The sequence below is a fragment of the Gossypium arboreum genome, chromosome 5 (genome assembly GCF_025698485.1).
Source record: "Gossypium arboreum isolate Shixiya-1 chromosome 5, ASM2569848v2, whole genome shotgun sequence".
Taxonomy (NCBI): Eukaryota; Viridiplantae; Streptophyta; class Magnoliopsida; order Malvales; family Malvaceae; genus Gossypium; species Gossypium arboreum.
This window is the reverse complement of record NC_069074.1, coordinates 61429664-61501752: the sequence shown is the minus strand read 5'-3', so window position 1 is coordinate 61501752 and position 72089 is coordinate 61429664. Positions and strand designations below refer to the sequence as shown.

At 36.0% G+C, this 72089-nt stretch overlaps 2 protein-coding genes across 3 annotated transcripts; one reads left to right on the top strand and one right to left on the bottom strand.

Annotated features, from left to right (window-relative positions):
• Positions 1 to 6222: 6222 nt before the first annotated feature.
• Positions 6223 to 12685, bottom strand: LOC108451328 (uncharacterized). The gene is made up of 4 exons (XM_017749030.1): positions 12452 to 12685; positions 12042 to 12350; positions 6364 to 6434; positions 6223 to 6265 (listed from the first exon to the last, which is right to left on the bottom strand). Exons 1-4 carry the CDS (start codon positions 12683 to 12685, stop codon positions 6223 to 6225), a joined length of 657 nt encoding a protein of 218 aa, XP_017604519.1.
• A 27774-nt stretch (positions 12686 to 40459) lies between these two features.
• Positions 40460 to 45255, top strand: LOC108449910 (KH domain-containing protein At2g38610-like). 2 transcript variants are annotated; one of them, XM_053028960.1, is made up of 8 exons: positions 40460 to 40478; positions 40822 to 40925; positions 41087 to 41175; positions 42171 to 42322; positions 43694 to 43810; positions 43938 to 44054; positions 44231 to 44374; positions 44644 to 45255. In XM_053028960.1, the coding sequence occupies exons 2-8, from the start codon at positions 40846 to 40848 to the stop codon at positions 44788 to 44790; spliced, it is 846 nt and encodes a 281-aa protein (XP_052884920.1). In that variant the 5' UTR covers positions 40460 to 40478; positions 40822 to 40845; the 3' UTR covers positions 44791 to 45255. The 2 variants fall into 2 exon arrangements, with proteins under 2 accessions (XP_052884920.1, XP_017602779.1); XM_017747290.2 differs by lacking the exon at positions 40460 to 40478 and adding an exon at positions 40555 to 40688.
• Positions 45256 to 72089: the final 26834 nt, after the last annotated feature.

Below are 72089 nucleotides of genomic sequence, written 5' to 3'. Positions count from 1 at the left end.
ATTATCAAGGTTCATTTACACAATTTATTCACTATTTAATTCCATTCCTACTATTTTTAGTGATTTTTCACATCCACATCACTGCAGCTGTCAACCTCTGTCTTTAAGGTAGATTTTACCTACTTCATAATTTCCTTGATTCAACTAGCCCTTTTAGCATACATGGCACAAAAGATGATCACGGTTAACCATTCCAAGGGCTAATCGATTCCAACATTTCCACATCTCTTAATGAACAACATACAAAATGATTATGATACCATGCCAATGTGTATATAAGCCATTTTCGCATGGCTATCCAAATTTATACAAAATCAAAGGGTCTATGACCAACAAACGAAAGAGTAGTCCTATACATGCCATTTCAAAGTTCAACCAAAATTTGTACCAAAAGGGGGCTTTGATAGTGTGGGAGACTTCGACTTCCAAAAATTCCGAGTCCGATAGCTGACGAGCCAAAATCTATAAAACAGAGAACAAAGAAACGGAGTAAGCAATTTATGCTTAGTAAGTGTTGAGCAAGGATTCCAAAGACAACAAAAGCATAGCATTCATATAGCTAAACGGATAATTTCATATGCACAAATTGTCGATATCATACTTACTTCACATTACCAACCCTTATGTTCATACACAAAAGATCAACTTAGCTAAAGGCGGTAGCTCGTTTATCAACTGAAATAATACTTATTTGTATGGGCTCAACTAATTCAAAGCACATACGAAACATACCTCATTGCTGGAATTTTGCAAGCGTATTAACTGAAATTTTTACAGCAAGATTGCTCATTCCTGAATCACGTACCTTCGGATTTTATCCGGATATAGCGACTTCGCTCAAAAGCCTTCGGACATAGCCCTGGTTATAATAGCTCGCACAAATGCCTTCGGGACTTAACCTGGATTTGGGAACTCGCACAAATGCCTTCGGATCTTAGTCCGGATATGGTCACTTAGCACAAAGCCTTCGGGACTTAGCCCGGACATCATTCAAATAACCATGCACATTTATCACTAAATCATGACACATTCGTATTTCATTTTCATTAGCAAAACTCAAACACAAGACACTTATCACACTTGCAAATTTTGGCTCAATATCCACACACAAAGAGCATGATTTCGATTTGCTTAAAACATGATCTAATCAAATCATAATTTAAGCTCTATTACTCAAGAACTTACCTCAGATGTTGTCGAACGATTTCGATGGCTATTCAACCACTTTTTCCTTCCCTTTATCGGATTTAGATCCCCTTTGCTCTTGAGCTTAATTAAATAAATAAATCGATTTAATCATTTGAGCATCGAAAAGAGGAACACAAGGCACTTAGCCCACATTTATACATTAGACATTAAAGTCACATACATGTGAAATCATGCATCAACTCAAGATATTAATCCACACTCCCTTTTTAGCCGATTGTCCTAACCAAGATAAAGGCATCAATATGCTTGCCTCTAACCGAATGCATGCACACCAATCCATCTCATGTGGCGAATATGCATGTTGATGTTGAGGCCAATTACATATTTAATACCACACATAAATGGCATACATTTTACTAACTAATGCATTACATATTGTAGCTCAATACGCATCTATCATTTACTTCATAACCAAACATCATCATAAGTAAATATATACCTTGAGATAGTATATATGTCATACCAATACATCATGTGCAAACATATATACATATAGGTGCAAGGGCGAATCTCAAGTTGATTATAACCAAATATAAACATATATCCAAAACAAAAATCTTACCTACCATGCAATAAGCAAAATCATACTTATGGATATACCATGGCGAATACATCACAACACCATACCATTTCAATTTTGGTCATGGTTAAACAAAGAACTTAATGTCTCACTCAAAAATGCTAAAAAGAAAATCCAAGAGTCCTCAATCCACCATCACATGTATCATTATCAAGCTTCATATTTAGCATGCAATGGCATTAACACAAAATCCACCTTGGCCGAATATCATCCCCATGACATAGCAAGGATTTGAACCATGGGCTAATTAGAACTCAAGCTAGCAACTAAAAACATGCATGAATCTCATGGCACAACCTCAAACGTACCTTAATCTAGACACAAGTATGGCCAAACCTCCTCCTAATCCTCTTCCAAACCAAGCATGAAGCAAGAACTCCTTCCTTCTTCCTTAGAATTTTCGGCTCAAAGAAATGCAAAAGGATGAACAACAATTTTTTTTTCTTTTTTCTTCAACTCACGGCAAAATGGGGGTAACACTCACACATTCTTTCTTTTTTTTTTCTTTTCCATTTCTTTATTACCCATACTCATTAATTTATTTTTTTCCTCCCATGATGCACCAACATAACATGTCTATGACATGTTTTGCCCATAATCCTTTGTCATGGCCGGCCACTATCAATTAGGGGGGAAATTTGACATGCAAGTCCTCCCTTTTGATTACATGCACTATTAGGTCCTTATAGATTAGCCTATCACATTTCAAAAGTGTCACACAAGTCCTACTAACTGAATTCACATGCAATCGACTAAATCGAAGCTTGAAATTTTCACACATTCATAATTACATATTCTAGATAATAAATATTACATTCAAACATTTCGGTGACTCGGTTTAGCGGTCTCGAAACCACTTCCCGACTAGGGTCAATTTTGGGCTGTCACAAAGTGTCATATATAGCCGAAGCTATTCCAAATCGCACATTAAGTGCCATATATAGTCGAAGTTATCTCAAATCACACACTAAGTGCCATATATATTCGAATCATCGTTAATCGTGACTATAATCTCATATACACAATTTATGCAATATCAAAGCATTTAAAGCATAATTGTAACAATACCTATCACATATGAACTTACCTTGGATGGAAAAACAACAACGCGAATCAACTAATTTGACACTTTGTTCTTCCTTCGATATAAGTCCGTATTTCACTTTTCTTGATCTATATAATATCAAATTCAACTCATTTAATAATGTATTTATTCAATTTAATCCAAACTTCATTTTAAGGTATTTTTACACAATTGCCCCTAATAATTCACATCTTTTACAATTTAGTCCTTTTTCATAAAGTCACAAATTCATGCAATTTACCACAACCCATGCTAGTCGAATTTCTCTAGTATTCATATTATCCCATATTTCTCATTTATTTCACATTTCTACCACAAAATTTATGTATTTCTCAATTTAATCCTTATTTTGCATTTTCACTAAAAATCACTTAACAAAACTTGTTTACCTAACATCAAATATTCATAATCTATCATCAAACTTCAAAACTCATACATATTCATCAATGGAAACTTTCAAAATCTTTGACAGTTTTGCAAAATAGTCCCTGGGCTAGCTAGTACTAGATGCAACGATCACAAAACCATAGACATAATTAGAAACGGGGCAAAACACATACCTAATTGCTTAGATTTACTTGGCCGAATGAAGAACCCTAGTTTCTTCTATTTTTCTCCTTCAATTTCTGTTAGCAAGGATGATATAGACACCATTTTATTATTTTGTTTTTATTTATCTTATGTTATTAACATTTTACTTAATTAACCTTACTTAGTAAACATTAATAACATAGATTATATGTCCAAAATTGTCCACTCACCATTTTAAAGGTTCAATTACCATTTAAGGCCACCATATTTAAAAACCAAAGCTATTTGACACCTTAGATTAATAGAACATGCATTTTACACTTTACGCGATTTACTCCTTTTTACCAAATCAAGCATTCAAACGATAAAATTTCTTCACGAAACTTTCACACATACATGCTATCATGCTATAAAAACTTTAAATAATATTAAAATAATTTTATGACCTTAGATTTGTTGTCTCAAAACTACTATTTTGATTCGACTAAAAACGGGCTGTTACAGTACTACTTGAACATCCATCGAAAATTCAGTGATTCAACGGACACAACTCTTGACATGGTATGAGAATTTTCAAATGAAATGGTAGTGACTTCAAAGAATATTGCATGATGAGCTCATCTATGTTTAATTGATTGTTATGAGGATTTTGGTGACTAACATGTTTGATTGAATGCATGTGTTTAGGCAATATTGCTAATGGATGGTAAACATGATATTGTATGCTTAGATTTAATAAACGAAATTGTTAAGTTTAGTTTCTGTCATATGAACTTACTAAGCATGTAATGCTTACTCTATTTTATTTTCCCTGTTTATAGTGCTTGGAAGCTCGCGAAGGTTGAAAGATCATTGGAGCATCGTCACACTATCGACTAGCTTATTTTGGGTATACATAGTAAAATCATTTTGGTATAATGGCATGTGTAGGACAACTTGGCCATTAGTGGCATGAAAATGATGTTTTGTAACCTAGCCATCGGAATGGCTAGTAATGGCTTATTTTGGTATGATTAAGTAGGTTATTATGATATATTCATATGTGATATGTGAAGCATATGTGATGAAATGATGTTAATGCCCTAAGTTAATCCAAGGTAAGTTTATAAACACATACGCATGTAATGGTATGCCATGATGAATTATGGAATTGTTTAAATTGAATGCTTAGAATGGTTGGTATTGGATGTGTGTTTCAAGTGCAGGTCTTGGGTGAAATTTTGGGTGAGAAATGAAGCTAGAAATAGCTTCATTTTGTGCACACAGACGTGTGTCTAGACCATATGTCACACACAGCCTGGTAAAATAGGCATGTGGTTAGGCCGTGTGTCCCTTGCACCTTAATTTTGAGAAACAGAATGCTTAGAATTCAGCACACGGGAAGAGACACGGGCGTGTGAGCCCTGCACCTTGGAAAAATTTTAAAAAATCGTGAAAAATTACTAGAGCTCCTGATTTAGTCCTGATTTGATTCTGAAACACCCCAAACCTGGCCTAGACATTATGACCGAATCTGGCGATGTCACATGGAAGGGATTTTGAAAACGGGCTAACACGATAAAACCCTAAGCTTATAAACCCTTAATTTCTTTCATTTATTTCAAACCATATGTTCAATTAGTTAACTTGTCTTAAAACATATCATCTCAGCGGAAGCTTAGGAAAACAGTTGTGTTTAAGGAAATCAGTTTGTTTGTTCAAAGACTGTTGTTTAATAAAACAATTTCAACAAAACAATTAAAATGTTAAATCATCCAGAAATAAACAGTTAAGAACTAAAACAGTTCGGAGTGTCCTCAGAAATTACAACTCTCAAGTAAATCCCAAACTTAAAATAGCCAAAATACTTAAACATAAATAAAGTTTATGATAAAGTGGCCACTGCTGAGTCCCTCGCTGCACCGATCTATCTAAGTTTGTGGGTTACCTGTACAGAATAAATAGAGAAGGGTGGAGTTTATGAAAACTCAGTATGTAACCCAGCAAAATTAAGTGTGCACACACATAGAGAGTATCACAAATCAAAGAGATTCATATTCAGGCCTAGGCCCATGTCAGACACAGATACAGATTCAGGCCTGAGCCCATTTCAGATGTAGACACAGGTACAGATAGACAAATCATATATCAGAAATTAGAATCCTACCACTATCCTCTACACACCATCTCCGTCCATCCCTACACACAATGTGGAGTTTAAAACACCCACCAAGCCCTACACACCATATTGTACTAATGCGGCATATAACAAATATAATGTAGCCATGCTACCAAATAATAGGCATAAATGTCTTTCAAAACACTTCCTCCAATAACCATCATCCCACCCCAATCACAGTATCAGATCATACATACAGAATTAACAAACAAATCATGCTTAACATGCTTTTATAAATAGATAATAGATATACAATCATAGGCATGCTCATAATCATATCTCAGTCTATCATATCACTTGGTTTTAGGGTTAGATAGTGGTTACAGACCCTAGGTACACCCACATGCCCATGTGGGCCCATAGGCCCGTGTGGCCCACACCCTCAAATTGGCCTTGCCTGTGTGGATCACACGGTCTGGCCCAGAAACCCATATGCCTGTGTAGACTGCCCGTGTAGGTCCACATGCCCGTATGGCCCACACGCTCAGTTTGGTTTAGCTCGTGCAGCCTACATGGCCACACTTTAGCCACCACACAACCGTATGCTGCGCACGGCCATGTCTTCGTCGACCACATGAGCAACCACAAGCTCGTGTGGCGTCGACAGTGGGGTTTTTCGACCTTCACCGAATCTCATTTTTTTGCGTTTCGAGTACACACCTATACTGTTTCGTAGCGAAGATACTCCCGAGCCTCTTGAAACCTAAAATTGATCAATTAACCCCCAATTAATTGCTTAAAAACAACATTAAAACAAACCACACCGTAATGGACAACCTGTAAAATGACTAAAACCCTTACCTTAGAATGTTTAACAACGTTTCTGCACAATCAAAGGTCCAATTGGGAACCTCCAGCCCCTTGACCTTCTCCTAAACATAAAACGAACCCCAATTAACTGAAGATTCATTAGCCAAAACAAAAATCAAACTTATCAAACTTACCGATAACGCTTAAGAACACCAATATAATGATTCACAGAACTTGATAACAAGTAGAAGATCAAAAATAAAATCGGCAGCAAGTAAAGAAAGGGAAAACGAAAAGGGGAAAAAAGAAGAGAATGTCAATTTTTTCCTGCTGAGAATTTTAAGAAAAGAAAGATTTTCTCAAATTCCACTATCTACCCTACCATAACCACCCACTATCAAAATTCTAATTTCACTAAAACTCTGTCCCATAACCGAGCAAAAATAAATGCCCACGCTTGCGCAGGGATTCAAACACAGAACCTCCAAACAACACACCAACACCCTTACCACTTGAACCAGCAGACTCATTCTAATATGGTTTTACAAATAACTTAATATAAGCCCACTGGGCAAGTAAAAGGCTTAAATTAAAAAATACCAAAATTTACCAAATGCAAGGCTTGAACTTGGGACCTCTCACACACCCTGTAACACCCCAAACCCGGCCCAGACGTTATGGCCGAATCTGACGTGCCACAATGAAGTTAAACATCCATGTTTCATTTTAGTACTTTAAAAACTGACTTTTGTTAAGCTAACAAAGTGAATGGAAGCTGGGCACCAGTTAGGAATCCGTAACAGAGGAGGTGGGCCATGAAGGCTGCTTAAGTACCAAGCTCTTAGAATGGATCCAATCCTAGACATGCCCACAATTATTGCCACACTTGGTTAAATCGAGTTGTAATTTATTTAAGTTGAAATCTTTGATAAATCGGATAATCGTGGCATGGTGTTATTTTGACAACAATTATCGTTTTGAAAACATGTCCTAAGTCTAGCCCATTTATTAACAAATAGATTAAAGTTATTAAAAATAAAATAATCACAGAAAAGAAAGAAAATCAAGTCAAAATGGCCTTATTACAACCCAAAAGTAAATAATAAATAAAGCAAACTTTATGAAAACCAAACACTTATTCAAAAGCCCAAAGGCGATCACCGTGGCCACTCTGAATCCCCTCCGGCTCCAAGTCCCCAAATCAAGGCTCACCTGCAAGGTTAAGGAAAGGGGGTAAGTTTGGAAACTCAGTGTGCAACAAGCCCCTTTCAGAGCCCAAAACAATATCAGCCTACTGGGCCTAAACCCAAATCCAATCTCAACATATACTGGGCCGAAGCCTTTTCATATCTCATATCACTGGGCCGAAGCCTTTCGTTTAACGGTTATTGGCCCGTAGGCCCATTTCATTATCACGAGTAATGCCAATGAAAGAATAAATGCAAGCCCAATTGAGGAGACTACTCGACCCACCATCCGCTACTCTCCACCCGTACCAACCAACACACCATGTGGGGAATAACTCAACCCACCCAACCAACACACCACTGCCAGCATAGCTACTTTATCATATATCTGGAGGCCTAGCCTCTTTTAATAACTGGGGAAAAGCCCTTTTAGGTAAACTAGGGCATAAGCCCTTTTCAATAAACTGGGGCATAGCCCTTTTGCACTTCCTCCATCCATATAAAAACCCAACCCAATGCATTTATGATTACATCATGTGCATTTCATACATATCATACATATCATGTGCATATCATATCATTCATGTATATCATATCCCACGTATCAAATTTATAATTAAACCCTAGGGGTATAATGGTCATTTTTACCTAGGGGCAAAACAGTCATTTTCATATTATAAAGGTAATTTCATAATTTTACAATATATTAGGGTTTTCCATGTTCATTATTAGTTACTAACAATTCATATGTTTTAAACAGCAATTCTGGCCCATTTTTAGCGAAACCGAGCTATTGGGCCAAAAACCCTTAATGGGCCCTACTTAGCCGATTTTGTCATCTAGGCCCATTTAGCCTATATTCCATAACTTTGTTACCCGTCTTAATGCGCAATTTAACAGGTTTTCATTCTCTACCAATTTTACACAAATGGGCCCGAAAGCCCATTGGGCCTAATTTCAGCCCCTCGAGGCCCAACTTACTGTGATGCCAAAAATCGTGCTCTTACCTGTTCCAATGATCCCGATCATCAACTTAGCGAATTTAACCAACCAATGAGCGTTTGCTTGCCCACAAGTCTCGAAATGCTAGAATTTCAGCATTTCGGCTTTTCGGCATTTATCGTTTTAAGCTATGAAAAAGGGTTCGTTACACACCTATTTTGCGATATTCCTCGACGAGATCTCCTACACGATTTCTCCTATAATCAACCGTTAATAGATCAGCTCACAATAATAGAACCAAATCGAGAACTATCTATTAACAATACTTACACATTCGGCCACCCTCCAAAATGGCCTTAGAATCCATACCTTTGCCGAAGTTGATGACTAGATCTAGTCACTTCGATGAGTCGAGCTAATCCAAGTTGACACTATGCCTTGTTGCTCCTCCACTATACAAACCATAAAAAGATTAAAAGAAGAAGCCAGTAAGGCCTATACCCACATTCGGCCACCTCCCTAAACTATAAGGGTTTCGGCTTTTCTTAACCTCCACAATACCAAATTGATTAAGGCCACGAGCACTTACCAAGGTTCACCTACCCAAACGATTCCAATCCCGTGCTAACTCTGATTCAACGCAGTCCCAGCTCCAAAACACTAGTAGAAATCGCACCACAAGGATCCTAAGAATCGGCCACCAAGTCACCCAAGGGTGCTGTGCTTTTGGCTTTTGGGTCACTGAAGAAAAAGTGGTTATGGACCAAAAAAAAAGGGTGTTGACAAAAGACTTGAAAGGCTTTTGAAATAACAAGAATCAGCTAAAAAGAAAAAAGAACAAGTGTATACCTTTATAGATAAATCGACTTCCCTTGACTCCTTCGGGATTTGGCTTGTTGCTACTCGGTTAGCAATGAAAAGAATGATAGGTTCGACTTTTACTGTGAATGAAAGAGAGGAAGAATGAGAGGAAAAGAGTTTGTGGAAGAAATAATGGAAGAGAAATGAGAGGGATTTGCTTAAGAACAATCGGCACAAGTGAAAAGAAAGAAAAAAGAGAAAAATGCCACCCTAAAACCCCAATAGCCGAATTTGCTCTAAACCTTCCCCTTGACCAGCCACCACTTCTCCCATTTCAAATCTCCTAAAATCTCTCCTAGATACGTTCCCCCTTATCTCTCCATCATCCCTAAAATCTCTCCCCTTATCACTCCTTAATCCATGCACTTGATTAATTCAAACTCCTCCAACAGAGTCCACTTGGGTTCCAACGCCTACCCTTCCTGCACATAAAAATAAATAACCTTATTTGCCAACACAGGAAATCGAACCAGGTCTTCCTCTATGCTCCACACGCCACCTTTTTAGGAGCTTAGTGGCGTCACCCTTGCCACTTTACCAAAGCTCTTTTTGTGATACATTTTACCCACAACTTTACATAAGGTCATCTAGCCAGTACCTCTAACTCTTAAGTCCTAAATTCAAAAATTCTACCAGGTTTTGGCCAACACATGGGCCTTTCATAAGCCCATTTACCTACCCAAATTATGAATTTCACAACCACATACCAATTTTTTTAAAAAACTTTACTAAATTATCGAGAACAACTCTACCCCCTACAAGAAATTTCGACCTCAAAATTTACCTAATTAGAATAGATAAGGATACTGTTAACGCATCGAGACTTTAGGTTCCCACGTGGCATCCTCAGTACTGTGATTCCACCACAGCACCTTGGAAATACGGAAATTTACACATTTTTACATACCCTTTTAAGCTTAAAATCATACAGTTTCGATAAAATTCTTTTCAAAAAATAATTAAGTTTTATAAAATGAATTTTAGTTAATTTTATAATTAATTTTAATGAATTTTGGTTATTTTCAACAAATTTGCACAAAGGGCGAAAAATGGCTCGATAGACACTGCTAGAAGCACAAAACCGAGAAGTAATTTGAAGTATCGAGGCAAACTAAATTTCAGTCTAAGACGGTCCAAAATTATATGTATTAATTCATAATATAATTATTTTAATTTATATCCAATTTAATTTGGGTTAATAAATTATTATTAATTAATTATGAAAAAGTGGTCCAGTTGAACTGAATCGAGTGAACCGAACCGACCAAGAAATGGACAGCCCAAAATTCGTCCTAAGAGCTGACCAAATCAGCTTATTAGCTGATTATTTAAGCTTGAAAAGAGGCCCTTGAAAACTTGTTCAAGTTGCATTCAAACCCTTCCACAATTGGTGGCTTTGTAGATATGCCCCAAGCCAAATTTAGCAAAGTTGAAACCATCAACCTTGCCAGATGTGCGGCCAGCCAAGGGATGGTTCTTTGGCTGCTATTTTTAGCTAATTTTAGCAGCTACCTTCAGCTATAAAACCCCCCTTGGCTAATCATTTAACACACCTCAAGCATTCACATCTTTTCTCTCTTCTCTCCACTTTCTCTCTTCTTTTCCATTCCAAATTCTCTTGCTCTATTGCCAATTTCTCCTCTTGGAAAAGGGGCATTCATCAGCCATTTGGAGCAGCAATTAAGTGTTCATAGCAGCCTTGGTCGATGAGGACAACAGAGAAGGAAGAATTGAGGAAACTACTCAAGCCATGGAAAAATACCAGATTTGATTCTAGTTCCCTATCTCTTTAAATTTTGTTGTTGTTATGATGAACATATCTATGAATATTTATGTTGTTGGAATGGTTAATTTAATAAATTTAGCTTGAATTTAATTCGTTTTAGGTTGATTTCAGTTTGCCTTCTTAAATTGTTAAAATTGTGTTTACGTTGTTATAAGCCTCGGTAAGATGCTTGATTGAGTAAAATCATGACTAAGTTATTCTTGCATTACAATTGTTAGGTAACTAAGGAATTAATTATTTAAACGGATTGAAATTGTAATTAATGGACACAGTACTTAATCAGTGCATGTTTAATCATCTAAGGTAGTTGAGGGTTAAATTAGCAACGGTATCTGACGATACATTTGCCTTGCATAACTTGCAAGATTATTGTGATTAAATTGTTTCAAGGTAAGGATACTTTGTTGCCTCACATAGTCTTTTATGTACTTATTAAATAAAGTTAATTGTTTGAATTAACATAGGGATATGTTTAAAAGATTATTTCGATCTAATAAGTATGTATGTGCAATAACATATTTCCTATTAAGATTTGTTTAATCGGTTCAATTGACATAGGGATATAGTCAAGAAATGAATAGATTTTGGTAGGTGTGTATGTTCATAAGTTAGCAAATTACTGAATTACCGTGAATTTATTCGTAACATTATAAACATGAGTTTAATAATTCTAAATTATGAAGTGTAATTAATCTAACACAATTATGTCATCTTGATTAAAATCGTATTTTGAAATTGTGCATTTGAGATTTATTTATTTAGTTTAGTTAGTTTAAAATCTTAGTTTTTAATCACCCTCTTCAAACAAAATGTTTTTCTTCACCAAAGTGTTTTAAATAGCATTCATAAATAATTCTTTTCATAGTCCCTGTGGGTACGATAACTCGACATTTACTTGTCACTTTATTACTTGTTGCGATTGTGTACACTTGCACATTTTCGTCATTCCACACCTTCACTAGTGGAATGGACTTTTTCCGCAGAACCTTAACATCTCGATCTAGGATCTGAACTAGCTCCTCCTCAAAGGTCAAGTTCAGCCTAACCTCGATCTCCTCAACTGCGACTACATAGGAAGGATCAGAACGGTACTGCCTCAATATCGAGACATGAAACACATCTTGAATATGGTCTAGTTCAGGGGGTAGCTCCAACTGGTAAGCAACTGGTCCCACATATTTCGGAATCCGGTACGGTCCAATAAACCTAGGGCTCAGCTTGCCCTTACGACCGAACCTCAGAACATTCTTCCATGGAGAGACCTTACGAAAAACAAAGTGCCCCACAGAGTACTCAATCTCATGTCTCTTCAAATCCGTGAAGGATTTCTGTCTATTAGAAGCCGTTTTTAGACAATTCGAACCTTATCCTTTGTCTCAGAAACCAGCTCAAGACCCAAAATCTGACGTTCACCCAACTCAGTCCAACACAGTAAAGTACGACAATTACGACCATATAGAGCCTTGTAAGGTGCCATCTGGATGCTAGAGTGGAAGCTATTATTATAGGTGAACTCAGCTAGCAGTAGATAATCCTCCAAACTACCTTGAAAATCAATCACACAGCTCTGAAGCATATCCTCTAGTATCTGAATCATCCTCTTAGATTGACCATCAGTATGAGGATGGAACACAGTACTAAAGTCCAGTCTTAAACCTAGAGCCTCGTGCAATTTCTTTCAGAACCGAGAAGTAAAGTAAGGATCTCTATCAGAAATGATTGAGACCGGAACTCCATGTAGTCTTACTATCTCAAAAAAGTACAACTTCACTAGCTTCTGTAGAGAATAATCAGTTTGAACCAGAATGAAGTGTGCATACTTGGTCAATGGATCCACAATGACCCAGACAGAATCCTTCTTTGTGGGTGTCAAGGGCAACCCACTAACGAAGTCCATAGTCAGTCGTTCCCATTTCCATAAGGGAATTTTGACTGGCTGTAGCAAACCCGAAGGTAACTGATGCTCAGCCTTAAACCGCTGACAAGTCAAACAGTGAGCAACGAAATCGCTAACCTCACGCTTCAATCCCAACCACCAGTATAACTCACGAAGGTCGCTATACATCTTATTACCACCGGGATGCATAGAATAAGGGCTATTATGTGCCTCCCTCAGAATTGTAACACGCCTTACCCATACCCGAGACCAGGAAAAGGTACGAGGCTTTATCAGACACATACTCGGACATTTTCAGAAAATACGGGTTATAAATTTTCGTTCTAATTTAAAACCAATCAGACAACATCTTAGTGTCCCTATTTTGGGCCTACGAGACCCAAAACATATATTGAGTATGGTTCGGGACTAAACCGATGTAACACCCTAAACCTGGCCCAGACATTATGGCCAAGTCTGGTGTGTCACATTGAAGTGTTTTTCGAAAACCATGTTTTCATTGAAAACCCTTCTTGATGTTTAGAAACTTTTACCGTTTAAACTTGTAAACCTTTGTAGTGGCAGAAACATGTTATTTTAAAAATAGTTAAGTATCAAAAAATCAAACCTTCTTTGTTATGGCTTAAAGTGAATGGATACTACGCACCAGGTATGATTCAAAAAAAGAGGAGGTGAGTCAATTAGACTGCTTAAGTACCTAGCTCTTCCATGATCCAATCCTAGACATGCAAACATCCATTGCCACACTTTAAGCTTATTACTTGTCCATGAACAACAAATTAAGTTTAAGTCTATTTAAAATATTTATTTCCTTTGAAAACATTTACGTTGCGGAAGCTTTGCTCGGTTATCGTGATATTTTGAAAATAAGTAACTTTTATAAAACGTGCCCTAGGGCTATCCAATTTTAAGGAATCAATTTAAATGATGTGAATCTTAAGTTGAAAACGATTTAAGTAATTTAAAAACCCAAAATAAAAATAATAGAGCGGTCTTATTACAACTTTAACCAAAATAGAAATAATCAAAAAAAAATGCAAAATTTAAAAGGAAGCTAATTGAAACTTATTTAAAAAAAAACAGAAATTTAATCTTCGTGGCCACTCTGAATCCCGCTCAGCTCCAAGTCCACCAACTAGGGCTCACCTGCAAGGATGGAAGAGAAAGGGGGTGAGTTTGGAAAACTCAGTGTGTATGGAAAACCCATCCAAAGCCCAAGTCAGCTCCAGCCCATTGGGCCTAAGCCCTATTCAGATAACAGTGGGTACTGGGTCGAAACCCTTTTCAGAATACAGTAAATTGGGCCTTAGCCCCTTTTCAGAGAACAGTATGGCCCATAAGCTTATTCTAGAACAGAACAGACATATTCGTGTATGCAAGTCGAACCCAGCCTATAACCAACCGCTACACTCCACATACTAGCCCTACACTCCATGTGGGAATAGCTCAACCCACCCAAATTTCACACTCCACAGCTTGCAAAGATTGTCGTCAGATATCAAGAAGTTGAGGCAAAGCCTCCAAGACGTAGACAAGCCACTTTCAAGATTTCCTCTACCAATAACCCAAATCCCATGCATCGATAATAATCACATGGCATGCAAGAAATAGTAATGATCAAACATGCATTCAGTCAACCTTAACCTTAGGGGTATATCAGTAATTTTGCTCCTAGGGGTAAATCTGTAAATTTTCCACCTATAAAGGTATTTCAGTAATTTTATCAGTTTTAAGGGTTCTCATGAATGTTACGATCCTTACTAGCCCATTTGTCATCGTAGTAATTTATTTATCTCAATTTCACAATTTTAGCCATTGGGCCCTAAAACCCCTAATGGGCCCTATAGTGTCCATTAGCAATTTAAGCCCATTTAACTCAAGTTTTATGACCAGTTTACCGGTTTAAGCAATTTCGATTCTACAGTCTAACAGAACATACTTATTGCCTTTTTTTTATTTCTTTACCCGTATGGGCCCGTAAGCCCATTGGGCCCAGTTTTAGCCTATCAGGGCCCAATTACCGAAGTGCACGAAATTTCACACACGACTAACTTACCACTTTGCGATTTCAGATCTAATTATTTCTAAACGTCTTGTGAGCACTCGCACACTCACAAGCCCACGAAATACAGGAATTTTGGCATTTCGGCTTTTGCCAAATTGAACTATGAGAGGGTGTTCGATACACACCTGATTTACGATATTCCTTGACGAGATCTCCTATGCGATTTCTCCTATAATCAACCGCTTATAGATTAGATCATGCTAATATTTAAACCAAATCGAAAACTATCTATTATCATTGCTTACATATTCGGCCACCATCCATAATGGCCCTAGGGTTCATACCTTTGCCGAAATTGATGACTAGATCTAGATTTAGTCACTCCGATGATCCAAGCTTTTCACACACTCCTCGATCAGCAGCTTTTAATCCTCACTAGCACTAACAAACCAAATAACACCAAAAAAATCCTTTCAGCCTTAGTCGACAGCCACCCTATGTATATAGGGGTTTTTAGCTTTTCTTAAACCACAAGACACGAATGGAAAGAAGGTTCGAATACTTACCAAGAGATCTACTCATTGAAGAACGTTCCAAATACCTTTCTACCCCAGATCCGTTGTGAATCCAACTTAAACGTGCGTAGAAAATAGATCTAAATATTAATTCCCCAATCACTAAAATTGAAGCTTTTCGGCTTTTAGATCTATCCTAGAATATGGCTATTGTGATCTAAAAGAAAAATAGGTGACGATAAGTTCACCATCGAAGAGACAATCAGTAGAGGAAGAAATGTAAGATTAGAGGTTCGGTCTTTTGAAAGATTAAAAGGAAAGGAGATATGGTTTCAACCAAAAGAGTAATCGGCAACCAATATTTGAGAAGAAAAAGTTGTTTTAAATAGAATTTGGCTTCGAGGAAAGAAAATAGAAAAGGAGAGAATTGGCTACCATACTAAAAAAAAATCCCAAACCTCCAAGAAGGATATAACTCATGAAGGCCCCCCAAATTAAAAGCAATCGGCACCTCATGCTTATGCCCGAATGGGTGCTTAAATAGGCACAAAAGTCCTTTTCCAATTTTAATTCCTTCCTTAGCTCCTTAATTCATCGCCAAATTCAAAGTTTGAATTTAATTCAAACTCTCCACTGCTTAGTAGTAGTCCACCACTCAGCCGACTTCTCCTGGTACTGGTAGAGTTTCAATCTCGTACGGCCCTTCCCACGCACGTACAGCAAAAAGAAGCACTCTCTTGCGCATGACGTTGCTCTAACCTGGGACCTCTAGATTGCCCAGCACGCTACTGGCCACTGGGACGCACGTTCGCTTTCAACAATATACCGTCACATTTTATCTTAAAGGTTACCTGCTGATGTCCCGTTCATTTTAAAAATATAAAATTAAAACATACCTACGCCTGGACTCAAACCCATGCCCTTGTGGGACTCTTAGCACCCTACTGCCACAAGCGTCCTTGTAGCATAACTCGATCGCAACTATTCTTAAACCTTACTTTAGTGTGACCTGGCTTCTAAAATAAAAACAAGCCTTTGCGTGCGCCAACCCTTGAACCTAGGCACTATACCACACTCCTAGCGCCTTTACCACTAGACCGAGCTTCCCTTTGTGTTACCTTTTAACCCCAACTATATATAAGGCTTCCCTGCGTCGTTTCTTGATATAAAGAAAAATAAAACACTTTTGCACATGCTGGGAGTCGAACCCCAACTCTCCTTCCCACTACCTGGCACGCTAACCACTGGGCCAGGTACGCTTCTTCATGCCTAATCTTGCCCAATTTATTTTATAAGCCTTATGCCCAGATTCCCTCTATGAGGCAAAAATTAAAACAATTTTTTTTCCTAGAGTTTAAACACCAAAACAACAATATTTTTATAAATATATCTAATAATAAAATTTCAAATATCAATAATACAAGAAGTAATAATAATAATTTTCATAAAATTTTTCAAACATACATACAGAATATTTTTCTAATAATAATAATAATTTTATCTCATAATACTAATTAAAATTTCATAAAATTTAAAATATCCGTAATAATAAATACAATAAAAATTTTCTAGTAGTAATTTAATTCAAATTTTTTCTTAAACGATAATATTTAAAACTTCTTAATTATTCAGGTTTTCTTCTATTCGAATCCCAGACTTAAAGCCCACTCTTCTAGGCCCCAAATTCAGGGTGTTACAACCGAGAACCTACGAAAATTTTAGGAAAATTTTCTAGGTTAAGCCTCACATGCCTATGTGAAGACAATGCACACGCCCGTGTCCCTAACCCGTTTGGAATTAATTGAATTTATTTTCTATTTCGAACCTACAGGGGTTTTCACACAGCCAAGCACACGCCCGTGTCCCTGGTTCGTGTCTTTCACACGGCCTAGACACACTCGTGTGGTCACCCATGTCTAAAAACCCAGTCATTCTGTTTATGACGTCAGCATGTATTTAAAGGCACACGGCCAAGACACATGCCCATGTGCTAGGCCGTGCCCTCCACACGGTTGAGACACACGACCGTGTCTCTTCTCGTGTTTTTACTACCATGCATTCTGACTAAAGAAATTTTAGGTGCAGGGGACACACGGCCTAGACACACGCCCATGTGTGTGACAGCCCTAAATTGACCCTAGTAGGAAAGTGGTTTCGGGACCACGAAACCAAGTCTTATAAATAATTAAAGGTTATATTCTGTGTCTATGATGTGCGTAAATGCTTGTGTGATAGTTCCATACTTTAATTTGGTCAGTGTATGTGAAATTTATTAGTAGGGACTTATGTGAGACAATTTAGAAATATGCTAGGCAAGTGCTAAAGTGGCCTATTAATATACGTGGGAAAGTGCTTGTCCTTGCATGTCAAATTAGCCAAACTATAGGTAGTGGCCGGCCATGCTACAAATTATATAATCAAGTGTGAATTTTATATTAACTTTAATTAGCTAGGTGCCATGTTAGTATGGAGGATGTAATAAAATAAAGAAATGATAACTAAAGGAAGGGATGGGTGAAAGAAAAAAAAAAGAAAGAGGTCATCATCCATGTTTCTTCCTAGCCGATTCTAAAGAAAAAAGAAAGAGAGAACAAGAGCATTCGGTGATGAAAACAAGTTGTGTTCTTTGGTTATTCTTGGCCGAATTGAAAGGAGGAAGAAAGGAGTGAAGCAATCGGTCATCTTAGGTCAATATTAAGGTAAGGAAGTTGATACTAGTTCTTGAAATCCTAGTTGATATTGAGTGAGATATCAAGTTATTGTTGGTAACCCATGTTGAAATTGTGATTTTGGAATAAGTAAGGTTTTCGGCTATGGAGATTAATAAGGGTGATGGTTGTGTTTCATGCTAAATCTAGATGAACAATGGTAGTTTGCTTACATCTTGATATTTATGAGTTCCTTTCTTGGTTCTACCTTAGATCCATAAGTATGATTTATGCTTGTTATGTTACTCATGGTTAAAATGATTCGACTATGGTTCATGTAAAAATAAAATATACATGTGAATTTGGTTATTATATTTGGTTAATGATTTATTCTTGTGAAGTATAAATTTGTAACATGAATTGAGTTGGAAGTTATTACAATGTACTTGTGCATTCGGGTATATGATGAAAATATATGAGGTGGTTATAATCAACTTTGTGATTCGGCTCTTGCACATATATATATATATTTGCACATGATGTATTGGTATGACGTATATATTATCTCAAGGTATATATTTATATATGATGGTGTTTCAGTTATGGAGAAAATGATGGATGCGTATTGAGTTATAATATGTAATGCATTAGTTAGTAAAATGTATGCCATTTATATGTGGTATTAAGTATATAATTGGCCACAACATAGACATGCATATTCGGCCACATGAGATGGATTGGTGTTGCATGTATTCGGTTAGAGGCAAGCATATTGATGCTTTTATCTTGGCTTAGATAATCGGCTAAAAGAGAGTGTGGGCTAATATGTTGAGTTTGATTCATGATTTCATATATATGTGACTCTAATGTCTAATGTATATATGGGTTAAGTACCTTGAGTTTCTCTTTTTGATGTTCAAATGATTAAATCAATTTATTTGTTAAATTAAGCTCAAGAGCAAAGGGAACTAAATCCGATAAAGGGAAGGAAAAGTGATCGAATAGCCGTCGAAATCGTTCGACAACATCTGAGGTAAGTCTTTGAGTAATGGAGCTTAGATTATGATTCGATTAGATCATGTTTTAAGTAAATCAAAATCATGCTCTTGTATGTAGCTATTGAGCCGAAATGATAATGCTTGATAAGTGACTTGTGTTTGAATTCTAGTTATGAAATTGAAATAGAGATGTGTCATGATTTATTGATATGTGCATAGATATTCGGATGATAACCGGGCTAAGTCCCGAAGGCATTTGTGCTAGTGACTAATTCCGGGCTAAGCCCGAAGGCAATTGTGCGAGTTATTATATCTGGGCTAAGTCCCGAAGGCATTCGTGCGAGTTATTATCCGGGCTAAGTCCCGAAGGCATTTGTGCGAGTTATTATAACCGGGCTATGTCCCGAAGGCATTCGAGCGAGTAGCTATATCCGGTTAAATTCTGAAGGTACTTGATTTGGGGAATGAGCGATCTTGCTGTAATAATTTCGATTAATACGCTCGTAAAATCCCAACAATGAGGTATGTTTCGTATGTACATTGGAATAGTTGCTTCCTTTTGAATATTATTCGCCATCGATTAATGAGCTTAGGTCTTTGGTTAAGTTGATCCCTTATGTATGAATATAAGGGTTGGAAATGTAAGTAGGACTGATTTTTGAAAATATGTGTATATGAAATTATCCGTTAGTTATATGAATGCTATACTTGATTGTGTCTAATTTTATTGCTCAAAACTTACTAAGCATTAAATGCTTACTCGTCCTTTGAATCTCTATTTTATAGATTTTAGTTCGTCAGCTATCGGACTCGGGATTGTCGAAGTCGAAGTCGTCCACACTATCAAAGCCCCTTTTGGTACACTTTTGGTTGAACTTTGAAATGGCATGTATAGGACTACCCTTTTTGTTGTGGGTCATGTACCCTTTGGTTTTGTATAAATTTGGATAGCCATGCGAAAATGGCTTATATACACTTTGAGCGTAGTATTATAATCGTTTTGTATGTTGTTCATTAAGAGGTATGGAAATGTTTGGAAACGATTTGCCATTGGAATGGTTAATCATGATCATATTTTGTGCTATATATGCTAAAAGGGCTAGTTGAATCATGGAAACTATGAAATAGGTAAAGTCTACCTTAAAGGCGATCTTGACAGCAGCAGTGATGTAAATTTGAAAATCACTAAAATAGTAGGAATGGAATTAAATAGTGAATAAATTATGTAATCGGACCTTGATGAATCTACTTTCATATGGAAGAAACGAAACGATCATATGAGTCTTATGTTAAGAGAAATTTAAGTTTTCGTGAAACAGGGCCAGAACGGTTTCTGGATCCCCTTTTCCGACTTTGGAAATTTATTATAAATTAACCAGAGATAATTAGAAGTCATTCCATATATGTATAGATTCCTTTTCGAGTCTAGTTTCTATAGAAACAAACGGCATAAGTATTGAAGCCCTGTACAAGGAGATATATAAGTCGTAATGCATGAAGGTCAGAGTAGTCGAACCCTGAATCAGGGAGACTTTAACTAATAAACTGTACTAATTGGCTTGACCAAAAATTCTAGAAAAAAATTTGTAGATGGATATTTGAGTCTAGTTTTAGGAAAAATTTATGAAACTGGTTTTTGAGTTTTGAAACTCAAGATATGATTTTTAAAGCGACAAAGGACGCAGCTTAACCAAATTTTGTCTCGAAATTTTTAAATGGACTGTGAAAATAAGTGAATTTAGTCTGTGAACCACTCGTGTCCGACTCCGGTAACGGTCTTGGGTACGGGGTGTTACAATTAAATTGGTATCAGAGCTACGGTTTAGTCGATTCTAGGACTACCGTAATATGTTTGGGTCTAGCTATACATGCCATTATCTGATTATTGATAGTGTGGTGATTTTTGACAATTGAAAATGTGTTTATTATAGTAATGGATCCCGATCCCAACCGAAGCGGTGGTGATGATCTTGAGAGTAGCGCTGCTCCCGACAAGGGACAAAGACCATGGACTCTCAACCTATTGCTAGTAATCCGAATGATGAGGCTAGACAAGCTTTTTATAGCGTGATGAATGATTGGTTTAACCAATACATTCGAACAAATACGGCTGTTCCACAACCCCCATTCCCGACTAATACAACCCTTGCACCTGCAATGCCTCCGGTCACTGACCAAATAAGGTCAAATAAGCCCCAGCTGATGATGAATCCGAAAATACGGACTCTCAATTTAAAGCTACGGACAGCGACGACGCCGAGCAAGCTGAATTTTTGTTGGACAACACTATCCGGGTACTCGATGAGCTATCTTGCACACCCAATGAGTGCCTAAAGTGTAATATCTCCTTGCTACTTGATTCTGCCTACTATTGGTGGAATACGTTGACTTCTGTTGTGCCCAGAGAGCAAGTAACTTGGGAGTTTTTCCAAACCGAGTTTCGGAAAAAGTATATCAGTCAGAGATTCATGGATCAAAAATGGAAGGAATTTCTTGAACTTAAACAAGGTTCCATGTCGATTACCGACTATGAACGAAAATTTGTGAGGCTTAGCCGGTACGCACGAGAATGCATTCCTTCAGAAGCCGTGATGTGTAAACATTTTGAGGATGGATTGAACGATGATATAAAGCTGTATGTTGGCATTTTAGAAATCTGAGAATTTGTGGTACTTGTCGAGCGAGCTTGCAAAGCCGAGGAGCTCAGTAAGGAGAAAAGGAAAGCTGATGTGGGAGCAAAGGAGTTTCGTAAGAAATCTTCGGGAAAGCCCTTTCAACAGTCATCGAAGAAATTTAGAGATGACCTAGGCCGATCAAGAGACACTTCGGGCTTTTCTAGACGAGATCGTGATCGACCCCCGCACGAGTCACTTCGGTCGCCAGTGTTGGAAATGATCGTCGAGACAGAACAGAGTGCCAATATTGTGGTAAATGGCATTCGGGGAGTTGTAGATTCCATGACCGATCCTGTTACAAGTGCGGATCAGTTGACCACTTTATTAAAGATTGCCCGAGGTTGTCCGAATGAATGTAAACCGAGTGGGAAACCGGGTGCTACTTTGCGCCGAGGTAGACCATCTAGAAACACGGAAATCCTAGTGGTGGTCGAGAGGATCTAGAGATGCCACAACCAGATCTCGAGGCTCGTGCTCTGCTAGAGCTTATGCTATCGCCAGACGCGAGGATGCTTCCTCGCCGATGTTATTACCGTACTTTTACTCTCTTTGATACTAATGTGATTGCTTTGATTGACCTCGGTTCTACTCATTCTTATATATGTGAAACCTTAGCATCCAAGAAGACTTTACCTATTGAGTCTCATCGAGTTCGTAATTCGGTGTCAAATCCCTTGGGTCGTTACGTGCTTGTCGACAAAGTGTGTAAGAAATGTCCCTAGTAATTCGAGGTTCCTATTTTCTGGCGGACTTGATGCTTTTGCCGTTTGATGAATTTGATGTTATTCTCGGTTTGGATTGGTTGACTGTGCATGATGCGGTTGTGAATTGCAAAAGCAAGACTATTGATTTAAGGTGCGCAAATAACGAGATAATCCGAGTTGAGTCTACGGACTTAAAGGGGTTGCCAGCTGTAATGTCATCAATGTTGGCTCAGAAATATGTAAGAAAGGGGTGTGAAGCATACCTTGCGTATGTACTTGATGACAAAGAGTTAGAAAAGAAACCCAAATCTGTGCCGGTGGTTTGTGAATACCCAGATGTTTTTCCCGAAGAATTACCGGGTTTACCACCTGTTTGGGAGGTAGAGTTTGGTTTTGAGCTTGTACCCGGGACTACGCCGATTTCGATAGCTCCGTATCGTATGGCACCAACCAAGTTAAAAGAATTGAAAGCTCAGTTGCAAGAATTGACGGATAGAGGTTTCGCTCGACCAAGTTTCTAACCTTGGGGTGCACCAGTATTGTTTGTGAAAAAGAAGGACGGAACCATGAGCTTGTGCATCGACTATCGTTAGCTGAATAAAGTGACAATAAAGAATAAATATCCGTTACCGCGTATTGATGATTTGTTTGATCAACTAAAGGGAGCCTCAGTGTTTTCAAAGATAGATTTGAGATCGGGTTATTATCAGTTGCGAATTCGAGATTCGAATATACCCAAAACTACTTCCAGAACGAGATACGGCCACTACGAGTTCTTAGTGATGCCGTTTGGGCTTACTAATGCCCCTGCGGTATTTATGGATTTGATGAATCGGATCTTCAGACAGTATTTGGACCGGTTCGTAGTTGTGTTTATTGATGACATCTTGGTCTATTCAAGAGATGAGACCGAACATGCTGAGCACCTTAGATTAGTGTTGCAAATTTTACGGGATAAGCAGTTATATGCTAAGTTCAGTAAGTGTGAGTTCTGGTTAAGAGAGGTTAGCTTCTTGGGTCATGTGGTATCCGTGATCGGTATTCGAGTTGACCCGAGCAAAATTTCAGCCATACTTAGCTGGAAGCCTCCGAGAAATATTACGAGGTTCGAGCTTTTTGGGACTTGCTTACTTACCGACGGTTTGTAAAAGCTTCCTCGATGATAGCCACACCAATGACGGCTACTTCAAAAGATGATAAGTTCGAATGGACGGAAAAATGTCGAAAAGTTTTGATCAACTGAAAACTTATTTGATGAAGCTCAATTCTAGTGCAGCCGAATCGTGCAAAGAGTTTGTCATTTATAGTGATGCCTCCCTACTTGGGTTGGGTTGCGTATTGATGCAAGAAGGTCGAGTTGTGGCCTATGCGTCGAGACAATTAAAGCCACATGAGAAAAATTATCCGACCCATGATCTCGAATTAGCTGCCATCGTATTCGCTTTGAAAATATGGCGACATTACTTATTTGGTGAGAAGTGCCATGTATTTTCGGATCACAAAAGTCTCAAATATTTGATGACCCAAAGAGACTTCAATCTGCGACAAAGACGTTGGCTCGAGTTGTTAAAAGATTATGAGCTTGTCATTGACTATCACCCTGGAAAGGCCAATGTGGTTGCGGATGCCTTAAGTCGTAAATCACTGTTTGCTTTACGAGCGATGAATGTACACTTGTCTGTTCTATCCGACAATGTGTTAGTGGTGGAATTAAAGGCCAAACCATTGTTGATTCATCAAATTCGTGAAGCTCAGAAAGTCGATGATGAATTGGCTGCAAAACAGGCTGAATGTGTTCCGAATATGGAATCAGAGTTTCAAATTGATGATGACAATTGTTTGAGGTTTAGAAGTCGGTTGTGTGTTCGAAGAAATTCAGAACTCATTTCGATGATTCTGAACGAAGCTCTTTGTAGCCGAATGTCAATTCACCCGGCAAGTACGAAAATGTACAACGATCTGAGACGTCAGTTTTGGTGGCATGGTATGAAACGAGACATTTCCAATTTTGTTTCGAAGTGTTTAATATGTCAGCAAGTGAAGGCGGAACATCAAGTGCCTACGGGTTTACTTCAGCCGATCATGATACCTGAATGGAAATGGGATAGAGTCACGATGGATTTTGTGTCTGGGTTGCCATTGTCGACAAGTAAGAAAGATGCGATTTGGGTTGTTGTTGATAGACTGACTAAGTCGGCTCATTTTATCCCCGTACGTACGGATTTTTCATTGGGTAAACTAGCTGAATTGTATGTTTCTCAGATTGTGAGATTACACGGGGTACCGATTTCTATTGTGTCGGATAGAGATCCGATATTCACCTCGCGATTTTGGAAGAAATTGCAAGAAGCTTTGGGTACCAAGCTGCATTTTAGCACCGCTTTTCATCCACAAACCGATGGTCAATCCGAGCGGATAATTCAGATACTTGAGGATATGTTGAGATGTTGCATCCTCGAGTTTAGTGGTTCATGGGAGCGGTATTTACCTTTTATTGAATTCGCTTACAACAATAGTTTTCAATCAAGTATTAAGATGGCACCTTACAAGGCTTTGTACGAGCGTAAATGCCGTACGCCATTGTTTTGAACCGAGCTCAGTGAAAGCAAAATTTTCGGAGTGGATTTGATTAAAGATGCTGAATGTAAAGTAAAAATAATTCGTGAAAGTCCAAGGCGACATCGATCGTCGAAGTCGTATGTGGATTTAAAACGGAGAAATATTGAGTATCAGGTGGGAGACAAAGTGTTTCTTAAGGTTTCACCATGGAAAAAGATACTCAGATTTGGCCGTAAGGGCAAACTAAGTCCGAGGTTCATAGGGCCGTATGAAATATCCGAACGAGTTGGTCCGGTGGCATATAGATTGATGTTACCCCCTGATCTTGAGAAGATTCACGACGTCTTTCATGTTTCGATGCTTCGACGTTATAGATCTGATCCATCACACGTAATTAATCCATCAGAGGTTGAAATTCAATCCGATATGAGTTATGAAGAAGAACCGATTCGTATCCTAGCTCGTGAAGTGAAAGAGTTGTGAAACAAAAGGGTTTTGTTAGTAAAAGTGTTATGGCTCAAACACGGGATGGAAGAAGCTACTTGGGAACCCGAGAACTCTATGAAAGAGCGATACCCAAACCTATTTACCGGTAAGATTTTCGGGGACGAAAATTTCTTAAGTGGGGGAGAGTTGTGACAGCCCTAAATTGACCCTAGTCGGAAAGTGGTTTCGAGACCACGAAACCGAGTCTTATAAATAATTAAAGGTTATATTCTGTGTTTATGATGTGCGTAAATGCTTGTGTGATAGTTCCATAATTTAATTTGGTCAGTGTATGTGAAATTTATTAGTAGGGACTTATGTGAGACAATTTAGAAATATGCTAGGCAAGTGCTAAAGTGGCCTATTAATATATGTGGGAAAGTGCTTGTCCTTGCATGTCAAATTAGCCAACCTATAGGTAGTGGACGGCCATGCTACAAATTATATAATCAAGTGTGAATTTTATATTAACTTTAGTTAGCTAGGTGCCATGTTAGTATGGAGGATGTAATAAAATAAAGAAATGATAACTAAAGGAAGGGATGGGTGAAAGAAAAAAAAAAGAAAGAGGTCATCATCCATGTTTCTTCCTAGCCGATTCTAAAGAAAAAAAAAAGAGAGAACAAGAGCATTCGGTGATGAAAACAAGTTGTGTTCTTTGGTTATTCTTGGCCGAATTGAAAGGAGGAAGAAAGGAGTGAAGCAATCGGTCATCTTAGGTCAATCTTAAGGTAAGGAAGTTGATACTAGTTCTTGAAATCCTAGTTGATATTGAGTGAAATATCAAGTTTTTGTTGGTAACACATGTTGAAATTGTGATTTTGGAATAAGTAAGGTTTTCGGCTATGGAGATTAATAAGGGTGATGGTTGTGTTTCATGCTAAATCTAGATGAACAATGGTAGTTTGCTTACATCTTGATATTTATGAGTTCCTTTCTTGGTTCTACCTTAGATCCATAAGTATGATTTATGCTTGTTATGTTACTCATGGTTAAAATGATTCGGCTATGGTTCATGTAAAAATAAATTATACATGTGAATTTGGTTATTATATTTGGTTAATGATTTATTCTTGTGAAGTATAAATTTGTAACATGAATTGAGTTGGAAGTTATTACAATGTACTTGTGCATTCGGGTATATGATGAAAATATATGAGGTGGTTATAATCAACTTTGTGATTCGACTCTTGCACATATATATATATATATTTGCACATGATGTATTGGTATGACGTATATATTATTTCAAGGTATATATTTATATATGATGGTGTTTCAGTTATGGAGAAAATGATGGATGCGTATTGAGTTATAATATGTAATGCATTAGTTAGTAAAATGTATGCCATTTATATGTGGTATTAAGTATATAATTGGCCTCAACATAGACATGCATATTCGGCCACATGAGATGGATTGGTGTTGCATGTATTCGGTTAGAGGCAAGCATATTGATGCTTTTATCTTGGCTTAGATAATCGGCTAAAAGAGAGTGTGGGCTAATATGTTGAGTTTGATTCATGATTTCATATATATGTGACTCTAATGTCTAATGTATATATGGGTTAAGTACCTTGAGTTTCTCTTTTTGATGTTCAAATGATTAAATCAATTTATTTGTTAAATTAAGCTCAAGCGCAAAGGGGAACTAAATCCGATAAAGGGAAGGAAAAAGTGATCGAATAGCCGTCGAAATCGTTCGACAACATCCGAGGTAAGTCTTTGAGTAATGGAGCTTAGATTATGATTCGATTAGATCATGTTTTAAGTAAATCAAAATCATGCTCTTGTATGTAGCTATTGAGCCGAAATGATAATGCTTGATAAGTGACTTGTGTTTGAATTCTAGTTATGAAATTGAAATAGAGATGTGTCATGATTTATTGATATGTGCATAGATATTCGGATGATAACCGGGCTAAGTCCTGAAGGCATTTGTGCTAGTGACTAATTCCGGGCTAAGCCCGAAGGCAATTGTGATAGTTATTATATCCGGGCTAAGTCCCGAAGGCATTCGTGCGAGTTACTAATACCGGGCTATGTCCCGAAGGCATTCGAGTGAGTAGCTATATCCAGTTAAATTCCGAAGGTACTTGATTTGGGGAATGAGCGATCTTGCTGTAATAATTTCGATTAATACGCTCGTAAAATCCCAACAATGAGGTATGTTTCGTATGTGCATTGGAATAGTTGCTTCCTTTTGAATATTATTCGCTCAGTCGATTAATGAGCTTCCGGTCTTTGGTTAAGTTGATCCCTTATGTATGAATATAAGGGTTGGAAATGTGAAGTAGGACTGATTTTTGAAAATATGTGTATATGAAATTATCCGTTTAGTTATATGAATGCTATACTTCAGTTGTGTTTAATTTTATTGCTCAAAACTTACTAAGCATTAAATGCTTACTCCGTCCTTTGAATCTCTGTTTTATAGATTTTAGTTCGTCAGCTATCGGACTCAGGATTGTCGAAGTCGAAGTCGTCCACACTATCAAAGCCCCTTTTGGTACACTTTTGGTTGAACTTTGAAATGGCATGTATAGGACTACCCTTTTTGTTGTGGGTCATGTACCCTTTGGTTTTGTATAAATTTGGATAGCCATACGAAAATGGCTTATATACACTTTGAGCGTAGTATTATAATCGTTTTGTATGTTGTTCATTAAGAGGTATGGAAATGTTTGGAAACGATTTGCCATTGGAATGGTTAATCATGATCATATTTTGTGCTATATATGCTAAAAGGGCTAGTTGAATCATGGAAACTATGAAATAGGTAAAGTCTACCTTAAAGGCGAATCTTGACAATAGCGATGATGTAAATTTGAAAATCACTAAAAATAGTAGGAATGGAATTAAATAGTGAATAAATTATGTAATCGGACCTTGATGAATCTACTTTCATATGGAAGAAACGAAACGATCATATGAGTCGTATGTTAAGAGAAATTTAAGTTTTCGTGAAACAGGGCCAGAACGGTTTCTAGATCCCCTGTTCCGATTTTGGAAATTTATTATAAATTAACCAGAGATAATTAGAAGTCATTCCATATATTTATAGATTCCTTTTCGAGTCTAGTTTCTATAGAAACAAACGGCATAAGTATTGAAGCCCTGTAAAAGGAGATATCTAAGTCGTAATGCATGAAGGTCAGAGTAGTCGAACCCTGAATCAGGGGAGACTTTAACTAATAAACTGTACTAATTGGCTTGACCAAAAATTCTAGAAAAAAATTTGTAGATGGATATATGAGTCTAGTTTCAAGAAAAATTTACGAAACTGGTTTTTGAGTTTTGAAACTCAAGATATGATTTTTAAGGCGACAGTGACATAGTTAACCAGCTTGTCTGGAAATTTTTAAATGGACTGTGAAAATAAGTGAATTTAGTCTGTGAATCCCTCGTGTCCGACTCCGGTAACGGTCTCGGGTACGGGGTGTTGCAATGTGTCTACCCATGTGGACCCTTTTTAGGCTATAATTTCAAGCCAATGGTCACCCTCATCATTTCCTCACATATAAGAACCCTAAATACAATTAACATGACCCAAATGTACTCAATTATTCTCTTTTTATAATAAGGATTTCCGTCCCTTTGAAACATATTTAGGCTTAGCTCATTATTACAATTCATTGCCAATTATGGCCTATCCATTTCCAAATGTTTTGACCACATTACGAATGCCTATTTATGAAATACCATATTTAATCATTACAAGAACATTTCTAACATAAACATGCATGGTTGGTAGGTCATAACCTATAACGAAATGAGCCATGTCTTATGGCCATATATTAAAAGAATAAGTTTAACATTTAATCCTTTACATTGGCCAACCAATGACATATAACACCAAGTAACCACAAACCTATACATGCCATTGTAACAAATTAGAAGTATCTATATACCAAAACAGGACAAATAGATAGTGTTGACAATGCTCCAACCGTCTTCTAATCTCTACGAGTCCTCGAGCTCTGTAAGATAGAGAAAATAGAGGGGTAAGCATTTACATGCTTAGTAAGCCTGAATAACTTACTGATTAATTAGCATACAACCATGTTAGACAACCAATCCAATAAATAGAGGATATCCTCTTATTACACGAACTCAAACATCAAGTTAGTCCCACAATAATTCATCATGTAATTTGTCTTAGATGAGCTCATCATCCAATATTTTCACTTCTATACCTCATGTTAATCCCGTTGAGTACCTCAGAAATCTTGATGGATTATCCATTTTTCGTCAAGTCATAAGAGTGATTTTCTCAAGTATGCACTCCTGCGAACCTCACATCTTACGGTGGGATTACTGGTCCAGGCTAAATCCCCCGTAAGCCATGGTTTATCCATCGATTTCCCTTTTAACTTCAACTGGGACATTTATCATCTTTTCATTATTATTATTAACACATTTCATGGATTTTCATATCATCATTATATACAACTATCACACACTCATAAAACATGAATTTAGGCATATTATGGGTTTACCTTAAGTTATTCGAACTTACCTAATATTTGTGCCAGTTTTCGCATTTCGGTTATTCTGAAACCTTTCATTTTCCTCGATCGACCTCTGGAATTTGTTCCTCGGGGTCTATAACAATAAAAATGAATTATTAATATCTCACATTATTCTTTTCGAGCCTAAATTTCACCCTCAGATAAAATGACCATTTTGCCCCTAACCTTTCACATTATTTACGATTTAATCCTTAGGCTCGTAAAATGATATACATGCAATTCCTTGGTTACCCAAGCCTAGCCGAATGCATTATAAACTCATAGTAGCCCACATTTTTCTCTACTTCACATTTCTACCACATATTTTGTACCTTTTGTAAAAAGGTCCCTTTAGGGCTTTTCATGAAAATCACTTAGGAAAAGATGTTTAACACACATCTAACTTTCATATTCTCCCGTAAAACATCAAAGAACAAACATGTCACACATGGGTCACTTCGCATACATGAACCCTAGCTTAAAATATAGGTAGAAATGGAGAGAACATGTTACAAGGATCTCAAAAATACAAAGAACATTAAAAACGGGGCTAGGAGTCACTTACTATTGAGCTTGAAATTGTTGAAAACCCTAGCTATGGAGGGCTTGAGAATTTCGGCTGGTACAAGGGAGAAGATGGCTGATTTTTGCCTTCATTTTCCATATTTATTGATTTTATTACCAAATGACCAAAATGCCCCTCCTTACTAAACTTCCAAAACTTTTCATGCACGTCCATTTTTGTCCAAAAACTTGGAAATTAGGCAAATTGCTCTTTAAGACCTTCTAATTAATAATCTAAAGAAATTTTATGCAAATTTCTTCTAGAATCCAAGTTTTGCAATTTATTCAATTTGGTCCTTATTTTCCAATTGGACACCTTACTCATAGAATTTCTTCATGAAACTTTAACACATGTATATTTTCATATTCTAGGCCTCATAATAATCATAAAACAAATATTTCAACATCGAATTTGTGGTCTCGAAACTACAGTTCTGACTATGCCCTATTTCGGGATGTTACAAGAATAGACTACCTCAGATCCTTATCGTTTGGTACACAAATCTGACCATGGAAATAGAGTACCCCATCACTATTCTATCCAAAATATGAAGTGTTGCCACTCTTAACCTGACGAAACCGTAAACCCAATGACTCATTCCCCAACTATTTATCTCGAATTTGGTCAATCCAAGTCAACTTAACCTGCAACTCTGCTAACAAACTTCTATCGTCAAACAGGCTAAAGCGAGCAAACATCACCCTCAAATCAGACATCGCTCTTCTGCTTAGGGCGTTAACCACCACATTGGCCTTACTAGGATGATACTCAATGGTGCAATCATAATCCTTAAGTAGTTCAATCCATCGACACTATCTAAAGTTCAACTCCTTCTGAGTAAGGAGATACTTGAGACTCTTGTGATCGGTGTAGATGATGCACCTCTCACCATACAGATAATGTCTCCAGATTTTCAACACAAAGACCACTGCAGCCAACTCAATATCATGTATCAGATATTTCCCCTTGTGTGTCTTAAGCTGACGGGACGCATAAGCCACAACCTTACCATCTTGCATTAGAACGCAACCCAAACCAATGTGTGACGCATCACTGTACACAACAAACTCCTTGCCAGATTCAGGGTGTATTAGAACAAGAGCCTAAGTCAGAATAGACTTGAGCTTCTCAAAGCTTTCTTGCTGTGCATCAGTCCAGACAAAAGGGATACCCTTACATAGAAGCTTAGTAAGAGGAGCCGCAATCAGAGAAAACCCCTCAACAAAATGTCGATAATAACCCGCTAGACCCAGAAAACTATAGATTTTAGATACATTTTTAGGCTGTTTCCAATCCAGCACAGCTTCAATCTTTTAAGGATCCTCACAAATCCCCTCAACAGAAGCCACATGCCCCAGAAAAATTACTTCACAAAGCTAGAACTCACACTTGCTTAACTTAGCGTAAAGTTGCTTCTCACATAGAATCTGAAGCACTACTCTAAGACACTCGTCATGCTCATCCTCAGTCTTAGAGTATAGCAGAATGTCATCGATAAAGACCACGACAAACTAATATAGATAGGGCTGAAACACTCGGTTCATCAGGTCCATACATGCAGTTGGTGCATTCATCAACTCAAAAGTCATAACTAGGAACTCATAATGTCTATAACGAGTCCTAAACGCTGTCTTATACACATCCACCTCCTTAACCCTCAATTGATGATACCCCAAACGGAGATTGATCTTAAAGAACACAAGCCCCTCAAACTGAACAAGTCGTCGATCCTTGGAAGTGGATATTTATTCTTAACAGTTAGCTTTTTCAACTACTTATAATCTATACACATCCCCATGGTCCCATCCTTCTTCTTAACAAATAGAACTGGTGCTCCCCACGAAGACACACTAGGAAGAATGAAACCACGGTCCAACAATCTTGCAATTGTGCCTTAAGCTCTATAAGCTCTTTCAGTGCCATTCGATAGGGAACGTAGACACCGAAGCTGTACGTGAAAGAAGCTCGATCCCAAACTCAACCTCTCAATTTGGAGGCAATCTCGTTAACTCCTCAGGAAAAACATTCAAAAAATCCCTCACAGTTTTATATCATCAATCGAAGAGTCCCTAGAAGCAAAAACACTCACATAGGTCAAATACGCCTCACACCCTTTCTGAACCAATTTCTTTGCCACAAGCGCAGAGGTCACATTAGACAAATAATTTTGACACTCACTGATTACAACCACCTCTTCATCTTCCTCAATTCTTAGAACGACCCTCTTAGTCGCACAATCCAAACTAACCCGGTGCTTGACCAACCAGGCCATTCCTAGAATTATATCAAACTCCCCAACAAAAGCTCCATCAGATCCGCCAGAAATACAGTTCCTTGCACTACTAAGGGTACACCCTATAAATTTTTCTAATCTAAACCGATTGCCCCAACAGACTCAGTATAGTGGCCTCACTTGTAGTGCTCTCCACAGAAATCCCTAAAGTCTCAGGTACATTACTAGCTATGTATGAGTGAGTAGACCCTATGCCTATCAAAACAAGGTAAGGTACATCAAAAATAAGAAACGTATCGGTGATGACATCAGAAGTATCTCTGTCCTCTCGATGACGTGCAAGATAAACCAAAACAGGTTGCCTCACCTCTGTCTGACTAGCACCTCGGTGCCTGGTGCTCTCTGCCCTTGGCCCAAACCATTACCACCCCTAACCATTCCCCGGCCACTAGGTTGCTGTTGAACTACTCTCTGTGGCTGCACAACACCTGGTGTCATAGCTTGCACCTGATCAGCCCTTAATGGACACTCCTGAATATGGTGCTTTAAAGACCTGCATCTCAAACAGGCCCTAATCTTCCTCCAACACTCGCACGGATGGCGTCTACCACAATCACTACACGGCTGCAACCTAGTCGGAGCAACAGAAGAAACAGGGGCCCCCACTCTAACTGACCCTCAGATCTAGCCTTTTTCTTAGGCCTCTGCACAGAACTCAAGGGCTCCTAATCCCTCTTATTCTTGCCTCTCTCATGGTCTCTGTTCTGGCGTTCTGCGCGCTTAACCTCCTCAATAATCTTTGCCTTCTCTACTAGAACCGAGAACTCACACTCCCTCTGCGGAGCTATCAGAACCCTCAGATTATCCCTTAGGCCATCTTCAAACCTAACACATCTCTCATACTTCGATGTTACCATACCTCGAGCATAGAGGCTCAACCTCAGAAATTTAGCCTCATACTTAGCTACAGATCGATCACCTTACGTGAGGTTTAGAAACTCACGCCTGTGAGCATCAACATAGCTGGCTCCCACATATTTGCTCTGAAATGTAGTCTTAATGAACTCCCAATTCAGATAGTCAAATTGAGTGCCCTCCTTAACTGTTAACCACCACTGATATCTTTCATCACGAAGCAAGGAGACTGCACCCTTCAATTTCTGCTCAAGAGTGCAGTCCAGATCGTCCATAATTCTCTTTGTGGCCTCCAACCAATACTCAGCCATATTAGGGGCAACCCCTATGATGCCTCTAAATAACTTAGCTCCATTAGACCGGAGTCATTTAGTTATCGGCCCTCGGCCCTCAAATCCAGAATTGGGCCCACCTACCCTCTCTAATATCCTCAACATGGCTTGGGACAGTGCGGCATCCCCAATTGAGTGACTTTGAGACCTCGTCTCAGTAGCAGGTGACACCGGTGTCTCACTAGTGTCTAGATTCGACATGCTGCCCAGATATGATGACTCAACTTGAGAGTAACAGCCCATTTTTAGTTAAATTAGAATAGTAGTTTCGAGACCACAAATTTGAGGTCATAAAATTATTTTAATATTATTTTAAGTTTTTGCAGCATGATAGTATGTATGTATGAAAGCTTCATGAAGAAATTTTATCGTTTAAATAGTTAATTTGATAAAAAGGACTAAATCGCGTAAAATGCAAAAGTGCAGTTCCATTAGCTAAAGGTATCTAATAGCTATGAAATATTAATTTAGAGGTCCTTATGTTGTAATTAGACCATTACAATAGTAAGTGGACAATATTGGACATTAAATGGATGATATTAATAGTTTTTCATTAAGGTTAAAATAGTAATTAGCATAAATAACTTATATTGATTAAAACAAAGATAATTTTGTGTTCATATTAATCATCTTTAACTGATTGGAGAAAGAAAAATAAAGCTTGGAGATCATTTTAGGGTTCAATCACTCATTAGTTAAATATGAATATTTATAGCAATATGTTTTACCCTAACTAGGTCAATTACAAGCCAAAGGGTTGAGTAAAATGCGTTGTGCGGACAAAAACACCCTTGACATAAAATTGCATTCATTTGCTTCGGTGTTGGGACACCAAAGGATCGGTGTCGTGACACTGAACTTCGTATATGACTTTCTTGGCTTTGAAGTACGGTGTTACGACACCACATGCCGACGTCACGTTACTGTCATCATCCTTCATGCTCTTTGTCTGAAAATGGAGTTCTTCACACTAAATCAACTTGTTAATCATTCCCAAGGTCCGTATTCATCCATTAGGTCATTACATTGCCAAAATATACATAAAAATGCTTATTTTACTAAAACTAAACACAAGAAATAGAAATGGAAAACATAACAAAATAATCTAAAACGGCTAGAAAATAAGCTCGTTAAGTACCAGAAAGACTCTAATTTGCCATAACGAATTGTGGCAAATCAAACTCCCCCACACTTAACTTGTTGCCTATTCTCAAGCAACAAAACAAAAACACACAATAATACAGAAATAAAATAACTAAACAGTGCTTGAGCATGTTGCATACACTAGATTAATTTGGAACATTATAAATGAGACAATGTGATGAATACGTAATTCAAGCATGATATATAAGTTGACTCCCGATTTTCAATATTAAGCATGTTAGTTCACTAAGTTACAAGGCAAACAAATAAGAGAATGTTAAGCATATTATTCCATCTAAACAAATATATGAGTACACATTTATGTTCGGAGAATACAAGTGGTCAGAACTGTTAATACTTAGATTAATTTTCATCCATTAGTCATATCACTTAGGTCACATAGGAATTTTCGGCTTGTTACATTCTATGGCTTAGATTGGTTTAGAATTAAAGAACTGACTCTACAAAATAGTTTAAGCACGAAAATAGTATGATACATTATATTGACAACAATGCTACCCAAATTATATCATTTAGCTCACCACCTTATATCCATTTCTCTAGCCTTCCTTTTCTCTCCATTTCTTAAGTCACTGTATAGTATTAATGAGTACAATCAGCTTAGCAATTTTTTTTGCTGCAACACCCAAACTTGATGAGTTCTGAGTTAGGCGTATAGAACAAGGAAATCAGATTGGCATGGTTCTACTCGCTTAATTGGCACCTTGGCATGATATTAGGGCACAAAAAGGGCTATAGTGGGACTCGAGGGCCAAGGTAATCCCACGCCTTATGTATGTAGGTGTCTATGGAAGGAATTGATGATTCTATTAAAAGACTTTTGGGTATTAAGGATGCCTGCCAGTTAGGTTATGCATAGCTTTTTTGGATGAAGTATGGGTTAAATGCTAACTAGATAGTTAATTTAAGTGGTGAGTCAAGTCACTGATAAGAAAGGACATTGGGTTGTGGAATATGTTTCCCACAATTGTAAGCTATAAACAGAGATAGCCTTAAAACAAATGACATGTGTCAAAGCCTATGGTGAGAGTAAATATTTTTACTTAAGAAACTTCTATAAGAAGGAAAGTCATATTTTCTCTTTTATTTAAATACACTCTTTTTATCTCCAGCTAGAGAGGCTGATGAGGGGATTCCTTTACCACGATAAGGCTAAGAATTTAGTTCATAAGTAGGGTCGTTTCTCAACAAGGTAAGTATTTTAATCCTTCATGTGAATACTGGTAAAGAGTAAATATATTTACATACATAGAAAAGAGACCCTATATAGTGTTATCTAGGTTTTAAGTGAAGATAAGAAAGGTAATTGAACAGGTTGTTAATAGTAATATTATCTTTTATAAGTAGTGATTGCTGCAATATTTGGTAAAGATGTTAAATCTGAAGCATGAGTTATTGTTCGAGGGTTTCAAGTGAGAGCCTCATGAAACTCTATATAGACTCTTGTATGTATCACGCGTAAGTTTGCATGTTGGTATGTTGCTTTCTTTTATAGTGACAGTTCTATACTACGAGAAAGACGAATGATTAATGATAGTGCATATGATGTTGTATGATGCTACGCCTTTATTATAAAAGGAATGTATGTGATAAAAGTATGAAGAAAGATATGCAAGTGCGAGATGCTTTTGATATGAAAAATATGTGCATGCATGAGTATGCCTGAAGCACGATTGTCTTTGCATAATGAGTCTAAGTTACATGTTTGGAAATAAAAAATGTCTGCATGTTGAAGTCTATTACAATAAGTCAGTCAAGCATAATCTGCATATCAAATTTGCTTGTGTGTAAGTCTGTTGGGATAGTAAACACGAATTCTAGCCATGGCATAAGAAGACCATATAGTATAAGGCCTATCTGTTTGCTATGGCATCATATGGCAAGTGAACACCACATAGTGTAAGACCTAATTTGGGACTATAACATCATGTGAGGAAAAAATAAAGGACGGTTGAGTGAGTACCAGGCGATGAAGGGCAAACCTCAAGACGTTGAGTTTAGGCAAATCTATATCGTTGAAAATGCCATTTACCTACATGTGGAAGCCTTTGTGGTTATTCTTTGTTAAAAATGAGCCCTCATGCAGTTTGTGATAAAATAAAGCCTTAGCGGCTAACTCTATTGTATAAGAGCCCTTGTGGCTGAATTTGGTAAATGTGCCTTTATGATGGAAATCTATTATATGGAGCCTTCGTGGCTATTTTTATTAAATGTGTTGTTCGTGTTGAATGTTATGGAAGATGCCTTTGTGGCAAATCTATAAAGGACGCCTTTGTGGGTAGTATTTATGGAAGATGGCCATAAATATTTTATGGTGGAAGATACCTTTGTGGCAAATTAGAGACAATGCCGATTGGGCAGACTCTAATGAAGAAAGTTTGGGATACGAATACAGGTAAAAAAGGGGTAGTCTCACTAAGTTCTATTGAACTCATCCTGAATGTTTTATGTTTCAGGTATGAGTGATGCCATGAGGGATGACGCTAGGGCTGCACCGAGGAAAGGGTGAAGTAGGGCACTTATGCATACAAAGTGGAATCGCACGGGTATGATTGAGTTTTACGAGTCACGAAATTAATCCAAGGAAACTATTTGGCGAATTCCCCTATCGTTCGCATAGAATGGGTTAACCACGTAAAAGTATTCAAAATCTTAACCCCAAACAATATAAAAAAGAGTGGTGTCGAATGATTTTACATGTATAGAAGTAATTCTTTTGTAAGACTTTGCCAACTGTTAGGGTATGATGTGCATTTGTAAGTTATGTTAGACGCAAGTCAAATTGTATTAAATGAAAATGAGAGGTATTATTCAGTATGAAATGTAATAGCGTGTATAAAATTTGTATAAGTCTACCATAATAAAGTAGTAACACTCAAGATCCGAATTCGGTCAATCGAGTCGAGTCAAGGGGCGTTACATGTGCAAAAATGAGTAGAAAGTTTTTCTCTTTTTCCTCAAAATTTTCTATTTCACTCTCATTTCACTCACTTCGCTTTTATTTGTTCTATGATTTTATAACTCTCGCTTTGCTTTTGACCTTTACAATGCTTTTGTTCACCCGATCATTTCAATATGACACAAGCTTGCAAGAATCATGCACTTATTATATTATATCATTCCTTATTTTTCGTTCAAAATTTTCTTTCTTATTTTGAAACCTCTTTTACGTATCTACCTAACCCTCAATATTAATGGCCCCATATCTAAGTTCGTGCATATAATTTTTGAGACCAAGAAAAAGGATCAATAGATTATACATTAGGCTTATAGTTTCATTCGAGGTTTATAAAGAAAATAGAATTAGGCCTAAAATAAGGTACTAGGGAATTTATGCATAGGATCGACTTTTTACCTCTAGTGGTTACCAAATAATGCCTTAGGTCATCCCTAGGTAATGTGTATGAAATCAATTAACTGCATTTTGTCATTCTAACAACCTATAATTCAAACAAACATATATGTTTCTTTGTGTACTTATTTTTTATTTGGTATACTTAACGCACTTTTACCTATTTACAGTTTAGCAAAGTGGAAAAATTAGTTTAATATTAAACAACCTAAAATCATTTACTATCAAGCTAAATTTACAATTTATACACAAAATCTTATTTACATGTTCCTAACCAATCACTTGTATTTGTACAGGCTGGAGCACAAACAAGCACACAAAAATTAAAATTAAACTACTAAAACAAACAAAACAAGTAACAAAAATTTAAAAATTTTGAAATTTTTCTATGTTACCCCCATACTTTATTTGGCACATTATCCCTAATGTACACCCTAAAAGATAAGAGAAAAGACTACCCAATTTTCGCGAAAGTGCTTTAAAGATAGTAGGGTGATCTTCCTCGTGTCAATTTAGCTCCAAATTATAGTGTCATCTAATGTTTAAGGTTTCTACATAGAATTAACACCCATTTATTTTTTTTGCAATTTATAAAATATAACTTAAACAAAGAAAATAAAAATAATATCATCCAAGTTTAAAAATATTACAATCTCAAAAATAAAATAAAATTAAAGTTCAAAACTAATCATAATTGGATGCCGATTGATCGCCCTTGTATGGCCTTGCTTTTACCACGACCCACAGTAATCTTAGTAGCCCTCCGACCCGCAGACTGGTTCAAGCTGGTTTGGCCCAGGTTGTGAAGTTTGACCCTTCGTATTGTGGGTTGTTCCGATTGGAACATGTCATTGAGGTTGTAGTCATGGGCTGGCTCTTCACCTTTTTCTTCCTCATCATCGATATCCTCGTCTTCATACTCCTCCTCCCCTTCCTCGTACTTGGTTTTCTTGTAGAATGGCATGGGTGGGTATTTGGTGGTGGATTGGGCACTTGCAAGTTATGCCTCATTGCATAATCGGTGCCCATCGGAGACATCTCTTACATCCACCTAATCATCCACTCCATGTCGGGCAACTCAGTCAACCCTTGGCTTGGTTGACTTTTTTCTTTACCCTTTCATTTCAGTAATTGCGGGACATTCATCTTTTGCTCCCGTGGTTCCTTTCGATGATTTGTTTTTGTTGAAGCTTAACGTATTGGGTGTAGATCGAATTACTAATAAAGCTCTTCTTTGGCTTTACAAATTGTTTCGTAGTTGACATTGGAACCTTTAACTTCTTGTATAGTGTAGCCGCTAGGGGTAAGAAGAATATACCAACCTTCTTGCCACCAATGCAAGTGAGCATCGATTGATAAATTCATTTTCCCACGCAAGGGAACAATATATGATCTCATTGTTAGTAGTCTCTAAACATGTAGGCAACCCTATCTCCTAATATATAAAAAAAAAAAAAAAAGAAGAAACCTACAACAATAGCTAAAGAAGGCTAAGTCACATTCCAGATCTCATTCTTTCCTTCTAAAATTCAAACCCATAGAACATTCAGATCATCTTTAGTGGCTTTTCGCCTCGTTCCCAAGTGAACTTCCATCCAAACCACCCTTCCATCCCTTTATCAACTTCATGGGTTAATAAAGTTGTTATAATTAACATTTATTTTTATAAAATGATATGTATATATCCTTGTTTACCTTTTAAATTAGATTAAGTTTTCAAGTGGGTTTGATGTCCTTTAAATCTTAAATCAAAGCATATATAGGTTGAAGAGTTTCGAACACAAATTCTCATAATTGTTACAATACCAACAATTTCAACTAAACTAAATTGGTAGCTTTATTTATTAGTTTGATAATCAATTCTTCGATAATAATTGTAATTTCAAAAAAAGACAATTAAAGTTAATCAAATAGGCTAGTCGCATACCAATATCCGAGTTTATCTATAGTAGGATGAAGTAGATAAATTGTGAAAAAGAAAATTAATTGAAATATGAGAAAAATATCAAATTATTAAAGAGTTGCTTTCTGCAAATTTCTAGTACAGCTGTTGACACTTCTATTGTTTTTTTTTTAATTATATTTCTTTTCTTCTTTTTTGATGTTATTATGGTTTTCCAACAACTACTATAATGTTTTTTTAATCAAAATCCCGTTCTTTTATTTCTTCGAAGGATTGAATCCTAGAAAGCAAAAATATGTCAGGTCTGTACAATTCCAACTTCTCACCTGCAAGAGCTGCTTCTCCTCAAATTAGAAGCACTCCAGAGGTTGAGAGGTAAACAAAAATAACTTCATAGCCATCTTCTCAACCATATTAATAACAAAGGAAAGAAAACAGGCTGACTTTTGCTGATGTTTCTCAATTTGTATTTTTATTTTCCTTTTGGGTTTAACAATTCTTTGATCTATGTGGGTTTTTGGGTTTCTTTTTCTCAGTCAGTACTTATCAGAGCTGTTGGCAGAGCATCAAAAGCTTGGACCTTTCTTGCAAGTTCTTCCGATATGTAGCCGCCTGCTAAATCAAGGTCACTACTTTACTCTCACTCTCTTGGATCTAGGTTTTCTTTTTCTTTTTTTTTTCTGGGTTTGTTCTGGTTTCTGAATTACTCATGTTAGATCAGTCTGATAGGGTCTAGTGGTGAGATGTTCAAGTTTGTTCCCTTTGTTAATATTTATCCTCTTTGATTGTTATGGTCTTGGCTTGATAATATGTTTGACTTAAAAGTTTATTAGTTCGCTATGCCTTCCAATTCAGAAACATGATAACTCTAACCGCACCATTGTGTTCTGGATAGTGCCTCAATGCTTGTATTAGTTGTTCATTACAAAGACGGTCGTGATCGTCGTTGTTGTTTTAATCAAGTGGGCTTAAAATACCATCACCTTCAACTGGCACGCATTCTTGAGTATCAAAAATTCCAAGCCTCAGGTCTACCTGGGATCCCCATTTGGTTGAAGTGCTATGTATTTCTCAAAAATGCATTTGAAGAGATTCTTAAGTCTTTTATTTTAAAAGCTTATTAGGGTTGGGAGTTTTACTTATGTGTTCAGAAGAAAGTCTGAACATTGGAAAGCTAGGATGGAAAAGGAGTAGCACTTGTAAGACCAACTCTTCTGCTAAATTTGAATTTCAGAAAATCTTTCTGATATTGAACCTGAGTGCAAGGATTTTAGCTAATTATCTTGATTTGATTGGACAATAAATGCTTTCTGAAGGTGTATGGCATGCATCCCTGTATTTTGCATTGGAGATACTTTTATATATTTTCCAGCTAGCTGATTTTTTCTTTTTTGGTTTGTTTACTTATTTATTTCAGAATTTAGGTTCCAAGTCTTTTATAATTCTTGCCTTGATTGGTTTTATTTTACCAGTGGCCAATGTTCTATCTGTACTTTACAATCTTCATAAGCCACTGTAGTCCTTTTGTGTCTTTGTGATTTTGTTTTGGATGCTATACTCCTTTCAGGATACATTTTCATAACTTCATCCATTCTCATATGTAGCTGTCTTCATATGCAGAGATATTTCGGGTCTCGGGGATGATGTCTAACCAAGGATTTGGCGACTTTGACCGGTTGAGGCATAGAAGCCCCAGTCCTATGGCTTCTTCAAACCTTATGTCAAATGTCTATGGGACAGGATTAGGCAGCTGGAATAGTCTTCCTCAAGAGGTAACTATTTTTAAGATTTTCATTGAGCATCTTCAATTTTTTCTGTGTGTGTAATCTACATTTTCTCTTGCTTTAGTTGATTGAGTTCTTTTAAACACACAATATATCTGTCATGCCTATAAGTTGACAATAAACTAAAGTGACAAGTTCTTTATGCTTTTTATTCTCTGATATTTGCTTTAAGATTATATATGGTAACCGCCATTATAATATGAAGGTCTAGAACATTGCCCAGGAGAATCATGACATCTAAGCCTTGTTGTAATTTGGCATCATAAAGACAACAAATAATCAATTAATTTCGAAGCATTTTCTCTTGCTTTATTAGTATGACCAATAAAGTCTAAAATCAGTTCATAGAATTTTATAAGAGCTTCAAATTGCAGACCATCTTGAAGGGTTATGAGTTTAGTTCCATACCTTACCTGGCTCATTATATGTATCATTTTTCCATTCAAGAAATACACGAAAAATGCTGCCCACATTTTCAATCTGTTGCGAGGTGCAACATAGGCATAACTGAATGAACCTATTCGCTAATATGAAAACTATCTGACTTCTAAAATTATGGTTTTTCTGTTTTTGGTTGCAAAGTTAAATTCATGAAATAAGAACATGGACAATGGCCCAATTGTCACTAAATGGAAGCATTCCTGCCAAATGGTGAATATTTGAGTTTCATCTAATCCTCTTTACATCTGGTTGATGACTCTAGAAAAATGATAGTTTAATCTCCAATATTTTAGTTAACGATGATCCTCTTGAGTAAACACATGAGAATCAAGTTTATTTCCTTTCCAAAATGGTTGTCAAACGTTATTTTCATTTTAAAGTGCTTGTGATGGAGAGGGAAATCTGAACAGCTAAGAAATTGAAAGAAAATAGTAAACACAACTTAAGTGGGATGAAAGGGTAAGGTTCTGGTATTTCCAGCAACCTTCTCTATTAAAATTCTCATAATTAGAATTAAAAACTGATCCTATTAACCCTCTAGTAGAGTATTTAATAACGTAAAACACACGACACATTAAATATTTAATAAAAAATACAAAACATAGACAAATAAAGTAACATAAGCACAAACTTTAAATAATTAAACTAAATTTGATGCCCCTGCATTTGCTTGAAGTGCAAAGATTTCCACTAAATATAGTGGCTATCTATCAGTTCATTTTTAGTTGCTAGTATGTTTTCAACTTTTGTTCCCTTTTTTCGGCTCATTTCTTATTTCAACTACGTAGAATTCTAAATATATTTTGTAAAATTTTAGTTCCTTTTATTTAATGAAGCATTGAGAATGTGTTCTTGGAAAGTCAAGTGAATTGAGCCTTCAGATATTTTGTGTTACTGTTGATTTTTGTATTTCGACAGAGACTAAGTGGACCTCCTGGAGTGACAATGGACTGGCAAGGTGCTCCAGCAAGCCCAAGTTCATACACTGTGAAGAGGATTTTGCGTCTTGAAATTCCTGTTGATACATATCCAACAGTAAGCCTTATATGAAAAATGCTAGTGCTTTGGATTAAAAAATTTATTATTTTCTAAGATTTCAATTGAATGCACAAACCTTTTTATGCTTATTGATTACAAGACACTGCTTTTCCTTTGTTTTTAGTTCAATTTTGTTGGTCGACTTCTAGGCCCTAGAGGCAATTCATTAAAGCGGGTAGAAGCTACTACTGGCTGTCGTGTATACATTAGAGGCAAAGGATCAATAAAGGATCCGGACAAGGTAAAGCTACCAAAGTTTTTACTATTGTTGTTATTGTAGTGGTCTAATGCCATTAGTTTCAGCTACTTGTCTCAATTGTGATTTAGCTGAACTGACAAAGATGCAATGACATTGTTCCTCATCATGTTCCTTTGACATTAAAATTGAATAGTTTTTCATGCTTTTTCCATCTAAAGGAAGAGAAGCTGAGAGGTCGGCCTGGATATGAGCACCTGAATGATCCTCTCCACATTTTGATTGAGGCTGATTTACCTGCTAATGTTGTTGATATAAGGCTTAGACAGGCGCAGGAAATCATAGAAGAATTACTCAAACCTGTGGTATGTACCGCAATCTTGATATTTTCTTCTGGAAAGTATATTAGCCGAAGGTTACTTTGATATAGGCTTCCATTTTGAAACTCCATTATTTATTCAGTATAATTTCCTGCTTCTGTTGTGTGAACTGTTTCCTCTGTCAAAAATTGTTGGCGTCCTCATGATTGTTGTGCGGAATAATTTTCCTTGCATTCTCCTTTCCTTTTATCAACTTGCTTATTAATAAAGATTTTAATCTCACGAATTTCAAAACTTTATACTCTCGTATGTAGGATGAGTCGCAAGATTTTATTAAGAGGCAGCAACTACGTGAACTGGCAATGCTAAATTCGAATTTCAGAGAGGAGAGTCCTGGTCCAAGTGGTAGTGTTTCTCCTTTTAATTCCAGTGGAATGAAGCGCCCCAAAACAGGATACTGAGAGTTTAACCATAAATCATCTGAAAATGATCCAACGTGCTCCAGAATTTCTTAGCCAAAGTATACCTTCTGAATTCTGATACAGATCAATTCAGCACAGCTTGAAAATATTAGGTTAACAGTTTTTGCTGGTGAGCTTTTTCTGATGGGCTTTTCATTATTAATTTGTTTTGCTCTTCGGACTAAAGAGGAACAAAAATGAACAAAGAAAAAGAAATATATAGATGGCTCTCAAGTTTAGGTTCTGTGAGGTCAGTTTTCCTGTAAACTCAATACATTCATTGGATTTATTCTTGTGTTAGCAGAGTTTTGAGGAGTGTGGAATATATATATGTTGCTAGTATTAGGCCTTGGTGTGGTCGATTTGAGTTTTGTAGGTGTGTCATAGTTGTTGTTCCGTTGCTTGTCTCCTTTCCTTTCTTTTGTAGTTTATATGAAGAAGTATAGCGTTAAGTTGGACCTACAATATACTAGCATATGGATCTTCATCTTCTCTCTCAGTCGTTTTATGTTGGTTAAAATTTTATTTAGATTATTATTATTGTTATTATCCCTGCATAAGCATTTCAAAGCCTCCCTTAGTGGTCAGATGGAATTTGTATCTTTATAGCTTCAATGAAGTAAATTTATTCAAGATTCTCAAAGATCTGTCCCTTGGGAACTTTTGTCAATGGAGGTTATCTTATCTACTTTTCCTCTTGCACTTTTACCTATGTTAAAGTATAGGTCAGATTATGTTATTAGTCCCATACCATATGTAAATTGTGGATTTAGTTTTTGTACTCTTAAGCTTTTACTTTTTGAATTGGTCAATTTTAGCTTTTGTACCTTTTAGATTGTGATATTATTGAATTAAATGGTAGTAGTTAAATTTGTTAGGTCCAGTTTTGCTATTAGTACTGTAGTATCTGTAAATTGTGGATTTAATCCCTATTTTTAAATTTTATTGTTTTAGTTTTATACTTTTGAATTTTAAAATTTTAAAATTTCAATCCTATAATAGTTAAATCCATTAACTAAAATTATGTTTTTTATGAGTATTATCTGAAAATAATAAATTGACATGAAATCACATGTTATAATATATTTGTCATATAAAATTTTGAAAGTAACATAATAATTTAATAAATTGAATTAATTTCACTATACATTTTCAAATTATAATGTTCATTCTAAATCAGTCTTTCAACTTTAAAACATTATAATCACGTCTCTAATCAATTAAGTTATATTAATAAGGTCGTTTTATTACTAAAATTATTAATTTAACAATTAAATAAGATGTCAAATCTTATATGGTCTAACATAAAATTTAAAATTTTAAAAAAATGTAATATTGTAAAAATCTTGGTTGAGGTTTTGAACTTTTATAGAAGTTCTATTGTTCACATTTTCTTTTTTTTATTTTCTTTTATTTTTAGTTTTGGTTTTAAAGGTTACATAGTAATGCTTTTCTTTAAAATTTTACATTTTAAATTATGTCGTAAAAATTTCACATCTTATTTAACGATTCAATTAATGATTTTAGTAATAGAGGGACTTTATTGATATAATTACGATAGTTTAGAGATGTAATTAGAATATTTTGAAATTTAGGACCAAATTAGAATGAGAATTATACATTAAGATGTCTAGTGCAATTAAAGTCTAATAATTTAAAGATTATTGTTTAGTCCGGATTGAAATTTCAAAACATGAAAAATAAAGGAACTAAAAATGATCGAATTAGATTAAAAGGACTAAATTCCCAACAAACGCACAAACTAATAATAGACTTAAAATATATTACTCCTAGATATGGTGTTGTCCATAACAACTTAATTTCTCAGCTAGTCTCTAGTTATTTATTTTTGCTTATATATCAAAAAAAATCCTTAAGAAAATGCGAAAAAGCAATTAAATTGGTATGCCATATATAGATACGTAAATTTATGATTTTTTTATTATTTTATATTATTTTATCTTTTTTTTAGTTAATAAATTTCATGTTCAGTTTTAATTTTTATTTCATTTTTAAATTTTTTAGAATAAAATGACAAGTTTATGCTATTAAGAACTTAATTTTTGAGTTAAGCTTGTTTTAGGCACTTGGTTAATGCGAAAATCAAGAAAAGAGCCTAAACTAAGGAGTTGGACTTCAAAAAAATTGTACGATCAAGTAGTTTGCCTCCAGTATCGCAACACTAAGGGTTGATGCCACAACACCAGTCTCCATAGTTGTAAAACGAGTTTGGCGATGTCACAATACCAACCATAGTCCCTAGAAAAAAAGGAGTTGAGTTGCTTGAGGACAATTTCAGGACACCAAAAGCCATTTTCGTGACATTGAAGGACCCAATGAGCCCAATAGAGTAGGTTGTCGACGATATCGTGACACTAGCTTCCGATGAGAAAAATCTCTAAAGGGCATTTTGCAGTCAGTCCATCAAAGCTTAAGTCAAAATTTAAGTAAGAGCATATTTGTCTTTTGTAGGCTAAATTAGAAAAGACTAAATATAAATTTATAGGTCTTTTTAGAGGAAAAGAAAATTAGGTTAGAGAATTAGCCCTTAGACATTTTTTTCTCTTTCCTTTTCTTCTTTTACTCTTTTAGAATAGATTTTTGTTTTTGCTTTATTTTTTCTCGTTTGTTGAAGATGTTGCAAAGGATAGACGACCAAATTGTTGCACTTCATCGGGATTTCATCAATTAAATGAGTTTTTTTTCTTGATCTCTTTACTTTTATTATATGCCTACCATGTGTTTAATAAAAATGCTTGTTTTGAAATTAAAGTTTGAGTATGTGCTAAATTGGTTGTTGATTGATTGATTAGTTATTTGTTAGATTAAGTTGATGTTTATTCTTGATTAATTGGTTGTTTTATTTTATCGAATTACTTAATACACTAGAATTGATGCCTCTAGTAGAAAATCTAGATAAGCAAGATAGAGAGGAGAGTTTATCCTTAATAGTTTGATATAATTGTACCGAGTAGTGAGATTGAGAGAAGAACAACTTGTCAAAGTGAGATTGAGAGAAGAACTTAGGTTGTAATTTCAAATTAGGATGAGACTGAAAGGAGATTCTAGTGAGGAGTCACAAGTGATCTAATTGGGATAGGTTATTGGCTTAGTTAGTAATCGACTAATCAATCAACCATCGTTTTTATCATTTGCATAGTCGAATACAATAGGAAGAAATCTTAGTTTAGGTAGTTTAATTGATAATTTAAAATTAGTCTCATTATATTTTCATACGCTAAAATTGATGCTTCTAGTGGAAAATCTAGATAAATAAGATAGAGAGGAGAGTTTATCCTTAACAGTTCGATATAATTATACTGGGTAGTGAGATTGAAAGAAGAACTACTTGTCTAAGTGAGACTAAGAGAAGACCTTAGTTGGCAATTCCGAATTAGGATGAGACTAACACAAGATTCTAGTGATGAGTGGCAAGCAATCTAATCGAGATAGGTTATTGGCTTAATTAGTAATTGACTAATCAATCAACCATCATTTTTATCATGTGCATAGTCGAATACAATAGGAAGAAATCTTAATTTAGGTAGTTTAATTGATAATTTAGAATTAGTCTCATTATATTTTCATATTTGGTTTGCACTAATAATTTCCAACTTGATTAAATTAGTAATTTCTTAGCTTGTAATTAACTTGATAAATGCATTTACCAATTTGACAATCCTTTGGGTTCGATCTTTTGAATACCCTATTTCCATTGTAATACTATAAATATCACAACTCAACATTATATGCTTGCAGTTAAAGCTGCGCTTTTAAGTTGTTTGTTTTCTACATGCGCACCCATGTTGTGAAATCATTGGCATCTTTGCCGAGGATTGTAGCAGTGTAAAAATATTATTAAGTTGTTTTTAGAAAAGCAATATTATTAAAAGATAAACAAATTAGATAGTGTTATAATTTCATTGTATAGTTATTTTTTTTGTTCTTGTTTTTATTTGACTTGTTGAAAATCCAACTTAATCATGTATAATAATGGTTATAGGTGGCATAGAGACTAATATAGATATAAAAGAGGTTGAGTTTGACTAAATGAGATTCTCCATATTTGTAATATCCTGATTTTGGGCCTAGTCGGAATAGCGATTTCGTGACCACATAATCCGAGATAGAAATAGTTATTTTATAATTATTTTGAGGTCTATGATATGATTGCATGATTGTGTGAAAATTTCGTGAAGAAATTTTATGCATAAAGTGCTTAAATTGAAATTAGGGAATAAATCGAATAATTTGTAAAACTTGCATTCTAGAAGTTTCTAGTATGAAATTGTTTTGAAATATTAATTAGGAGGTCTTAAATAGAAATTTTACCAATTTCTAAGTCTATGGACAAAAATTGGACATGGATGGAATTTTTGGAAAGTTTAGTAGTAAAGGCATTTTGGTCATTTAGGGGTAAAATGAATTAAAATACAAAATTAAAAGCCAATTTTGCTCATCTTCAACCCCATGGCCGAATATAGCAAGGAGAAACCATGGCTAGGGTTTTTCAAGCTTCCAAGCTCGATTGTAAGTCCGTTATAGCCTCGTTTTTAATGATTTTTACGTTTTTTGAGTCCCGGTAGCTCGATTAAGCTTATGCTAGCAATAATTCAACCTAGGGTTCATATTTGGAAAAATACCCATAGGTGAAATTTGTGTATTTTGGTGTTTTATGATAGAAGATGAGGTTTTAAATTATGTTAGACAACTTGTACTACTCGGTTTTAAGTGAAAACGAGCAAAAGGGCTTAATCGGTAAAAATACCTAATAGTCATAAGTACATGTTAGAGTGAGAATTTGATGTTACCATAGAAGGGAAAAATGATCAGCATGTCATAAAACATAAGAAAATAGGCTGAAGTTTAATTTAAGAGCTTTGGGGCAAAAGTGTAAATATGCGAAAGTTTAGGGGCAAAATTGTAATTTTTCCAAAATATGATTTTGGGTCAATTTGAATAATGTGAGTCCTAATTAGACTATATTTTAAATGATAGAGCAAGGAAAACTAAAATTCGGGCTACAATGGGGAAAATACCAAGTTGTGGACGAAATGGTAAAAGTAGCCATTTTCGCATACGAGGTAAGTTCATATGTAAATGTTGGTAACATAGTTATTATTTTAAATGTTTTAATGTTATTTAAATGATATGATAATTATTATGAAATATTATATTGTGATAATTGTTTGTTAATATGTCAAATTATGTGATATACTTGGAAAATGTGAAATACTACCGAGTATCGGTAACGGCATTCCGTAGAAGATGGTTGAGACACATGATTGGGAAAATGGTCCCGTTGAACCTTAGGAATGGATTAGGATACAAGTGACATGTCACTAGGATATTTGGGCATCCAAACTCGTTGAGTTGAGTCCGAGTTCACTTATGGATGCGAATGTCCGAACTCGTTGAGTTGAGTCCGAGTTCGAGAGATGTAACTAGGCATCCGAGCTCGTTGAGTTGAGTCCGAGTTCACTTTTGGATGCGAACGCCCGAGCTCGTTGAGTTGAGTCCGAGTTCACTTATGGGCGGGTTACATGGTAGCTTGGCTACATATGTGTGCAAACTTTCCATGTATCTGAATTATATTCCGATGTGTTCAATGGGTAAAATTCTACTCAAATGGAGGAATACTCGAGATGAAAGGGACGTATTGGTAAGTGTTGTGAAATGAATACTTTGAACAGGTATGTACTTAACCCTTGGGTTGAAAACTCGATATAACAACAATATGGTAAGATGATAAATGAAAATGTGATATGAATGTCTCGGTGATGATTATGCAAATGATGTTTTATGTTTGCGTATATAGTTGTGTTACTTGTTATTTGCATGTGAGCTTACTAAGCATTTATGCTTACTTCCTCCTTTTCATTCCTTGTAGTGTTGACAAGCCAGCTCAGAAATCGGGAACGGTTGGAGGCACACTCACACTATCCGTATACCATCTTGGCATAATGGCTTGTATATTTTGAGTATGGCATGTATAGCATTATAATCATTTTGTATATATGGTCTTATGATATGGTTATTGAGTGGTATGGAAATGCTTGGTAATGATTAGCCATTGGAATGGCTAATCATGATCATATTTTGTGTTATGTATGCTAAATTGCTAGCTAATACATGGAAACCATGAAATAGGTAAAATTTACCATAAAATAGATTCAGACAGCAACAGTGATGTGAGTTTGAAAAATCATTAAAAATAGTAGAGATACAATTACATGATGAATAAAATATGGAATTGAATAATTATGAGTATATTTTCATATGGATGGAACAAAACAGGTATATGAGTTATATTTTATGAGATGTTTAAATTTTTGTGAAACAGGTCCAGAGCGATTTCTGGATCCCCTGTTCTGACTTTAGAAATTCACCATAAATTGTTCAAAGATAATTATAAGTCATGATTTATATATAAAGATTCCTTATTGAGTCTAGTTTTATTAGAAACAAACGGCATAGTCATTGAAACTCTGTACAAGGAGATAACTGATTCATAATACACAGAGGTCAGAGCAGTCGAACCCTGAAACAGGGGAGAATTTAACTAATAAACTGTACTAATTTGCTAGACCAAAAATTCTAGAAAAAAATTCGTAAATATATATATGAGTTTAGTTTTAGGGAAAATTTACGGAATTGGATTTCGAGTTTTGGAACTCGAGATATGAATTTTTAAGCGACTGTGACACAAATTGCTAGCTTGACTGAAAATTTTAAAAATAAATTGTTTGAGCTGTTTAAGTAATGAATTAAGTCTGTTAACACCTAGTGTTCGACTCCGGCGACGGTCTCGGGTACGGGGCGTTACAATATTACTATCCAAAAAGTAATATGGAGAGTGACAAGTATATCGAAGACCTATCCTTGGTTATGCAAATTGGTGTATTGGAGAATGACTTGTTTTTGTGCCAAGCTACCATGTCCTCCATGTCCAATACGATGAAACAATTATTGGATGTCGTTCGACACCGAGCCATAATGAACATTCTGATGGAGGAGGTTGAGCATGATGTTCTTAAACTCGAGGAGATCTATTCTACCATTGTTGTACATGGCGAGTTGAGGATAGATTTCAACAAGAGTTTGGAGTGGGAGAACAACATAAGTTTGTGAGTGTTGAAGACTTCGCTCCAATTGATTTAGGAGTAGAAGTAGGTCTAGAGGTAGACATTGTTGATGAGCTAAACCTGGTGCTAAGTGAGAGTGTGGAGGAGCCAACTCACTTTCTGACAATTGTGATAGAGAAGCCAACCAAAGGACTTCACAATTTTTTTATTTCGACACAGGAAGTTCAATCCAATGGGATACTAATTTTTATGATATTAAGTTCGTATTGCCTAAGACTATAGTACCCTAGAACGCGCTATAGAGTTGGCTAGGTTTGGAAAGAAGTGGCTTGTGATGTGGTTGTCTAGGCGGTCGAAGATACGATGAGCCTGATATGCTCAATCTCCAAGGAAGGTCTTGATTTCAAGAATGAAGAACAAACGTCGAGTCAATGTGTTAAGGACCTATTGGAAATTCTTCTATGGAGATGATATAGATAGCCCAAAAGTTGATATTTTTTTGTTAGTTCTTATTTTGTTTTTATTTTCTTTTTATTGCATATTTTGTTTGTGTGTTTTGTTTGTTTCTTGTGCAAGTCCCTTTACTATAGTCACACCACATTTGGAGCTTTAATGGTATCCTTAAACTTCATATTTAGTTGGGACACATTGGGGACAATGTGTAATTTAACTGTGGTGGGGGAGAATACATAGTCTTATGTCTTTCTTGTTACGTTTGCTTATTTCCTATTTTTCTAAAATTTTCAATTTTAACAAAATTTAAAAAAAAAATTACTTTGGTTTTTGTAACACCCCCACCCGAACTAGACATTATGGCTAGATCTTGAGGTATTACGCTTCCCGTTTGAAAACCCAAATTATAGTCTAGTTTTGGAAATTAAGTGATCTGAAGATATTATTTCTGGAAATACTTTTACATGTTTTTATTTATCAGAAATCATGCGCATAACTTATTTATTTTACGAAAAAAACACTTAATTGGATACTTTATGTTGCAGTGAAAATTTCAGAGTTGATAATTTGAAAACCATGATTTCAATAAGTGGGAAATATAACTTTACCGATTAAGCATATTTTGAAACTTTCATTATTAACTTTCGTTAAACCATTTCAAATTTGTAGCAAAAAATCCTTAGCTAGTTTAATTTTAAAAACCAAGCATTTATTTTAATTCATAAAAATCATGCAAAAACCTTTAACTAAATAACAAAAACTTGGAACCAAAATTAATCCGAAAATTAAACCATTTTATACGAAAAACCAATGCTATACCCATTCCTAATTCTTCTGATTACTTGAAATGGAAAAATTGTATGTGCATGCTTATGTCAATGAGTGTTTCTGGAAAACATAATACGAATTTTTCAAAAAATTTCCTACACAACACTGCTACTCACCAAAAAGAGTTTCCCAAAGCTCGTTCATCGAAAAGCATACCAACAGATCATTTTAGACAATGCCAATAGAGTTGCAGTTAAACTGGCATATTAGATATATGTGGTCAAGCCACTATATTACAATCAAGCTGCCATAAAAGATATGTGTGGTCGAGCCACTATAATTGCAATCAAGTTGCCAGGATAGATATGTGGTTAAACCACCAGATAGTGCATATAATTAAAATGCCAGAACTTCCTCCTTACCATATCAAGTTTAAATGCAAATACAGAATTAGAACAATAAGCATGTTGAACATGCAATCGTCTATTTAACAAAATTTAGTTGGCATGAGTTTTCATGCTTTGCAAAACATATATGTCAGATTTCAATAATTACCAAACACCTAAATCAGAATAACCACAATGTCACATGCCATGAGAATTGGAACAAAACATAGCTTATAAAAAATGCATATACTTACCTAATCAGAAACACGCTAACGATGCTCGTAATTTACATATTAGATCTAAATTTATGAGGTGACATACCTCTAGAATTTAAGCAACCATATTAAAACAACAATTTTCATTTAACAGACATTCTACATATCACTTAACAAATCCTACAAAATCATTGACATTGAACGACACTTCAAAACACAACCTTAACTAAATTTTACTAAAAATGAGCCCACAAACTCGTATGGCCCACATGGCCTACTTAACCCAGCCCGTGTGGCCCACATGTACTACTTACCCAGCCTGTCTAGCCTACACGGCCTGACACACGACCATGTGGTGTTGACAGCATGCTTTTCGGCTTTACACCATTCGTCGTTTTTGTGAGATTGAGTTACATACCTGGTCGTACTTCTATGTCGTCACTACAACAACAATTCCAAAACCCTAAAATGACATCCAAAATAACTAATTAACAACCACACCAAGTCCAAAATAATTACCCGACACTTACTCGATTAGAGTATTCGACCATAAACTTTGGGCAAACGACCTAAACATACCAAAATAGTCCCTAACTAAGGTAAACAGTCTGTTACCGTAGATTGAGTGCCAATGACAACCTTAATTTGACGAAGAATTACTTATTATCAAACTCATCTAAACCAAGGATTTCAAATAATCAAAGTTGTGCCACATAAAATAGAAAAATCATCACCCCACAAACGTGAGAAGCTCCTTTAACAAAATACGATTCATAAAACAAAATCCTTACCATCCACCATCAAAATTGTTCCAAAACAAATGATGACATCGATCCTTGCCAAGATAGATTCAAAGAAAAAGGGTAGCAAAATGATAGAACAATGGTTGTTAACAAAAAGATAATAATAGAAACCTATAGAGCAAAAATGGAGAAAACTGAAAATAGGAAGTTTGGGAAAAACAACGGGACGACAAAAGTGAGGAGATTGGGGGAGAGTAGAACAATGGAGAGTGAAGAGATTTTAGGGAAATTTTGATAAAATATTTTTAAATTTTAAAAACTAAATTTAAATAAAAGCTTACCAAAATTTGGATTTTACCCAACTACATCCACATAGGCGGCACAGTAAGAGGGAATAAAAATGTTTCCATTTTACACACATAGAAGATTCGAAAATGAGACCTCTGGGATAAAAATATTTCCATTTTATACACATAGAAGATTCGAACATGGGACCTCTGGGTAAGCTAAAACCTTACCACTAAACCAGAAAGTGCATTCTTGTTAATAATTGAGCGAAAATAGTATATAAGCTTAATAATCCAAGTCAGGGGTTGGAACAAAAACAATAATAAAAATTCAAAGAAAGGGATTTGAACACAGGACTTCAGACATATAAACATAACACTTAACCACTAATACAAATTAATTTCTTGCCACAACTGTAACACCCCTTACCCGTACCCGAGACTGGGACAAGGTACGAGGCATTACATATATAAACAAGGCATTTTCAAAAAATACGGGTCATAAAATTTCATTCCAAATTAAAACTGATCAAACAATATCATATTATCATTGTTATGGAACTACGGGGTCCAAAACGTACATTAAAAGCAATCTAGAACTAAACCGAGAACTTAAGAAGATTCTAAGAAAAAATTCTTGGTTTAAGCCTCACACACCCGCGTGGAGGTAATGCACACACCCGTTTGCTTTGGAACACACCCGTGTCCCATACCCATGTGGAATTACTAAAAATTTATTTTTTATTTCGAACCTACAGGGGTTTTCACACGGCCGAGCAAACGCCCGTGTCCCTCACACGGCTTAGACACACCTGTGTCATTGCCCATGTCCAAAAACCTAGACATTCTGTTTATGATGTCATCGCTCATTTAGGGGCACACGGCTGAGACACAGAGCTGTGTCTCTGCCTGTGTGTTTACTACCATGCATACTGACTTAGGAATTTTTGGTGCAAGGGACACACGGCCATTCAACACGCCCATGGGGTAGATTGTGTGTCACACATAGTCTAGACACACGCCCGTGTGTCTACCTGTGTGGACCATTTAAAGGCTGTTTTCCAAGCCAATTGTCACCCATAGTCACTCATACATTCAAACATACTTTATAACATGCAACATGACATATTCAAGCACTCAAATATTCCACACCATGGCACTCTCACATCTTCATAAAGTCATCCTATTGCATATGCATTTGATACACCATCTAGAGGCATTTCACACCAATTTCATGCATTATTAAACTTGATATCATGACTTTAAATTGTGCATTCATACTTATAGTCATTTTAAGCCATTAGGTCATCCTTTATTCTTTAGCACTCAATTCATACTTAACCATACATTCATCGATCAACAACATATCACATCATTATCATGCACTCACCAAGCAATAACATATCTTACCATCAAAACACTAGCACATGCATGCATGGGTAAAACACTAGCACATGCATGCATGGGTAATTAGATTACAACCCAAATGATCAAATATGAGCCATATCACATGGCCATTACAAAATGAATCATCATTATCATAGGCCTTCACAATTTGGCCAACTAGCATGACACATATCACAAAATGACCAAGTTTCCTATACATGCCATACTCAAAATAATAATTTCACTATACCCATGTAACACCCCACACCCGTACTCTATGTCGAGACAGAATACGAAGTGTTATCTAACTCGGTCACATACATTCACATGTATCTGAGTCACTAAGATTAGGTCAAATTTAAAACTTTTTCGATCTTTATCAAGGACTTCATAACAAATGCTTACAATTAAAACCATTCGGGAATGATTCAGATCTTACCACAACTCCGAAAAATATTACTAGACACAGGGGCAGATGCCCGTGTGGGAGGGGCAACACACCCGTGTGACCCATTCGCCATGGTTGTACTGTTGGCCCATGTGGCTCACATGGCCTTAGCAATACAAGGACACGCCTGTGTCCTCCACCCGTGTGGAATAAATTCTAAATTCACACCTACAAGGGCTTTCGCACGGCCTGGCACATGCCCGTGCCCCTATCCCGTGTCCTTTATACAGCCTTGACTCGCCCGTGTCCTAGCTCGTGTGCAAAAACCTGGACATTCTATTTCTAACTTCAGCAATTCTTAAGGGTCACACGGCCAAGGTACACACCAGTGTGCTAGGCTGTGCCCTTCACACGGCTGAGACACAGGGCCGTGTCCCTTCCCGTGTGTTTACTACCATGCATATTGACTTGTAAATTTTAAGTACAAGGGACACATGGCAGGATCACACGCCCATGTGGCGTACCGTGTGTCACACACGCCCATGTACCGACCCTTGTGGACAAAATGAGGCCATTTACCAAACCTCTTTGCCACCCTTACATACATAACCTGTATAAAATCATTCTGTACCAATATAAGTGCACATCACATAACCAAAATAGCCGCAATGGACAACATTTCATTTGTACAATTTACTCGTCCATGAAAATATCATCTTCTATTTATAAATATCAAAAATGAGTATGGACTATTATCCAAGGCCTTATACAAAATTAAAGGTATTTATCCCAAGCCAACACATTCGGCTATTTCTTAAAGACGCAAAACATTAAAGTCTAGTCCTATACATGCCATACACAAAACAAGAATTCTAACTATACCGAGTGCTCCGGATGATAGTGTGATCATAACCTCTGACGTCCGTTGATCCTTGAGCTATTTAGGCGACACTATAAGAAAATGGAAAAGAGAGGGAGTAAGCATAAAGCTTAGTAAGAAGTATGCAAATACATAGCAACAACCATACCATTCATCAACATTCTCTTGATATAAAATAGACATAAACACAACTTACTCATCACCATCCAATACTCATCTAATTTATTGAACTTACGTCTCACACATACCGAATAGGTTCCTGTATCACTCGCAACACGGTTATACTTTTCTCATAATCTTAAATCATAACTTTCACTGTTGAACCATTCGGAACACTACCAGATATTCAATGAGCCTCAACATGAGGTAGGATGTCGATGCCATGTCCCGGACATGGTCTTACACTAGCTCAACTTGTAGCCGATGCATGTCCCAGACATGTCTTACACTGGCTTACATCCTGAGGTTGATGCATGTCCCAGACATGTCTTACACTAGCTCTCGTCTCAATGCCGATGCCATGTCCCAGACATGGGCTTACACTGGCTCTCATAATGTGGCCAATACATGTCCCAGACATGTCTTACACTAGCTCACAATAATCCATACGTCATGGCATGAATATCCGATTTATTTCTTCTGGTTCAAACGAGAATTCTACTATCTAAATTATCATCATGCATTCTTATTTCCAAAATCAAGTAATTCATGCTAAATTAACTCACCACATATAATGACAATGTAGTTGTATTATTTGCATACAACTTACCTCAATTACAAAATATGGTGTCTAGTTGGTCTAATCAATTTACTTGGCCTTCTTCCAGTCTAAGTTTGGAGTTTGAATTTCTTGATCTATAACAACAAAAATTCACAAATTTAATCATTTTATCGATCTAAGCACTCAATAATCTAAACTTGGGCAAAATGACCATTTCGCCCCTAGACTTTTACAAAATAACCATTTTACCCCTAGGTCTGAAAATTGATTTTTATTGAATTTCCTCCTATCAAAAGCCTAGCCGAACCCTTTTTAAGCTTATAGCAATCCAATATTTCCACTATCTCACACATTTATCATCAATTTTTCAACTTATGCAAAATAGTCCTTATTAGGGTTTTCATGAGGAATCCCTTCACAAAAGTTGTTTATTACACATCTAATACTCATATTCTTCCATAAAATTTCAAAGAACTACACATATGCTTTCATGGAAAAACCTAAAGTCTCACCCATTTTGCAAAATAGTCCCCTTAATAGAAAGCTTATGTTACAAGGGGTCCAAAAATACAAAAATCATTAAGAAAAAAATCAAACTCACTTACATGTAAAGAGACTAAATGGAAAAAATTTTGAAGCTTTCAAACCTCTAATCTTGCTGAAAATTTCGGTGGAAGAAGGAAGAATGAAAGAAAAAGATGATAGTTAGGCTTAGGCATTATTTTATTACACATTATGTCATCCAATTACCTAATGTTGACTTTTTAACATTTTTGTCTCCCATGTCCAGCCAACTAAGATCTAAGGGTCTTTTTGCCCTTTAAAGCCCACAAACGTCAAAATTAACTCACCAAATTTTTCATGCACTAATATAAACATGCTATGACTCCAAAATAATAATAGAATGATTTTTCTGACTTCGGATTTGTCCCGAGACCACTATTCTGACTAGCTCTAAAATTGGGCTGTTACAACCCAATAGTCTTTTGATAGTGTGATTGAATACTTTGATAGCTTCCGATCCCCAAGCTAGCTTGGCGGAACTACAAAGGATGGAAAGAGAAAGGAGTAAACATTAAAGCTTAGTAAGTCCACATACAAATAATATGAAATAGTAGTAAGGAATCGGCATGCAGAAACATAGCAACATATGTATAAAGATTATTCATCATTCAAACCTCTCTACTTACTCATCATACACACATAAATACTTGCTCATCGTAAACCTATCTCTATTAAGGCATTACTCATAGGTTTAGCATACATACCTGTACTCATTGTAAAGTGTCCATAACCATACCTCTTTCTTATATCCTTCTCGGGACTCTTATTACATTCATTACATTACTCGTTGAACTCTCGGAATACTATTGGATACGCGAAAACCTTACACATAAGTGCCACACATAAAAATGTAGCCAAAGCTACCACATAACATGTAACACATCCATAATGAACTCGGACCTCTCAATGAGCTCAGATGTTACATGAATTGCATCCACAATGAACTCGAACCTCTCAACGAGCTCGGATGCCATATATCTCACAAACCCGGACCATTCAACGAGTTCGGACTTCTTAGTTCCTAGTGACATGTCACTTGTATCCTAAACTATTCCTAAGGTTCAAATGAGATTTTTCCTCACTTGCATATAGTATCTCCATCGTACTTGCTCATAACGTCGTGGATAATGACCATAATAACATTCATGCTTTCATAAAAATCAGCAAGCATATAACACATAATTACAATAAAACATTTATTACAATATATTAAAGCATTAAAACATACCACAACACCACATTATTTGCATATGTACTTACCTCAGTACAAAATGATGATAATCGAGCCTAATCGTCGTATACTTTATTCTTTTCTCTATCAAGTCCCGATTCACTTTTTCTTGATCTATAATGCCAAATTTAACTTATTTATTATTCACATTACTCAAATGGGTCCATAAATCATACTTTTGGAAATTTTACATTTTGACCCCTAAACTTTCACATTTTCACTTTGGTCCCTAGACTCGTAAAATGAAATGCATGCATTTTCTTGGTTACCCAAGCCTATCTGATCCTTTACTAAGCTTATATTAGCCCATATTTTCTCTTATTTCACATTATTACTATTCTCTTTTACACTCTTACAAACAAGTCCCTTGTTTAGGTGTTTTCACTAAAAATCACCTAGTAAAAGATGTTTATCATGCCTCAAACTTTGATATTCCTTCATTAATCATCAAATACATGCATGTTGTACATGGGTCAATTTTCATACATGAACCCTAGCTTAAAATATAGCTAGAAATGGGTAGATCATGCTTAAAGGATTTCAAAAATGCAATGTGTGACAACCCGAATTAGGGCCTAATCAGAATAGTGGTTTCGTGACCACAAATCCGAGATAGAAATAGTTGTTTTATAATTATTTTGGGGTTTATGATATGATTGCATGATTGTGTGAAAATTTCGTGATGAAATTCTATGCCTAAAGTGCTTAAATTGAAAGTAGGGACTAAATCGAATAAGTTGCAAAATTTGCATCCCGGAAGTTTTTAGTATGAAATTGTTTTGGAATATTAATTAGGAGGTCTTAAATAGAAATTTGACCAATTTTAAGTTCATGGAAAAAATTAGGACATGGAAGGAATTTTTGAAAGTTTAGTAAGGAGGGGCATTTTGGTCATTTGGATATTAAATGAAATAAAATGGGAAAAATAACACAAAATTGATCATCATCCTCCTTAGTTGCTGCCGAATTCTCCCTCTCTCCATAGCTAGGGTTTCTTCAACTTTCAAGCTCCATAGTAAGTAATTCCAAACCCGTTTTAATGTTCTTTACATTTTGGAATCTGAAGCTCGATTTAGTTTATGCTAGTAATAATTTAACCTAGGGTTCATATTTGGAAAAATACCCATAGGTGAAATTTGTGTATTTTGATGTTTTATGATAGAATATGAGGTTTTAAATTATGTTAGACAACTTGTGCTACTCGGTTTTAAGTGAAAACGAGTAAAACGGCATAATCGGTAAAAATACCTATTGTTCATAACTATATGATAGAGTGAGAATTTGATGTTGTTGTAGAAGAGAAAAATGTTCAGCATATCATAAAACATAAGAATAAGGGCTGAAATTAAATTCCCGAGCCTAGGGGCAAAATTGTAATTTTGTAAAAGTTAGGGGGCAAAAATGTAATTTTTCCATGATGTGATTTTTGGATTGAAATAAATAGTATGAGTATTAAATGAGCTAAATGTGTTATTATAGATCAAGAAAGGCGCGGAATTGACCTCGAACGGGGGAAGGAAAAAGTTTTGGACTAAATTGCAAAATTTCCACATTTTGCACCAAGGTAAGTTTGTATGTAAATATTACAATAATTTCATGTACATTCTTATATTTCAGCCTATTATATAAATATACTAGCTGATGTTAAAATATAAATCGACTATTGGAAGAATGGAAATAAATATAGAGAGAGATCCGGTTGAACATTCGGAGAGATCGAATGAAATAGAAGGAGCGTAGCTAGGTCACATGTATGATGCTGAGTGCACATCATGTGTACAAGAAAGCTACGAGACACCATGTAGTAGCTAGGTCACATGTGTGATACGGGATGTATCCCATGTAGACAAGAGAGCTACATGAAAGATAAATGTAGCTAGGTCGCATGCGTGATTCCAAGTGAAGGACACCATGTAGACAAGAGAGCTATGAGACAAATCGGCTAGGTCGAATGAGTGGTACTAAGTGTTCACCATGTGTACAAGAGAGCCGAACTAAATGAAGTATGATGGTGGGGCTGTGTGCTGAAACCATTAAATATCGAGGATTGATCCGAATTGTTCAACGGGATGGTTTTGTGGTGATATTGTGGTTTGGACATAAACTTATGGTGAATGAAATGTGGTGAAAATGGTTTGTGGTATATACATTTATAAGATAAAATGAGGTTAGTATAAAGAATGTGTGAAAGAGTGAAATTAACATTAAAACTGTTTTTAGATGGTAGCAGTGACGTGATTTTGAAAAATCACGAAAAATAGGAGGAATATAATTAGAGGTTGAATGAGATGTGAAATTAAAGTTTAATGAGTCTACTTTCATATAAAAGAAACAGAGCAAGCAAAGGAATTCTATATTTTGAGATATTTACAATTGTAAGTGACTTGCTCAGGATGAATACGTGATCCCCTGTTCCAACTTTGAAAAATCATTAAAAATTGTACAAAGAAAATTAAGAAATATAGTTTACATGCCTAAATTTATTATTGAGACTAGTTTTAAATGAAACAGACTTCAGGGTTGTTTGAATTGTTTACTGAGAGAAATTCAATTCGTAGTGAATAGAGGTCAGATTAGTCGAGCTGTGTAACAGGGGAAACTTTAACTAATAAACTGTACTAATCAGCTGAACCAAAAAATTATAAAAAAAAATTAGCAAGAAGATTTATGAGTCTAGATTTAGGGAAATTTTACGGATTTGAATTTCGAGTTTTGTAACTCGAGTTATGATTTATTTAGTGAATATGACGCAGCAGAGACAGCTTAATCAAAGTGGAATGAATAGTTAAGTTAAAGTAGATATACTTGAATTGTTGTGTAAACATGTTAGATTCTTTAATTAGTATTTACATACTTACTTACTAAGCTATAAGCTTACTTTGTTTTCTCTCTTTTGTCTTATAGTGTCCTCCAGCTTGCTCAGGAGTTAAGGATCGTGAAGATCTACCCGCACTATCATACTTTAGGGTATTTGAACTAAACGTTTTGAATTATGGCATGTATAGTAGGCTTAATTATTTTGTTACGTGTCATATTTGTCTAGGTTTAAAATATTAGTTACAGTACTCGACCAGCTACTTTGTACAAGCCATTAAAGTTGGCTAATATTGTTCAAGACATGTGTTATACGATGCACTATCAAATTAGATGACATATTTCTATCTCGGTTATGTTTAATGGTATGTGTTATGTTCTGGTAATACCTTGTATCCTGTTCCGGCGACGGTAACGGTTAAGGGGCGTTACATTTAGTGGTATCAGAGCTATGGTTTAGTCGGTTCTCGGACTAATAAAGTGTGTGTAAAAGTCTAGCTATACATGCCATAAAAATATTGTGATAGTGTGGTGACTTCTGATTATTCTAAACTGTGTTTTGTTTTAATATAGTAATGGATCCTGAAGGAACTGCGGTGATGATGTTTAGTAATGCGCCACTCCGCACAAGGGACCGCTACTGTGGAAAGTAGACTGAGACATTGAGACAAGGAGATGAGGCTCGGATGCCTTTCTCCAAATGATGAACAATTGGTATCTTGAATTTATACGAGCAAATCCAAATGCTCAACCTCCTCCACCCCTCCTATACCTCGGACGATTCTGTAGAATGCTCAAGGTATAGATTTGGTAAGAATGAACAAGCCTCCGGTTGACAAGATTCAAAACAAGGGGCAAGAGTTTAGAGCAAAGGTCAATGATGATCCCGAGAAAGCGGAATTCGGCTTGAAAATTCTACCCGTGTATTTGATGAGCTCTCATGTACACCGAGGAATGCTTAAATTGTCAGTATCACTTTTGAGAGATTGACCTACCACTGTGGAAGACTTTGGTTGCAGTGGTGCCAAAAGAAAAAAGTTACTTGGGATTTCTTCCAGAAGAATTTAGAAAGAAATACATAAGTCAGCGATTTATTGATCAAAACGGAAGGAGTCCTTGAATTGAAGCAGGGAAAAAAGTCTCAGAGCGAGTATGAACGCGAATTTGTAAGACTCAACAAGTATGCCCGAGAATGTGTGTCCACCGAGGCCATTATGTGTAGAAGATTTGAAGATGGGCTGAATGAGGACATTAAAGTGCTTGTAGGAATTTTGGAGTTGAAAGAATTTGTAGTATTGGTTGATCGAGCTCTTAAAGCCGAAGAATTGAACAAAGAAAGAAGAAAAACTGCTATTGAGGCTCGAGATGTTAGAAAAAGACAGATAAGCAAGCCATTTCAATCTCAATCAAAGAGGTCCAAAGAGACAAACCCTCGAATGACAGTTTCAATTGGGGATTCACACAGAGATCGTGGTAGAGCATATTCGGGGTCTAAAGCTCAAGCTACTACATGGCAAGTGTGGGTAATGTGCGACCTAGAAAGCCCGAGTGTCAACAATGTGGCGAGCAACATTATGGTGAGTGTTGGGGAACCGAAGAGCTTGTTTCAAAGTGGTTCTCATGAGCATTTTATTAGAGATTGTCCGGAGAAAGTTAAAGAAGAAAGATTTGAGTGCTAGATGAATACCACCGCTAGTAGAGGTAGACCACCGAGAAATCTTGGAGGTGGGACTAGTAGTAAACTGTGATGAAAGATTTAACGGCAAGATCGAAGCTAGAGCACTGCTAGAGCTTATGCTATACGTGCTCGAGAAGATGCATCATCTCCGATGTCATTCTTGGTACATTTTCTCTCTATGATACTATTGTTATTGCATTGATTGATCCCGGGTCCACTCATTCCTATATTTGCATGAATTTAGTATCCAATAAAAAGTTGCTTGTTGAATTTACTAAGTTTACGATTAAAGTGTCGAACCCCTTAGGCCAATATGTGCTAGTTGACAAGGTTTGCAAGAATTGCCTATTAATGATTCAAGGTCACTGCTTTCCTACCAACTTGATGTCATTACCATTTGGTGAGTTTGACGTTATCTTGGGAATGGACCGTTAACATTGTATGATGCTAAGGTAGATTGTAAACAAAAGACACTAGAGTTGAAATGTGAAAATGGAGAAATTACGTGGGTTGAAACAGATGAATCAAATAAATTACCTATGGTGATTTCGCACATGTCTGCACGTAAATACATGAGAAAAGGGTGTGAAGCTTATCCGCTTATGTAATGAATATTGAGTTGCCTCAACTGAAATTTGAATCGATCTGATAGTCTGTGAGTTTCGGATGTATTTCGGAGGAATTGCCCGGGTTGCCTCCGAACGAGAGATAGATTTTGCCATTGATTTGTTGCCTGCATCGCACCGATCTCGATTGCTCCATATAGAATGGCTCCATCAATTAAAAGAATTGAAGGCTCGATTGCAGGAGTTAATAGACAAGGGATTTGTGAGACCGAGTTTCTCTCCTGGGTGCTCTGTATTATTCAGTAAAGAAGAAGGATGGTTCAATGAGACTTTGCATTGATTACCGTCGACAATAAGGTGACTATAAAGAACAAGTACCCATTGCCGAGGATTGATGATTTATTTGATCAATTAAAGGGGGCCACAGTGTTTTCAAAGATTGATTTGAGGTTTGGTTACTACCAGCTGAGAGTTAAGGAGTCAGATGTGCCGAAAACCGCCTTTAGGACAAGGTATGGACATTATGAGTTTCTTGTGATGCCTTTCGGCTTAACAAATGCTCTAGCTATATTTATGGACTTAATGAATCGGATCTTCCGACCATATTTGGATAAGTTTGTAGTAGTATTTATAGATGACATTTTAATTTATTCTCGAGATGAGTCTGAACATGCCGAACACTTGAGAACTATATTGCAGATCTTGAGAGAAAAGAAACTATTTGCCAAGTTTAGTAAAAGTGAGTCCTGGCTTCGTGAAGTCGGATTTTGGGACATATAGTCTCGGTGATGGTATTCGGTGGATCCAAGCAAGATTTCTGCGATCGTTGATTGAAACCGCCAAGAATGTATCCGAGGTTAGAAGCTTTTTAGGCTTAGCCGGTATTATAGACGTTTTGTTGAAGGATTCTCGATGATTGCCTCTCCTATGACTAAGTTGTTGCAAAAGAATATTAAGTTTGAATGGACTGATAAATGTCAACGAGTTTTGAAAAGTTGAAAGCACGATTGATGAAGCACCAACTTTAGTACTGACCCGAGCCGGAAAGGAGTTCGTAATTTATAGTGATGCATCATTAATGTGCCTTGGATGCGTGTTGATGCAAGAGGGTAAAGTGGTAGCTTATGCTTGAGACGCTTAAAACCGCATGAGAAGAACTATCCTACACATGATTTGGGCGGCATTGTTGTTTTTGCCTTGAAGATTTGGCGACATTATTTGTACGGTGAAAATGCCAAATTTTCTTGATCACAAAAGTTTGAAGTACTTGATGAATCAAAAGGATCTAAATCTGCGACAATAAGATGGCTTGAATTATTAAAGGATTATGACCTAGTGATTGATTATCATCCGGAAAAGCAAATGTAGTTCTTGGCGCCTTGAGCGAAAATTTCTTTTTACTTTGAAAGCCATGAACACGGGTTAGCATTGTCGATGATGGGTCAATCTTAGCAGAGATGAGAGCTAAACCGTTATTTCTCCGATTGATTTGTGATGCTCAAAAGAATGATAGTGAGTTACGGATCAAGAGAACTCAATGCGAATCAAAGCTCGACTCGATTTTCGAGTTGGACCGGATGACTGTTTGATGTTTCGAGACGGGATATGTGTGTCAAAAACGATAAATTGATTCGAAAATATTACATGAGGCGCACAATGGTCATTTATCGTTCATCCCGGTAGCACAAAATGTATAATGATTTAAAGAAGTCAGTATTGGTGGCGGTATGAAAAGGACATTTCGAATTTGTAACCAAGTGTTTGATCATCAACAAATAAAAGTTGAACATCAAGTGCCTTGAGGATTACTTCAACCGTAATGGTGCACGAGTGGAAATGGGACAAGATTACTATGGATTTTGTAACTGGTTTGCCTTTAACTCCTAAAAAGAAGGATCTTTGTTTGGGTAGTGGTTGATAGATTAACAAAGTCAGCCCACTTTATACCATGACGTACCGATTACTCACTTGATAAATTAGCGAATTATATATTGCTGAAATTGTGAAGTTGCACGGAGTACCTATGTCTATAATATCGATAGAGATCCAAGATTTACCTCGAGATTTTGGAAAAAGTTACAAGAAGCTTTGGGTACAAAATTGAACTTTAGTACCGCATTTCATCCACAAACAGATGGTCAAACGGAAAGAGTAATCCGGTACTCGAAGATATGCTTGATCTTGTGTTTTAGAATTTGGAGGTAGTTGGGAGAAATATCTATCTTTGATTGAGTTTGCCTACAATAACAGTTATCAATCAAGTATACAAATGGCACCGTCTGAAGCCTTGTATGGTCGTAAGTGTCGGACTCCTTTATATTGGACCGAGCTTAGTGAGAAACAGATTCACGGAGTTGATCTAGTTAAAGAAACCGAAGAGAAAATAAAAGTAATTCGAGATTGCTTGAAAGCTGCTTCAGATCGACAAAAGTCATATGCATATTTAAAAAGAAAAGAGATTGAATTTCAGGTGGGTGATAAAGTGTTCTTGAAGGTGTCACCATGGAAAAAGATTCTGAGATTTAGTCAAAAAGGCAAGTTGAGTCCGCGTTTTATTGGGCCGTCTGAGATTCTTGAGAGAATTGGACCAGTGGCATATCGGTTGGCCTTACCGATAGAGTTAGAAAGAATTCATAACGTGTTTCATGTATCAATGTTGCGACGTTATCGTTCTGATCCTTCACATGTGATTTCCCAATGAAATTGAGATTCGATCGGATATGACCTATGAGGAGGAACCAATAAAGATTTTGGCTTGAGAAGTTAAGCAGTTAAGAAATAAAAGTATAGCCTTAGTGAAAGTATTGTGGCACGGACATAGGATAGAAGAGGCTACGTGGGAACTGAGGAAGCTATGAGGAAACAGACCCAAACCTCTTTCTAGGTAAGATTTTCGGGACGAAAATCTCTAAAGGAGGAGAATTGTGACAACCCGAATTAGGGCCTAATCGGAATAGTGGTTTCGTGACCACAAATCTGAGATAGAAATAGTTGTTTTATAATTATTTTGGGGTTTATGATATGATTGCATGATTGTGTGAAAATTTCGTGATGAAATTCTATGCCTAAAGTGCTTAAATTGAAAGTAGGGACTAAATCGAATAAGTTGCAAAATTTGCATCCCGGAAGTTTTTAGTATGAAATTGTTTTGGAATATTAATTAGGAGGTCTTAAATAGCAATTTGACCAATTTTAAGTTCATGGACAAAATTAGGACATGGAAGGAATTTTTGAAAGTTTAGTAAGGAGGGGCATTTTGGTTATTTGGATATTAAATGAAATAAAATGGGAAAAATAACACAAAATTGATCATCATCCTCCTTAGTTGCTGCCGAATTCTCCCTCTCTCCATAGCTAGGGTTTCTTCAACTTTCAAGCTCCATAGTAAGTAATTCCAAACCCCGTTTTTAATGTTCTTTACGTTTTTGGAATCCTGGAAGCTCGATTTAGTTTATGCTAGTAATAATTTAACCTAGGGTTCATATTTGGAAAAATACCCATAGGTGAAATTTTTGTATTTTGATGTTTTATGATAGAATATGAGGTTTTAAATTATGTTAGACAACTTGTGCTACTCGGTTTTAAGTGAAAGCAGTAAAAGCGACATAATCGGTAAAAATACCTATTGTTCATAACTATATGATAGAGTGAGAATTTGATGTTGTTGTAGAAGAGAAAATGTTCAGCATATCATAAAACATAAGAATAAGGGCTGAAATTAAATTCCGAGCCTAGGGGCAAAATTGTAATTTTGTAAAAGTTAGGGGCAAAATGTAATTTTTCATGATGTGATTTTTGGATTGAAATAAATAGTATGAGTATTAAATGAGCTAAATGTGTTATTATAGATCAAGAAAGGCGCTGAATTGACCTCGAGCAGGGAAGGAAAAAGTTTTGGACTAAATTGCAAAATTTCCACATTTTGCACCAAGGTAAGTTTGTATGTAAATATTACAATAATTTCATGTACATTCTTATATTTCAGCCTATTATATAAATATACTAGCTGATGTTAAAATATAAATCGACTATTGGAAGAATGGAAATAAATATAGAGAGAGATCCGGTTGAACATTGAGAGATCGAATGAAATAGAGGGCGTAGCTAGGTCACATGTATGATGCTTGAGTGCACATCATGTGTACAAGAAAGCTACGAGACACCATGTAGTAGCTAGGTCACATGTGTGATACGAGATGTATCCCATGTAGACAAGAGAGCTACGTGAAAGATAAATGTAGCTAGGTGCATGCGTGATTCCAAGTGAAGGACACCATGTAGACAAGAGAGCTACTGAGACAAATCGGCTAGGTCGCATGAGTGGTACTAAGTGTTCACCATGTGTACAAGAGAGCCGAACTAAATGAAGTATGATGGTGGGGTGTGTCTTGAAACCATTAAATATCGAGGATTGATCCGAATTGTTCAACGGGATGGTTTTGTGGTGATATTGTGGTTTGGACCTACACTTATGGTGAATGAAATGTGGTGAAAATGGTTTGTGGTATATACATTTATAAGATAAAATGAGGTTAGTATAAAGAATGTGTGAAAGAGTGAAATTAACATTAAAACTGTTTTTAGATGGTAGCAGTGACGTGATTTTGAAAAATCACGAAAAATAGGAGGAATATAATTAGAGGTTGAATGAGATGTGAAATTAAAGTTTAATGAGTCTACTTTCATATAAAAGAAACAGAGCAAGCAAAGGAATTCTATATTTTGAGATATTTACAATTGTAAGTGACTTGCTCAGGATGAATATGTGATCCCCTGTTCCAACTTTGAAAAATCATTAAAGATTTTACAAAGCAAATTAAGAAATATAGTTTACATGCCTAAATTTATTATTGAGACTAGTTTTAAATGAAACAGACTTTAGGGTTGTTTGAATTGTGTACTGAGAGAAATTCAATTCGTAGTGAACAGAGGTCAGATCAGTCAAGCTGTGTAATAGGGGAAACTTTAACTAATAAAATGTACTAATCAACTAAACCAAAAAATTATAGAAAAAAATTAGCAAGAAGCTTTATGAGTCTAGATTCAGGGAAATTTTACGGATTTGAATTTCGAGTTTTGTAACTCGAGTTATGATTTATTTAGTGAATATGGCGCAGCAGAGACAGCTTAATCAAAGTGGAATGAATAGTTAAGTTAAAGTAGATATACTTGAATTGTTGTGTAAACATGTTAGATTCTTTAATTAGTATTTACATACTTACTTACTAAGCTATAAGCTTACTTTGTTTTCTCTCTTTTGTCTTATAGTGTCCTCCAGCTTGCTCAGGAGTTAAGGATCGTGAAGATCTACCCGCACTATCATACTTTAGGGTATTTGAACTAAACGTTTTGAATTATGGCATGTATAGTAGGCTTAATTATTTTGTTACGTGTCATATTTGTCTAGGTTTAAAATATTAGTTACTGATTTCGACCAGCTACTTTGTACAAGCCATTAAAGTTGGCTAATATTGTTCAAGACATATGTTATACGATGCACTATCAAATTGGATGACATATTTCTATCTCGGTTATGTTTAATGGTATGTGTTATGTTCTGGTAATACCTTGTATCCTGTTCCGGTGACGGTAACGGGTAAGGGGCGTTACACAATGAACATTAAAAACGAGGCTAGGATGCACTTACAATAAAGCTTGAAAACTTTGAACAAACCCTAGCTATGGTGTCTTGCAATTTTCGGCAATGAAGGAAGAAGATGGACACCAATTTTGACTTATTTTTCCCTTTTTATTCTTTTAATTACCAAATGACCAAAATGCCCTTTGGGTTTTTCTTTCACATCTTTCCTATGCATGTCCATTTTTGTCCAAAATTATAGAAATTGGTCAAATTGCTAATTAGGACCCTCTAATTCATAATATAAAGTAATTTCATGCTTAAAGCTTCTAGAATGCAAATTTTTCACTTTATTCAATTTGGTCCTTAAAATGTAATTAGACATTTTATGCATAGAATTTCTTCATGAAACTTTCACACAAGCATGCATTCATAACATAAACCTCATAAGAATCATAAAATAATTATTTCTATCCCGTATTTGTGGTCTCAAAATCACTGTTCCAACTCGGCCCTAATTCGGAATGTTACAACAACTCTTACAACCTTAAATTAGAAATAGGGCGTGATCACTCTCAATTTACTAACCAAATTTTTACTAACCCGATTTTTAGGATGTGACATTTTTGTTTGATATTGCATTGTATTATGTTGGCATTGAGATTATTGGTTGTTGATATTAGATTGTGTATGGTTGACATTTGAGCAATGTAAATTTCGATTGATGTTAGATAATTTAGTTCTCTAAAAGTAAATTAGTTAGTTCAATAGGTTAAATTGCATAATAGACTAGAAGTAATTATTTTTCATTTGACTATGTATGATTTGTGACAAATGATATATAAATTGTATAGATAATGCTTGAATCAATTGTTATTCATTTGGGAAAAGTTTTGAGCATGAAAGAGATTGTGTTGTTTGAAATGTTTAGGGATGATCTAAGCCATTGTTTGGTTAGCCCAGAGTCTAAAAAGACTTATCTTTAAGCTATACATCCCTAGTTCGTCATATTGGAGCTTACCTCTATCTTTCTTAACAAACTTGAATGTTGAAACCTTAAGCTTAAATTGAGTTAAAAACTCAACCATTCTCTATTTGTATCTTAAAATGCACTATGAAATGGAAGTTTGGCTATGAATGTTGAGGGTTTGGTAGGGACATTTTGGTGTTTCAAATTGGTTTTGAGGGAAAAGAGAATAGATTATTTGATATGGTGTATAGACTCTTGCTACATGTACTAAAACAAAAAAAAAAAAATTTGAGTGAATAAAAACATTGTGAGGGTTAAAAGCAAAGCATATGGAATAAAAACATGGTTAGTGATAAAAGCATTGCCAGTGAAAGAGTGAATTTTATTTTATAAAGCACTAGACCTATCCATGGGTGTAACACTCCTAACCCATATCCGTCGCCGGACTAGGGTTACGAGGCATTACTGAACAAAAACATAATTCCGAACGTTCACATATTCAAACAAATTAATAATCATATTGCATTTATGAATCATACTTCAAATTTAACCGAATCTATACCATTCAAATAATCACATTTTCATT

Bases quoted from the DNA above. Each gene is read 5' to 3' on its own strand.
- LOC108451328 (XM_017749030.1), bottom strand. From the start codon at position 12,685: ATGATTCAGATACTAGAGGATATGCTTCAGAGCTGTGTGATTGATTTT. The intron at 12,351-12,451 runs GTTCGAATTGTC...GTTTTTCGTAAG, and splicing joins TTTCTGAGACAAAGGATAAG to GTCTCTCCATGGAAGAATGT. The intron at 6,435-12,041 runs GTGTGGAATGAC...TTTTATGTTTAG, and splicing joins AGTCCATTCCACTAGTGAAG to GAGAAGGTCAAGGGGCTGGA.
- LOC108449910 (XM_053028960.1), top strand. From the start codon at position 40,846: ATGTCAGGTCTGTACAATTCCAACTTCTCACCTGCAAGAGCTGCTTCT. The intron at 40,926-41,086 runs GTAAACAAAAAT...TCTTTTTCTCAG, and splicing joins AGCACTCCAGAGGTTGAGAG to TCAGTACTTATCAGAGCTGT. The intron at 44,375-44,643 runs GTATGTACCGCA...TCTCGTATGTAG, and splicing joins AAGAATTACTCAAACCTGTG to GATGAGTCGCAAGATTTTAT.